The sequence below is a fragment of the Acartia tonsa genome, chromosome 10 (genome assembly GCF_053477335.1).
Source record: "Acartia tonsa isolate MP-2025a chromosome 10, ASM5347733v1, whole genome shotgun sequence".
NCBI lineage: Eukaryota > Metazoa > Arthropoda > Copepoda > Calanoida > Acartiidae > Acartia > Acartia tonsa.
In genome coordinates, this window is record NC_137269.1 from 4,209,731 (window position 1) to 4,281,819 (window position 72,089).

Below are 72,089 nucleotides of genomic sequence, written 5' to 3' on the forward strand. Positions count from 1 at the left end.
TATATGAGGACTACAATAGTAACCTAAGTTGACAATAGAACATTTCCTTGTCACAACATCCACGTATTTTATATCCATTATTCACTCACATTGCGGGAATATTTAATAGTTAATGTGGGAAACACAGGATAATTAAGGGATAAGACAATGTGCGTTAAATATTCCTAATGATAATAAACAAAATTTCTCCTCCTGTTCTGCGGTTTGAAATAATTGGCTAAAAAGTTTGAACCAACTAATCGAGATTTAAAAAAATAACTCAACAACTGAGTGATCGTATTTATAAAAGTTTGGGTACTAATTTATATAATTTACAGTCCAATGTCCCCTCCCTCCCTAGGGAAATATTCAGGAATCTAAAGGGTTAAGACAATGGCTTATAAATTGATATCAATCCCCAAAGATGATACACTAAATTACTTCATTTGTAGATTAAACACGTTTGAACACTCAACTAAATGAACCAACCAATCAAAATTCAATAAAAGTGTCCAAAGATGTTAAGCCACCGAATAAGAAAATGTTATTATAAAACTTTGGGGACGAGTGTAATAAACAGCTGAATGTCCCCTTCCTCCCTGGGAGTTATTAGATAATATTTAATCCATATGGGGACAGATATGATAATGGGAGAGATATTTTAAAAACAATTAACAAAAGAGAAAAATAATTCAGTCTTTTAAAACTAAGTAATATGATGTTTCTCTATTTTTGAAGAAAAATTTTGCTAACCACCGAACTGATATAGTTCTCCTTTACAGTTAAGCTTTTTGTAGATCCAGGGAAGTTTTATACCTATTTTGGGAGAGGTTACATCCACCCTCCAAATTGAAATACCCCTTATTTATACTAAAAAAAAATGTATACGGAATGTAGGCTTCATCTCATTAATTACTAAACTGAATAAATTCTCAATTTCAGGAACCTAGTAAAATTGTGTGACTCTGATTATGACGTAAAAAAATTACCCAATGAGAGGCCATTATAAATTTTACCATTGGTCAATTAAAGTGTATACTGGCCACTCATTGGCTAATTTATTACGTCATAATCAGAGTCAGACACTTTTTTTAGGTTCCAATTTCAGAGAAGCTTTGTAAAAATTTATATCTTTTCATTTAAGATGCCCCAAGAGGCTGCGCCGCAAGATGTATGTATTGTAAGGGGGGGGGGGAGTATAGCAATGAAATTAGGTAGGCCTACCCCATGAAATGTCTGTGCACGCTAGAATTTTAAAAATACGTAACAACTTTACTTATTTTTAATTTAATCGTCCTTATTTATTAACACTAATAACTTATGGAATTTTTTTTGAAAAAAAATAATGTTAAGTAATTTCCCTTTATTAACACAATGCCATGTTGATAACTTGCAAACTTGTCACAAACTGAGCGGCAAGCAATGCTCAGGCTATTATAGATAGAGCCAGGGATTTAAAGGGATAAGACAATAGCCTATAAATCGATGTACATCTCGAATTATATTACACAAAAGTACCCCTTTATATTACAATTAGTGGATGGAACAATTGAACACTTAAATGAATGTACAAATTAATCAAAAAAAAAATTAGTCCCCAAAGTTATTGAGTTAACGGATAAATAAACGTTATTCAAAAACCTTGGGGACAAGTGTAATAACAGTCCAATGTCCCCTCCCTCCCTGATATGTAGCTATTATCACATTTACAAAAACCTTAGATGCGAAGCATCTTCCTAATTATTTACTGTATTATCATATTATTTCACTAGAGGCTACGCCCCTAAAGGACTCTAGTAATAGGTTGACCATTAACCAGTGTTGCGGAGCCGGAGCCGGGAGCCGTGGAGCCGCAATATTTTGCTGGAGCCGGAGCCGGAGCCGTAATTTTCTTTTTAAAATGGCTCCGGCTCCGGACTAGATAAATAAAGAGATTTTGGATCATGGAAAGAAAACAAAGTCATTCCTAATTAGGACAGAAGTCACTGAAAATTGATCTTAGGAAGGCTACTTATGTCCTTCATCTAACAAAATCTAACTTAAGGGAGGTGACTTATGTCCTTTGTCTGACAAATTCTTACATTAGGAAGGCTGCTTATGTCCTTCATCTTGCAAAACATAGCAAATTCTTGCAAAACATAGCAAATTCTTGGAAAACTGAGCTTTTCTGTCCTTCAAATAGCTAATTCTTGCAAAACATAGCAAATTCTTACAAAACATAGCAAATTCTTGCAAAACATAGCAAATTCTTGCAAATATAGCAAATTCTTGCAAAACATAGCAAATTCTTGGAAAACTTAGCTAATTCTTGCAAAACATAGCAAATTCTTACAAAACATAGCAAATTCTTGCAAAACATTGCAAATTCTTACAAAACATAGCAAATTCTTGCAAAACATAGCAAATTCTTACAAAACATAGCAAATTCTTGCAAAACATAGCAAATTCTTACAAAACATAGCAAATTCTTGCAAAACATAGCAAATTCTTACAAAACATAGCAAATTCTTGCAAAACATTGCAAATTCTTACAAAACATAGCAAATTCTTGCAAAACATAGCAAATTCTTGGAAAACTTAGCTTTTCTGTCCTTCACATAGCTAATTCTTGCAAAACATAGCAAATTCTTACAAAACATAGCAAATTCTTGCAAAACATAGCAAATTCTTACAAAACATAGCAAATTCTTGCAAAACATTGCAAATTCTTACAAAATATAGCAAATTCTTGCAAAACATTGCAAATTCTTACAAAACATAGCAAATTCTTACAAAACATAGCATATTCTTGCAAAACATAGCAAATTCTTGGAAAACTTAGCTTTTCTGTCCTTCACATAGCTAATTCTTCCAAACATAGCAAATTCTTACAAAACATAGCAAATTCTTGCAAAACATAGCAAATTCTTGCAAAACATAGCAAATTCTTCCAAAACATAGCAAATTCTTGCAAAACATAGCAAATTCTTGGAAAACTTTGCTTTTCTGTCCTTCAAATAGCTAATTCTTGCAAAACATAGCCAATTCTTACAAAACATAGCAAATTCTTGCAAAACATAGCAAATTCTTGCAAAATATAGCAAATTCTTGCAAAACATAGCAAATTCTTGGAAAACTTAGCTAATTCTTGCAAAACATAGCAAATTCTTACAAAACATAGCAAATTCTTGCAAAACATTGCAAATTCTTACAAAACATAGCAAATTCTTGCAAAACATAGCAAATTCTTACAAAACATAGCAATTTCTTGCAAAACATAGCAAATTCTTACAAAACATAGCAAATTCTTGCAAAACATTGCAAATTCTTACAAAACATAGCAAATTCTTGCAAAACATAGCAAATTCTTGCAAAACATAGCAAATTCTTACAAAACCTAGCAAATTCTTGCAAAACATAGCAAATTCTTACAAAACATAGCAAATTCTTGCAAAACATAGCAAATTCTTACAAAACATAGCAAATTCTTGCAAAACATTGCAAATTCTTACAAAATATAGCAAATTCTTGCAAAACATTGCAAATTCTATCAAAAACATAGCAAATTCTTGCAAAACCTAGCAAATTCTTGGAAAACTTAGCTTTTCTGTCCTTCACATAGCTAATTCTTGCAAAACATAGCAAATTCTTGCAAAACATTGCAAATTCTTAAAAAACATAGCAAATTCTTGCAAAACATAGCAAATCCTTACAAAACATAGCAAATTATTGCAACAAGGGTCCCAAACTCAAAAACGAATTTTCAGCGCGATCCGACCACCGGTTCTTGAGATACAGTGACCTGGTGTCCTTGGTACCGACTGTAAGATTTGGGAAATGGTTCAAATCCTTAGTAAATTCCAAAAGTCCAAAAATATTTTGACACTTAGTCAAATTTTTGAAGAAAAAATACCCAGGTGACACCAAGCATACCTACTGAGAGGACACCAGGTCAAAAATATTCTAAGTGTCAAAAAATTTTTGGACCAAATTTACTAAGGATTCGAACCATTTCCCAAATCTTACCGTAGGTACCAAGGACACCAGGTCACCGTATCTCAAGAACCGTTGGTCAGATCGCGCTGAAAATTCGTTTTTGAGTTTGGAACCCCCATTGCAAGAATTTGCTATGTTTTGCAAGAATTTGCTATGTTTTGTAAGAAATTGCTATGTTTTGTAAGAATTTGCTATGTTTAGCAAGAATTTGCTATTTTTTGTAAGAATTTGCTATGTTTTGCAAGAATTAGCTATGTGAAGAACAGAAAAGCTAAGTTTTCCATGAATTTGCTATGTTTTGTAAGAATTTGCTATGTTTTGCAAGAATTTGCTATGTTTTGTAAGAATTTGCTATGTTTTGCAAGAATTTGCTATGTTTTGTAAGAATTTGCAATGTTTTGCAAGAATTTGCTATGTTTTGTAAGAATTTGCTATGTTTTGCAAGAATTTGCTATGTTTTGTAAGAATTTTCTATGTTTTGCAAGAATTTGCTAATTTTTGTAAGAATTTGCAATGTTTTGCAAGAATTTGCTATGTTTTGTAAGAATTTGCTATGTTTTGCAAGAATTAGCTATGTGAAGGACAGAAAAGCTAAGTTTTCCAAGAATTTGCTATGTTTTGCAAGAATTTGCTATGTTTTGTAAGAAATTGCTATGTTTTGCAAGAATTTGCTATGTTTTGTAATAATTTGCAATGTTTTGCAAGAATTTGCTATGTTTTGTAAGAATTTGCTATGTTTTGCAAGAATTTGCTATGTTTTGTAAGGATTTGCTATGTTTTGCAAGAATTTGCTATGTTTTGCAAGAATTTGCTATGTTTTGCAAGAATTAGCTATATGAAGGACAGAAAAGCTAAGTTTTCCAATATTTTGCTATGTGATGGACCAAAAACCAATTTTATGCAAGATTTTGCTATGTGAAGGATCAAAAAGCTAGGTTTTGTGAGGTGAAGGAAGGCTACTTATGTCCTCAATCTTGCAAAATCTTTGTTCAGGGAGGCATGTTATGCCCTTCATCTAACAAATTCTCACTTAAGGAAGGCTACTTATGTCCTTCCTAGGAAGGTGACTTCTGTCCTAATTTAGGAATGACTTTGTTTTCTTTCCATGATCCGAGATTTTTTATAATTTGCTAACTCTGTTTTGTCATGTGCAAATGCCCCTTTTAAGTCCATTTTTATCAAAAATTGAACTTTTGAAACCTTCAAAAGTAAAAAAAAAATATGTCTAGTTTTTCTTGATTTTAGGTCGGAGCCGAAACTAAAGCCGAAGTCGGCATCATCACAGACGTCTCCGCGGAGCCGGAGCCGGAACCGGAGCCGCACAAAAATAAAACGGCTCCACAACGCTGCCATTAACATTTCATTTCAGTTTATACTTATTTATCTATTTCATCTTTTTCGACCTCTCTCCTAGTTCTTTCTCTCTCTCTTTCTTACTCTCTCCATATCTCTCTATATCTCTCTCTCTCTCTCTCTCTCTCTCTCTCTCTCTCTCTCTCTCTCTCTCTCTCTCTCTCTCTCTCTCTCTCTCTCGCTCTCTGTCTATCTATTTCTCTATCTATTTCTCTATTTCTCTCTCTTTGTCTCTCTCACTCTCTCTCTGCTCGTTTCTAATTCAAAATAAAAGTTTTTGCTCCTAAACAAGAAATGTTCTCGTCCTTGTTTCTTACCAGTGCAGTGATAGTAAAGGATAAGACAATTTACAACAAAAATTAAGCACACACCCACAATTATGATAAACAAAATACCCAATTTGTAAAAACAGAATTATGCAAACTAATTAAGATTAAATTAAAGTTCCTAAAGTGTTTAAGTCAACGAATGTTTTGTAAAACTTTGGGTTCAATTATAATTACAATTCTAATGTGCCCTCCCTCCATGAGAGTCATACACATATGTAGAATTTAATTTTTATATGATAATATAACAAGCAAATTTCAAAACTAGATTTTCAAACATAAATAATAATGGGTGCCTTCACACAAAGTGCAAGTTGAACACTGATAACACCCCCCCCCCCTCCCTCTCTTAGTAAATTTTTAAAAAAGGGGAAGTATTTTGTGTTAGGCCTGACCCTCCTGGCTTGTACCTACCATGTGCCCGACGGGGCTATCCAGGAGGATAGATGATGGGGTAAAGGAGGGGGATGGGGGAGATTTTTATTTTAGCCCGCTACATAGTTCATTTTATTATAGAAGATGAAAATCTGGTGTAAGATCCAGGTAATTATACATCCATTACTGGATACTAAAGACAGTCAAGCAATTATTTAAATTTATTTTAAAAGTTAGAGGGGGGGGGGGGCGGATCAGCACTCAAAAGGGTCCTTTGTGTGAAAACGCTTAATAATGAGATATTTTTTCAGGGAGGGAGGGGACATTGGGCTGTTTATTACACTAGTCCCCAAAAATTAAAAAAAATTGTAATTTAAAAAGTTCTCTTATTCGTTAGCTTCACAACTTTGGGGACTTTAAATGAATTCTAATTTGTTGGTTTATTACTTTGTGTGTTCAAACGTTTCAACCACTAATTGTAATCTAGAGAAGGGGTAATTTTGTTTATAATCATGGGAGAATGTTTATCAATTTATCAACTATTGTCTTATCCCTTTAGATCCCTGAATGTTTCTTATCAAAGATTCGCATCTTTTGACTTTAAAATCCAACTTTTGTTACCCCTTCCCCTCCTATCTTCCTCTTAAATCAAAAATAAGCCTTTATCAAGATATATTTCAAGAAAATCTTTAAATAAATTTTAAAATTTATCAAGTATGATAAAACGAATATGACAAAATAAATAATACAATAACATTTAAAATAATTTTTTTTATTAGATATCATGTCACATTTTACGTTTTCCCTTAAAGTGCTTTATGATCAAAGAACCCCTCCATTTAGTTTGGAAATAAAGTGGGGAGGGTAGTTTACGATTTGTCTATTACTTTAGGTCAGCAAAAACTATTGTCAAAAATGGACGTACGGACATTCTGGTAACAATTATAGAGTTACTACGCTTTTTAAGTTGTATCTAAATGTATCAAAAATCACCATGCTAAGTTGGAAATCAATAGAATAATTCTATCAAGCATAAATAACTATAAACACTATCCGTAGTGTATGTACATTGTACATAAAGACAGACGTAAAGACCCCTATTATAGAAAAGCTACGCTTTTAATAAAAGCTACATGTGTTTTAGACTTACAATTGTTTGACAAAATCAAAGATTTGTTTATAATTTTGATTCACAAATGAGTCGTTTTTGTTGAGTAATATTTCAAAAATAATTTCGTTTAAAAATTCTAAATATCGATTAGTTAGACTATTTTACCTAACAAGGGTGAAAAATATCTGAAATTATTTTGATATTATAGAGATTAATATAAAATGAATGTATGGACATTATGGTAAAAGATTATAGAGTTGCTACACTTTCTAAATCGTATCTAACTACTACAGTTAACACCATGCCAAGTTTAAAATTGATAGGACTCTTCGCTTTTTGATAAACTCTATTAAATGTAAACTAAATAATAATTTATATTTGAATATATAGCTGAAATTTGCATAATATAAACATATGTAAACGTCAATAGGACCCAAAAACATCATCAATTTACAGCATTTTACCCTTCTTATAGCATTTAGTTAAACATATTCAAAGGGAACTCATATTTTTACAAGCGAATCTTTTCAATAATTAAGGTTCGTCAGTACGTAAAGGTTAGCTCTTATTTTAACCATGTTAGAATTGTCCTAACGATTTCAAACTGTGTATGATGATTCTTAAAGTATAACTAGAAAGTTTAGCAAGTCTATAATTATTACCAGATATTTCGTGAGTCCATTTAAAACATGCTAAATATGAATCTTAACTTTAAAATTAAAATTTAAAATTAGTAACTCTACTGCTGTTTCATAATGACCCAGGGGGGAAGGGTTTTCTGTGTCCAACTTACAGTGATATTGCCAACTTTTATTATCAAAATGGATGCAAACCGGTGAGGAGGGTTCAGGGACGTCCAAGCTTTTCATTTTTAGATGGGTAAAATGAGGGGTTTTAAAGGTTTAAAGGTATTTTCAAAATTTTGAATGGGGTAGAATTAGAGGTCCCATTGTCCCCACCATAGGACGTGTAAGGAGGGGGGGGGGGGGGAGGGTGAAATTCACTTGTACACATATTGCAACTAGCTTAGTGTCCTTTATAAAGATATGTTATCTATAAAGATATGGAACAAAAACTGAATGAGAAGAATATAGGAGAGGAGTTAGCCCATTCATATCACATCAATACAGGGATCTAAAGGAATAAGTCAAAAATTACCCCTTTTGTACAGCACAATTAGTGGCTGAAACGTTTGGGCACTCAAATTAATGAACCAATTAATCAAAATACAATAAAGTACCCAAAGTTGTTAAGCCAACGGAAGAGAAAAGTTATAATAAAACTTTGGGGACTAGCGTAATAAACAGACCAATGTCCCCTTCCTCCCTGACATCAATATGTAGATAGATAGATAAAGAATAATGACGTTTTCCCGCAAAGTGCTTAGTTGAGCAATACCCCCCCCCCCACACCTCTTAGCCCTTACAGATCGGGCCCCAATTCCCACCTTAATATTCTATCTCGGCTCCTGGTAAAGATATTTTTTTTCTGGTGGTTCATGTGTATTTTTAGAGAAAATTACTTTTTCTAGTCATAGCAGTCAGACTGCTCTTTAGCCGCTTTTTAGCGGCCAGCCGCTGAATTTTAAAACAGCTGTAGAGCGGCCAATTTTGCAGCTAGGATGACCAAATTTTAGGACGAACTTTTATTTTTCATAAAAAAAAAATACTTTTTTTTTATCATCGCCGAAAAACGGCAAATAACGGAAACCGCCATTTTCGGCGGTTACGGCGGTAAAAAGGCGGTTGGCGGCGCAAATTAATGTTTTTATCTGTTTATTGTTGCTCAAGGATTTACCAAAAAAAATTATAGGTCTCTAGCTGTAATAGAAGCCACGATATTCATGATATATGTCTGTAGTAAAAGCCAGACAAAAATCGGTCATAAAGTCGGTCAGGAAGCGGTCAAACGGTCATAACACCACTTTTCTCAGAAGGTCATTGATATATAAGTATTCACCAAAAAAAAATTAGGTTTCTACCGGACACCACGACCGACACAGACCAGATATCCTAATAAAATCAACTCTTGCCGACGTATAATTACTAAGTCATGTAAGTCATGAAGTTACAGCCCTACAAAAAAAAATGAGATTGAAAAAACTAGAGTGGGGGGGGGGCTCTTTGAGCCCCCCCCCCCCCCCCCGATCTGTAAGGGTTAATTTCAATCAATATTGGAATAATTGAAAAGGTTGGCTTTCCGTAGGTTTGTTCATTAATTAAGGTCAGGTTAGGCTAGGTTATATAGGGTACTTAGAAGCCTGACAGGGTTAGGTAACATCAAGTATAGCCCCCCTTGCTCCCGTAGGAGTTAGGCAAAGAAAACTAGCCACCCATCCCCGTAACTTTACAAAGTGTCTCAAAAATCAGCCATATAACGTCAAAAAAATGAGGGATTATATTTATACATTTTAGAGTTTTTCTTTTCCACTTCTCCTCTCATCTCCCTCATTTTTATAACGTCACATGGCTGATTTTTGAGAAACTTTGTAAAGTAACCCCCTCCCCCCCTTATTATTATCAATTTATTTCAAATATAAAAAAGGAGGGGGGGGGGAGTATTTTAGTGTTCTACAGGCAATCTAAGGGAAAGCACCAGATTAATAGACAGATGGAGATGTATTTAGTTTTGTTTTGCACATTAGTTTTATATCTTTTAAATCAGGGCTGAAGGGGATTTAATATTTTTTTTTATTCTTTTAAAACAGGGATCTTAAGGGATAAGACATTGGATGATAAATTGATGATGTGGAAAAGTTTGTATCAACCAATCATCTTTTAGTAAAGTCCCCAAAGTTTTAAAAATGAGAGAGTGTGTTTATAAACTTTGGGTACTAGTTAAATGGTTAGTTTGTCACTTCACGGTTAGCTCTTTTCTATAATTTAAACATGTTAATATTGTCCTATCGATTTCAATCTTTGGATGATGATTCCTGCATTAATTAGCTATGATTTATAAAAGCGTAACAAGTTTGTTTAAACCTTTGAATTATTATTCTGGTATTGAGTTTGAACACACAAGTGTTAATGTTCGTTTGTTATACCGTCTGATCTTAGAGCTTAACTTTCTTGGATGTTGTCAGAAGAAAATCTTTTTTTGAAAACTAAAAACTTCACAAATCCCCTTTGTCGCCTGATTTATATTTATCGGGCCCGGCTCACACACACACACAGACACACACACACAAACACAAACACACAAACACTCACATACACACACACACACCCTGGCTGTCATAATTCTTGACATATCACACTAAACTCAATTGTTTCAAGCACCCCAGATATATAAGAGGGATAAGACAATAGTAGATAAATTGATGTACAATTGTACATACCCAAACATGATATTCAATTTCACCCCTTCCCTAGATTACAATTAGTGGTTGAAACATTTGAACACTCAACTTGAAAACCAACAATTCAAAATTCAATAAAAGTCCCCAGTGTTGTTAAGGCAACGAATAAGAAAACATTATCATAAGACTTTGGGGACTAGTGTATTACACAGCCAAATGTCCCCTCCCTTCCTGACTCTGACACACATGGAATAAACAATATAGAAACAAAATCTAAAAACTTGGACTGTATGTTATACTGGTACCCAATGTTCTATACTTACAAACATTTTATTTGTTAGCTTCAAAACTTTGGATACAATTTTATAAAGACTTCATTGTACAAACTGTTCCATCAATCATTTTAATTTACAAAATAGATAAAAAAAATTATACTACATCAATCTATCATCCATTGTCTTATCCCCTAAAATTCTTGGGTGAAACTACACTGTTTCTTTTAGGTCCTGGGCAGGTTTCAGCATATTTATTGTAAGGTTAGGTCAGTCCAAACCTATAGAAATAATTGTTTTTGAAAGAAAAAAGATTTTGTAACATTAAAGTAGACTTATGCCCTTGTGTAAAATAGCCTAAAACCTTCTCTTTAGTTTTAAAAATTCCCAAAAATGTAGAATTGGTGAATTTGTCGTTTGCGAGATATTTAAGGATATAAAAATGGGGAGACTCGCGAACTGGCTGAAAAAATGAGCCGTGTGACGTCAAAAGATCCATCTCTTTTTAAGGGGTTTCCTTAGCCCACTTCTCCTCTCATCTCCCCCTTTTATGACGTCACACGGCTAATTTTTTCAGCCACTTTGTCGAGTCTCAAAATGGGGTATTTATTCTATTAAATGTTTTCTATGGAGGATAAAGATAATTGTCTAATATAGTTTTTAGGCCAATCTATGTGCGACATTTTCCTTAAACATTCAATTGAATTCTTAATACCCCTTCATCAAGAACGTCCAAGCTTTTTTTTGAGTTGTGAGGTTTCAAATGTTTGAGGGGGTTAATCTAATGTATTTTTAAAAGTTTTAAGGGGTTAAAATGAAGGGGTTTAAAGTTTGAGGGGGGCAAACATGTCACAGTTTAAACAATGTTATTATTTTTTTTTTAAATCAAGAAACCAAAACGTGTTTTTCAGCTGTATAAGGGATGGTAAAGTTGACGAAATCTCCATTTGCCCCCCAATTTTTTTTTTCAAAAATTATTTTGCTAGTTGGTTATACCTTATACCAGGCTTAAATTTAATAAATTCTCAGTTTAATTGTATCTTGTAGCATTAGGGATCTTAAGTGATAATGTGGTATTCGGCAGCCGTGAGCCATGTTCTATGGTTACCCTGACCTTGGTTCGGAGAAGGGCCGAGGGCCCTCCCCCGAGTACTGGGGAAGGGGTCAGCCGACCCCTCCCTATGCCTTAAAATTAATGATAGATTTTGACAGCCTTATTATGGTTAAGCTGTATTGTTTGGTTCCCCCACCCTTTCCAGGGATGGGGGATCATTATTGCCCAATCTGATTATTGTATATGTATTTATGTTGATTCTACTTTATGATTACTTATTCCAATCTGTGTATTTATTGTTTGTTGTATATAACTTTAGTAAACCTTAGACCCTGAATAAAGGAACATCTGAATAGACTCTGTTTATTATTTAGTGATTGCTAGAGATGTAAGATAACAATGCATTGGTAAACAATCTGACCCCAAACCTACAGCACGACAAATACACCCCCTTATCCCAACGGAAGGGGAGGGGCCCACCAAAAATTGGAGCAAATACAATTGAGGTGACATAAGAATAAGCCAAGGATTAAGGAAGAAGCACAATTACCTCACCACCCAGTCACCTCAAACCTGCAGCACCCCCCTCCCCATAGGGGGAAAGGACGGCTTTACCCGTCCCCTCACGCACTCCCCCTTCTCCCCACACTTGGATAAGTCCGTCCACTGTGCGGAGATAGCGACCGGGAGAACGGAGCGCAATTCACGGGTTGCGCAGCGGAGCTTGGGACGCAACAAAAAATTCAACGGACAAAGGAGATAAAGCGGACCAATGAGAGAGCAGATTGAGGGATAGATGCGCGTTTTACCTGTGTGCGCAATCTGACGGCGCGTAGGCGCGTTGCAAGGAAAGGAGATTTCACGCACACACACACACACAGGAGAGGAGCTACTCCATAGCATACAACAGAGATATTTTTAGAAAAAAAGACTTGCAAGCTCCTCCCTCCTATCTATAGTGTGATAAGGAAAACCAAATCAGTTCCTGACAGCAGTTCAGACCCTCAACAAATATCTACACCTACCAGCCTACCTTAAAGCTTAGAAGCTAGTGACAAGTATCCTAGTGTACACCTATTTTAAATCTTTGTAGTTCAAACTACCAACCAAGTGATAAACGGTATTGGCTGCTAGGCTAGAAAGCCATAAGTGTAAACCACCTATAGTATTGACTTAAAACTTAGTGTCCCGCCGCTGAACCTTTGACCCGATGGAGCAGCCACAAGCGCAAGGAGGCGACCAGCTCCAAGGATGGCTCCAGGACGATCCCCAGCCGGCTCCAGCCAAGTACCGCAAGCTGATGCTGAGTAACCTGCCGGAGTACCGAGGACCGCCCAAGCAATCCTGGAATTCCCACATCCGGAGGCTGGAGATGTCATGGGCGGCTTACCGTGTACCCCCCCATGACACACTGAACCGCCGCAACGCCCTTTTACTATCCCTGGCGGGGCAAGCGGCGGAGATGGCCTCTCATCTGTTTGGAGAGGCAGGCCAAGCCTTGACATACGAACAAGTCAAGGCCGAGTGTGAAATGTTATTTCGTCCAGCCTATGAGTCTCAGACCCTGAAGCAAGCCTTCAGAGACTAAAGGCAACACTCGACAGAGCCTATACAAGCCTACATATCCACAAAGTGTGCGCTGTACCGGGAGGCCTACAGCCACGAAGATTTGGAGTTATTGATAGATGAACTAAATCGCGGCATTCGCAACGCCAATGTGAAACGCGTTATGATGGGTCATGAGATCGCCTCGGTACCTGAGTACACGAGGCGAGCCATGTTCACCGTGACCATGATCACCAAGCAGCTGAAGGAGGGTGTGTGCCTAGTGGACGCCACCGACGGGCTCACGGGATCGGCCAGCGTCCAGTTGCCCCAGTACGATGAGTCGGAGCCAATGGAGATTGGCGCCTTGGCTCCGGGTCTGGGGAAGGTTGCACCAGACGACAAGATTCCAGGCCGCTGCTACCGCTGCCATGGGAAGGGCCACCGAATCAGAGATTGTCCTACGCCTATGGAGGTCAGCCTAGAAGAGCGACGCACCCAGCCACGCCGTGACCATCCTGCCAAATGTGAACGTTGCCATTATGCAGGCCATACGGCAGCCGAGTGCAAGGCTGACTGGGACAAGGTAGCCGGCCGGAGACGTGTAGCTGACAAGGGCGCTCACTCAGGGAAGCCCAGCCGAGTAGCCAACATGGAAGGGAGCGCGCCCCCAGCAACACTCCAGCAAGCAGCCGCCCCCAGCGCGGCGGGCCAATCAGAAGGAATGCCGCAGTTTGGGACTATCCCAGCCAGGATCAACGTGCTGGGAGGAGCGGCTGAACCCAACCGGGTTGGCCTGGGCTTCAGCCTCAACCACTTGGGACCGGAGTTTGTGCAGCCAACCAACATTGCGGAGCCAGAAGTCCTGCGGCCTCAACCATTCAGCCTAAACATGAATGGGCCTGCCAGACCGAGTCCCCCCAGCAAGAGCGGAGGGGCGCTACCCAGCGCCACCGAGACAGTGTACGGGGAGGCCCTGGCGGCCGCTGAGCGGGAGAGGCGAGAGGCGCTAGCCAGCGCATCTGAGTCGATGTATGGGGCGCCATCCGGCGTCGCCACCTGGGGAGGACAAGAGGTGCGACCCCGCACCCCCAAGCTGATGGCTGGGGCGGCAACCGCCGCCGCCACCTGTGAAGACTGGGGGGTGCTATCCAGCGCCCCCACACTGGTGCCTGGGGCAACAACCGTCGCCGCCACCGAGATACCTGGACCCTGGAACGAGCCTGCAGCCCCAGAGGGAGGGGTGACATCCGTCACCCCCAGTCAGCCAGCGCCACCAGCCAGCAGGGAGAGTCCAGCTATCCATCATCCAGAGCCCCCTGCCAGCAGAGAGAGTCCAGCTGTCTACCACCCTCAACTGAGCCAGGATAAGTTAAAATTGACAAATGTATTGTATCCAAAGTATTGTAACCCTCCAGCCTTGCCTGTGCCTCCCGCACCAGAGGCTGGGGAGATTGAGATTTGGGGTTATCAGGACTTGCCTGTGCCACATGCACCTGAGTTCCTAGGGCAGGGGAGGGATGTAATACAGGGCAAGCCTGTGCCACACGCACTCCAGCCCCATGCCACTGGGCATGCCATGGACGAGGGAAGGGACACCTTGGGGCTAGGGGAGCCGACGCCCAGACAGGCGCCAGTCGCCTGTCAGTCTGTCATTGGGGAGGGCATCGGGACGCCCCGGGCGTCCAAAGATAACACTCAATGGAAATTTATATCCAGCCAGGAGCAGTCCAGCAGTGTCCAGCCCCAAGAAGCAGTTGTGGCCTGAGCCGAGGATCCCCAGATGCGTGCGCAAGGACGATGGCTGTCTGGCAGATTCTCCCATTGGTGGATGGTTCTGTGGGGCCTATTGCTAGCAGCTGTGTGGCCTACAACTAGCTATGTCTTGGTAGGGTGGGACTGTGCCAACCCCACCCATGTCACCGCCTACAACAAGGAGCAGATGTGTAGCAAGGAGCCGCTACACCAGGAGGTGCCCTTGGGCCATGAGGTACATGTCCTGCAGCAAGTCAAGATTCGGGAGACCACGGGATATAGCTGTCAACTCACAGTGTCCCAGTGGACATTTAGGTGTGGAGTCTGGGGCCACCTGAAGGTGACCTCGGTCCCCACCCTCATGCGGCCAACCAAGATTGACCCAGAAACGTGCCAGGACCTGGCCCGGAGCCGAGTCTACACTCTGCCAGGCAAGACCCAGCCATTGACGTTCCAGCTGAACCACCCCCTGTTCTTTACCCTCGATATGGTAGGGGCATTGGTCAACAGCCCCGAGGGGGTGGGTTGTGAAGGGGAGGACGTCCATTTTGAAGGCCAGCTGTACCGAAATGAATTAGTGCTCCAGGAGCGACGGCTGCTGGTCAAGGAAGAGACCTACGTAGTTGAGAACGGACGGGTGGAGTCCCAGTCTGACCACCTGACCCTAGAGTGTCCCCATTCCGAGCTGTCCTGTATCACTGGAGAGGCCACATACGTGTGGGACCACCTGGGGAGAGATTGCCCCTTGAGGCTGATCCGCAGCCTCCAGCCCAGCCTGGTGATGGATGCGTTCCTGGTTGACCATCAGGCCCAATTCTTCATCAACATGACTACCCCCACCTCAATAGTGAACTGCGACTTTGAGGCCCATGCCACCAACCACCCAGCATTGTTCGTGGCAGCCAACCTGGCCGCGGCAGCATTGCCCAGAGTATCGGCCAGGGACGTGGATGTCCCCCTCCTGGCCCAGATACATGCAGGTTACATAGGATTTACCCTGGAAACTCGAATGAGAAGCGCAGCAGCAGAAGAGGTAGCGGCCAATTGCTGGAAGCTCCAGCAGCTAGACCCGGCCCATCCGGTGCGTGTCCAGGGGAGCACGTTCTCTATTTTGAGGGGAGATGTATTGCTCCAGCTTACCTGCCAACTTAATAAGTACGTGGTAAGGGAGAGCAATGAATGTTGGGACAAGGTGCCGGTGGAGCCCACAGGATTTGTAGATGCAGTGACATCCCTGCCAGAAACGTCGTAAGCAAATCCTACGATATGCATACGATAAATTCTGTAAGGACCTCTGTAAGGACCTCTTTCTCATTAATCGTACGCATATCGTAGGATTTGCTTACGACGTTTCTGGCAGGGATAGGTGTATAGCGGCCACGCCACCAAGATTCCCTGCTCCTCCACCTACCCCCTAACTGTACACGCCGAGGAAGGATGGATAGAGCTAACTCCTGCACCTAAGAAGAGGCCGCCCCCGCTGGATACACCCAAGCAGCTGCTGACCGAGCCCTTGGATGACTTTAGCTCGGGAGGATTGTATTCTCAGGCCGAGCTGAATGACTGGCAGCAGCTACTAGCGTTCCCGGGGTATAAGGCCGCCATGCTGACCGGCCTGTCGTATGGCTCATGCGTCCAGCAAGGCAGCTGTTCAGCCACCGGAGACCATGGGATCGTGTCCTACAATATTGACCGACTGGCGGAGGAAGGGGAGGAAACCCTGGATGTCTGGGCTGGGTTCAGACAGGCTATTCACGAGTGGGGAGATGGCGCAGCCATACTGTGTCTGCTGCTGTTGATCCTCAAGCTGCTGGGAGACTTAACCATCATCTCCCTGGCAGCTGCACAAGGAGGTGTACGAGCCGCCCTGAACGCGATGTCACAAGTATTCCTGTATCACCAAACCTTGTATCGTAAGGCCTTGGCCAGGGCCAGGCTCACCCATGCCAAGTCCCGGGACTTTTCAGTGGACTGGGATGCCATTCCTATTGGCCAGGAAGCAGCCGAGGAGATGATATCTATGAAATCAGCCGATAGTGGAAATGACCGCCCAGGCAGGCTAAAAGCCCCGCGGCCCCTCGGGAGGCCAGGCTGTCGCCCAGACAGTCAACCTGGTAGCCAGTGCCGCTGCCAACACCAACCAGAATGCCCCGTTGCTGACCGGTCCCGCAGTGGCTGCGCCCCATGCCAACCTGACACCCGCTGGCGCCGAGCTACGTGCCCAACAAAAGCCAGCCTCTACCTTCTACCCCACGTTGGGGGCCCATCAGCCCTGAAAATCACCACTAGGATTCCATTGAATCATTATCTCTTGTACATAATAGCCCCTAATGAGCGGGCCGAAGGCCTCAACCACTGTCGGAAGTCTGGCAGGGAAACCCCCTCCCAGCCTTCCGAGGGGAGAGTTGTGGTATTCGGCAGCCGTGAGCCATGTTCTATGGCAACCCTGACCTTGGTTCGGAGAAGGGCCGAGGGCCCTCCCCCGAGTACTGGGGAAGGGGTCAGCCGACCCTTCCCTATGCCTTAAAATTAATGATAGATTTTGACAGCCTTATTATGGTTAAGCTGTATTGTTTGGTTCCCCCACCCTTTCCAGGGATGGGGGATCATTATTGCCCAATCTGATTATTGTATATGTATTTATGTTGATTCTACTTTATGATTACTTATTCCAATCTGTGTATTTATTGTTTGTTGTATATAACTTTAGTAAACCTTAGACCCTGAATAAAGGAACATCTGAATAGACTCTGTTTATTATTTAGTGATTGCTAGAGAAGTGTAGCTTCTCTATAATATACGTGTCCACGTCTGTTCGCACTGCCGTAGTCATTTGAACTCGGGTGTCTGCCATTTAACCTAGGCGGATACCACAATAATACATTGGAGAATAAGGCTGAAAAGAGGCTTCTAGGGAAGGTTAAAGGGGGTAATTATTGAACATCCATTTTCGATTTCCGTCTAAGAAAGAAAAGAAAAACGATAAAATGAAAAGGGCCCTCTCTGGAGGTTAAGCATAGTGGAAAACAACTGCCATTCTCTTGTTTTCAATTTATTTTAAAAATAAGAATGGAGGGGGGGAATCAGTGCTCGGCATGCACTTTAAGGAAAAGCACCTTATCAAGTGCAGTGTAGAGTTTAATAACCCCTCTTTCCCTCTCATTCATACTTTTTAACAAGGACAATTATGCCCATATGTACCGCAGAATTAAAGGAATCGATTTATAATTACATGGATGCTGCACCAGATTTTCGCCTACTCTAATGAAATGGTATTACAGCTGGCCAAAATAACGATACTCTCCATCCACTCGTTTTACTACACTCCCTCCCCTCCCACTGGAGAAACATAGTAACCAATAAATGACGACTTTAGTAGCAACCTAAATTGACGACAAAATGTCATAATATCCACGTATATTATAACTATTATCAAAGATTAAATGATTAAATCAGACATCACAAAAGCGTTAACAGAAAAGTTGGGGATTGATGTTTATAAAACATGGTTAATTACAGGAATATACACAGAAAAAGCATTTGTGACTATCATTAGTAAATATTTTGAAATTGTACAAAAACTCAAGTTTAAAGTCTTGTTAAATGGCCCACAATAATACAATATACATTAAAGTAAGATAATAGAGGGGACTTCCAAAAGAGGAGTTCCAAAAGTTTTAGGGAGGTAATGTAATGTATTTTTAAAAAAATTTTGGGGGGGTAAAGTGACATATATACAGTACACTTATTCTATATACATAAAACAAAACTAAAGCCCCTATCTTTTGTTGCCTGTGATCTTGCACATTACTTTATCATACAAAGAAAATGACGAACTAGTACTAGTTATATGGTAGTTGCGCTACTGACAAGGAAATTATACCCTTAAGAAGCACAGCAATTGCAATAAAACAGCTTTATAAAACAAAACTAGAAAATGCTAAAAACAAAACTGAGGTGAATTCTTAAAGGAACTTTTTTGGCTCACTGCCTCACTAAAATAATGAGGCAAAATTATCCCCTCTAAATTTTTAGCGAGCAACACTAATTTTAGTGCGGCATAGAATTTTTAGTGAGGCAAAAGTTTTTTAAGAATCCACCTCTGATAATTAGAAAAATATGTACAAATGAATTACTAAATAAAGGATTTGTTCGTATTCATTCAAATCCGGAGATAAGAACCGGTTCTCGAAAAAGCTATGTCTAGCATCATATTAAATCCAGACTTCGGTACCTCGGGGCTAAAAAACTGGTTTTAATCTTATAATTGTACATTCTATATTTCCGCGGAAAGCTGTTTATAATACGATGCGAGAAATAACTATTAAAATCTTTCATAACATGAAAGTTTACGTGCATGAATTGATAAAATAATTCAGCAGAGAGTATGTGCAAAATATTAGACTATTATTTAACAAGGATGACAACATCCATAGAAGCGAAGCACTGAAACGGTAGGACAAACAGACATTAACAATTATATAGTGTCAAAACTGAATAATCAGAACACAAATGTATAAGAATCGGAGCAAAATTGTAAGTAAGTTTGTTGAAAAACTGCTTGATACAGGATAATGTTTATGGACATACTTACATTTAGGATTTGATTATAGAGTTGCTTTGCTTATAACATTATACTTTGTTGTCCCAGGAATCAACATACCAAAAATAAGATCAATCGGATAATTAGATCACATAAAAATTTGTTGTTAAAAAAGTAAAAAAAATCATCATGTTTAAAATGCACGTACGGACATTCTTGTACGGATTATAGAGTTGCTACGCTTTCTAAACCGTACCTAACTACTACAGGAATCACCATGCAAAGTCTGAAATCGATAGGACAATTCTGACATACCTAAATTAACAAAAAAAACTATCCGTTACGGACGGACGAACCGACCTTAATTTTAAAAAAGCTTCGCTTTTAATAATTCAAAACAGAATACAACAGGGATAAGACAATGGCCGATAAATTAATATATATCCCCAATATGATTATACTTAGAATTACCCCTTCGGTAAAATACAATTAGTGGTCAAAACGTTTGGAGATTCTACTTATTGAACCAACCAATCAAATTTAGTAAAAGTTCCAAAAGTTGTTGGGGCAACGAATAAGAAAACGTTATTATAAAACTTTGAGGACAAGTGTAATAAAAATCTTAATGTGTGCCCAATCGATTGTTTGTAGAGTTTTAAATCCTATTTAAAAGAAGGCGTCTTAACTTTTTTGCTTTTTATTTAGAATAGCTAGCCGGTGCTTTTAGTACATAGTAGATGTAAAATTTTCCATAGAATTCAGATATGCAATCGTTTTTTTGTAGACCTCTTATTTTTGAAGTAATTTAAGTTTTTTAAAAAATAATTAAGTCGGTTTTAAGGTACTAAAGCGGAACAAAAAAAGAGAAAAAAATAGCCATAATGAACAAAAATGGTAAGATCTTTAATTTGACACCTTACTTTTTAAATTCTGTTAAGTAATTGTTAAAAAAATCAATTTTTTTTAACCTCGGTGAACGAAAACTTTAAACCTAAATATTTTCTCTCACAGGCATAAAAAATATGTGTTTATATATGACTTTAGAATGAGAAAAATATTACGAATCCATTCTGAGCAAAATTGAAAAAGTTTTATAAAAATATAAGTTTATTTTAAGAATTATAATTTTTGGCTTTAAAGGGTTGACTTGAACAAAACCTAAACAAATGTACATACACTGTAACAGATTTTTTTTAAACACAAGAAACAATAATGAATTTTTAACTGCATTGTTTTGAAGTTTATAAACAGATTGAAGCATATTTGTTCATAATTTTTCATTCTTTACATGTTATGTAAGTATCACTATTTTTATTGTAGTATCTATTGTATATATTGTATGAACATTATCCTTTTTTTGTCAATTCTATTGGTTAAGTTTTGAGTTGAAGCTTCTTGATTTGTCTATTTTTGAGATTTTTGATTGGCTAGTTTAATAGTTATAATTAAGTGTTGCCTGTAAAAATATAATATTTTAGGCCATTTATATTTTTTAAAGTTTTTACTTTTTTTCAATTTTGCTTAGAAGGGATTAGTATTATTTTTCTGATTCTAAAGGTATATATGAACCCATATTTTTTATGTCTGTGTGAGAAAATATTTAAGTTTAAAGTTTTTATTAAACTGAGGTTAAAAAAATAGATTATTTCAATAATCACTCAACAGAACTTAAAAAGTAAGATGTCAAATTAAAGATCTTACTATTTTTGTTCATACTGGCAATTTTCTTCTTTTATTTTGTTGCGTTTTAGAACCTTAAAACCGACTGAATTATTTTTTTAAAAAACTTAAATTACTTCAAAAATAAGAAGTCTACAAAAAAAAACGATTGCATATCTGAAATCTATGGAAAATTTTACATCTACTACGTACTAAAAGCACCGGCTAGCTATTCTAAATAAAAAGCAAAAAAGTTAAGACGCCTTTTTTAGGTTTTTTTTTAATGGCTTCTTTAACTAATTTGAATTAAAACCTAAATACAAGAATATTATCAATACACAGAAAAAAGTTATTTTCATATCTTAATTATCTATTTTACATTAATTAATCTATTTTTAATAATTAAAAAACGTAAAAAAAATTTTAATTTGTATTTGATTTTTTTTATTTTGTACTAAAGCTTTTGTACATTAACAAGGATGACAACATCCATAATTTGTGAAGCACATAAATCAAGTTTATATAATGGCCGACAGAACGAAGGACCAAGTTAGTTGTATATTGAATGCATTTTGATATCTTCATTTTAAAAATATCAGCCCCTAGATGCCTCTAGGGGCACTTTAGATGGGGAGCGAACAGGGGGGGGTTAAAGAAGTGATTACTCTTGGGAGGATGGCCATACCCTCCCCAAAATAGTTAAGGGAGAACCAGAGCGGTCCAGCAATTAGCGGAGCAGTTCTATAGTACAAACGGACAAGCATACGTCCTGTTACTTTTACATAAGGATATCAGCCAGGAAAATAACATTCTCCCATTATAGTGTCATAGACTGACGACAGTTTGACGGACGGACAGTCAGATAGTAGAGTAGCCTCGCTACTAATAAATGTGATTAATCGAACCAATACTGTTGCCCATAGTTACTCTAATATTATTTATAATTAATTACTGAATGTTTAAGAGAGAAATATCTGATATATTTTAAGAAATTTCATATTAGTTTTGTTAAACCTTTCTCTGATCATCTACTCAGTATGGCGAAGCCATACTGAAAAATCATGTATATGGTCGTATTAAAAACACTTTTCTACGAATAATAAAAAAATCATAAAATCAATACCAGTATTGTTAGCTCGGGGCCTTTTGGGCTAAAAAAACTGGTTTTAGTCTTATGATCTTTTATTTTAATATCTGCGGAAAGCTGGCTTCAATACGATGCGATAAATAACTTTTTCTATTGATAACAAACAATTGTGTCTATATAAGTAGCTTAGTTTTTTGAAATTTGAAGCTTTTCTATGATTAGGGCCTGATACTTACGTCCTTTTGCACATATCCTATGCCTTAGGGAGCGAGGGGACTGTTGGGTTCTCTAAGCAGACGTTACTGAGAGTTTATATCAATGCACGTTAAAATGGGGTGGATACATAAAAATAATCAATAAGTTACAAATTCTGATTAAAATACAATTTTATTCAATAAAGCAAATAATAAACATATAAAATAAACGATAAAATGGTGAAGCTTCAGCAAGTGTGTTCCAACCAGTGGTGTTCGAACTAGACATAAAAGACCTTTTTAAGTATTAGACTAGTGGTGAAGCTGCTCTACAATTAATCATATATAACAAAATATGATAATTGGTAATAGCTAGAGATCTTAATTTTCGATTAGAACAAGGTGAATTAAACTTTTGGGATTACTGTTAGGTTTACAGATAAATTTAAGTATTGGACTCTTAGCAGCTTACAGAAAGGGAGCTACTCTACAATAATTTAAAATGTAATAATCATAGACTAAACGAAGCGATTATTGTCTTTAGACTACACATGCTAAAGAGTAAAAACAACACAAATCTGATGAATTTAAGTATTGACCTTATTAACAGCTTGTAGGAGCAAATCTACTCTATATTAAGTTAAATGTACTAGACATAGAATAAACGAGATATTATGGTCTTTAGACTATATATGCTAAAGAGGAAAGAAACAAGTTGTAAAGAAAAAAAACTCAGTAATGATTTCCTTAACAGCTTATAGGAGCAGACCTACTCTAGAATAATTTTAAATGTGGTAAACACAAATAAACATGGAACTTGTTAAATATGTCTACCATACAAATCTGAGTACTATCCTTTAATGATGTTATAACATCACACTACTATCCTTTTTTACCTTCAATATGCTGGTTGCCTGTTGAGTATTAGAAAACAAGAGTTGAAAAGCAAATCTTCTTTATTAGACCAATGATGGTTTACCACGAGCCGTAGGGGTTGAGAAGCAGTGCTTTCTGGTTATTCTTGCTTGGGTACAATCCTTAAAATATATCTAATTATAATAGAGTCATTTAAATAGATTATTCCTCTGGAGGCCATATCTAAATAAAATAATATAAAACCACAGAGTATCTCTCTGTCTAAACTGGCCTCGCCTGAATAAAGTTTATTAGGACTCCATACTACTGTGAAAGTTATTGTTTGACAACATGATTTTGTATTCTGTTAAAACAGCATGGAATACAAATTACACCGGAAGAAAAAAAAACTGTTATTTTGGGGTTCTATCCAACAAGCTTGAGACAGACCATAGCAGGGAAAATACTATACTTGAAATAACATGAAGAACTAAAATCTGTACTTGTTTAAGTCAGGATTAATCCATAAATTTTAAAATGTATTAATACTACCTCAAGACAGGCTTGCAATGTTGATAGAGATGGTGTTGATAGAATCAGTCACTTTATACTGACCAATTATGCTTTTGCATGATCACAGTTAGAACAGAAATATTCTGAAATGATAGTAGCAATTATATCTTTAAAAATAAGAATAAAGCTACAAACAATATCCTATATTATAAAGTAATAAGGTTCTTAGTTTCAAGTTAAAAGATCTCAACAATACTGATCCTAATTGGTTGAACTTTCCAGGGAAGCAATATAAAAGCCATCGGTGGATTTAGACTATTTTCTCAAGTTCCCCTGGAGGCTTCTAGGGGCGTAGCCACTAATTTATATGTTTATATGAATCACTGATTTTTGTACGCTAATATGTAAATGACGATATAACAATATGTGTATAGCCAACGAAGGTGTAATATATACTCAATAAAAATTTCTGATTTTGAACTCCCTTGAAATTCCTGTTTCCCTGTTAACATTAGCGAACTTTTCCTTGCTTTTTATGAAATGTTTACCAACTTTTTAAAGAAATAACATTCTTTATATCCATTTGGATTTTAATCCATAATAATTGGTTTCTATAAAATGATAAAACATTTTTTAGGTATTTAAGTTTTTAAAAGTTTACAGGGTATCAATTATTCAACCCTTTACATCAAAACTATAAGAATATTTTTAAGATTTATGTAATACTTCTACATTCACAAAACAGGGACATTGGGCTATATATTATACTAGTCCCCAAAGTTTTACGATAACATCTTGTTATTCGTTGGCTTAACAACTTCGGGGATTTTTATATAATTTGATTAGTTAGTTTATTAATCTGCGTGTCCAAACGTTTAAACAACCAATTGTAATCTACAGAAGGGATAAATTTGAGTATCATCATTGGGGATGTACATCAATTTAATTGTCATTGTCTTAACCCTTTAGAAATCTAATTTCTGTAGAAAACTTAACAATGAATGTTACAAAAATGTCAGTGGACACCTTCTCTATAAACAGTGCAGATCCGTGGGCAGTTGGTCTTTCAGTAACAGGTAGAATAATAACAAGTATGACAACTAGACCTGTTACTCAAAATGAACATTTTCGAATTTAATTCTTCTGCCGACCTAAAAAGTTACTTTAGGGGCCTTGAAATACGTATAAAAAATTGATCTCTCTATCACTACTTGCTACCTAGCTCCAGGCCTCTAGTAAAGGCCATTTTTGAGATCCCGTTATTCATACATAAATTACAAATGCATACGAGAATGGCTTGGAATTTTTTTAGAAAACTGACCGGCGCTAGTTGTAGAGTGATTCTTAATAATTTATTTCATTTAAACACAAATAACATGAAACAAACTATAATATTTTTGGATTTTTATGTTAAAATACAGAAAATTATTCAACATTACACAGATAGTTATGTTTTTAAAGTTTAATTGATGTTTGATATTTTTAAAATGATTTTTATTTCATGTAAAAAATCATTCATAAAATAAGTAAATAAACAAACATTTGACTAATAAGTACAAGTTATTATTATACAGTGTGTTTTTTTTTATGAGAACTTTTTTGAAAGCAATTTTACCCCACTTATAGTTATCAGAATTTAATGATTAATGGCTTATTTTCTTCGTTTTTTAAGGCAATTAATAGAACAACAAAAAAATATTTCAGTTTTTATTTAAAAAGTACAGTAAAATCTAAATTTCAAAACTTAGGTGTCAACATATAAAAATGGTTTTAGCGCATTTTTCTTAAAAAAATGGATTTTCTGTAGTCGACTTTGGGGGGCCAGTATTCCCTCCCTGGTTGAGATATGACCTTCAAACTTTAATATGTTCTAGTACATGTCCCTAATAGTATCTGTATACATTTTTAGCTCTATATCTCAACTTTGTTAGCAGCCATTCTTGCAAAAGGTTGATTATTTGAGCATAAGAAAAATGCGCTAAAACCATTTTTAGATGTTGACACCTAAGTTTTGAATTTTAGATTTTACTGTACTTTTTAAATAAAAACTGAAATATTTTTTTGTTGTTCTATTAATTGCCTTAAAAAACGAAGAAAATAAGCCATTAATCATTAAATTCTGATAACTATAAGTGTGGTAAAATTGCTTTCAAAAAAGTTCTCATAAAAAAAAACACTGTAGTTATAACACAATGGGACAAAATCATGATAAGTTAGAAGGGTTTAAAATGATTAATGTTTATGAGATTATCAGCAACACAATGTTACAACATAATAATAGACAGGCAAACTATAATTGTGAGTTTGATCTTGTGTAACATAATATGATAATTAATTGATCATACAAGTTGATATTTTTTTGCACCTAAATTTACATCCGATTCCTTATTTAGTTTTGTCCAGAAAGATAAATTTAACTATTGTCACTTTTTACACTTTATACATGATCCTGTAGAGTTGACAACAGATTTTTTGGATATCATATCTTTAGCCTTATATGTTTAAGTTGAAATAAGCAGAAGAGCTAAAAACCTGCATATTGCTGAAAAATTGTCAAAAAACCGCCGTGCTACCGTTATCTGTTGATTTTTTTTAGAGGCCTGACGCTAGGTAGCCAGTAGGGATAGAGATATAAAATCTTGTACATTCATTTATAGGTCCCTTAAGTAACTTTTTAGGTCAGCAGAAGAATTGAAATTGAAAAAGTGTATTTGAGTAACAGTTCTAAATTCAACATTCATTAAAGTGTTATAACAATTTGTATCTGTAAATGAATATAGTAGTTCAAGATCAGTAATTAAGACCATGTTAAGTCCCTGGACCACTACGAACTCAGTCAAGGTCGAGCCAGTTATATTATCCGTTAGAACGTGTACATATTTTGATAAAATTTTGGTTATTCATAAATTTGGTTTTATTAGAAAGTGGCTATACAGAAACAAATTTGTTTGTCTGCTAGAAATTCTTTTTTTTAGCATTAAGTCTGACGACATTCCATCAATGGTTATAAATGTATAGTTTATTCAGTGTTAATTTTGATTGTGATAAATACAAGTTTATCCCTGACAATGCTGTACAACCTATTTAGACGGCCAAGGTAATAGCTTATTACCTACAACTAGCGGCTATGCCCCTAGAGGACACCATGTGTACTTAAGGGGAGGTGGTATAGAATACAATGGCCCATCGTCTCCCATTTTCATTGAAATAAGAAAGAATAACAACATCCATAAGTAGCGAAGCTCAACAATTATGAATTAATATTGGAAAAAAATATGTAGAATGTAAAATTAATTAATCCCCGTAAATTTCAGCCATCCATCTTGAAAAGGAGTTGAAAAAATCACAAAATTATCAAATATAGAAATCGATCTAGCACCCTAAATATCAGACAGATGGACAAAACAATGTGTAGATTAGATGGGCATATGCCATAGAAATCTTCCCTAAAAATTTTAGATGTTTATCTTGAATAGGAGCCGAGAAAATCACGTTCATTAATTATGGACCGACGGACGGACATTTGGAATTATAGAGAAGCTTCGCTACTAAAAATGTAATTTCTCTTGGAACCCCATCAAATTTTTCTTTAATAACTGAAATTGAAAATTTGGTTGGGTCAACTTCCCACCATTCACCCAAAGTGCACCTAGAGGCCTTTAGGGCCGTAACCACTAGCTTTTAAATGAAATAAAAAATGTCTCATTGAGGTGTAAAGGTTTTTTTAGATAATCTACTCTATAATTCGAAATGTTCATTTGTCTGTCAATTAGCTACTTTTAGAGGGAAAGGTGATTTTCTTGGCTGTTATTCAAGAAAGAAATTTCATTTTTTAAGATGATTTCTTTTCCCCATGAGCATCCAGTTTATAATTTACTCGATCAGTCAGTCTGTCAGTCATGCTAAAAAAAATATAGAAATTATAAACATTGATATAGAAAAAAATATGTGATAGGTTTCGTTATTTTCCCCTTCAACTTTATTGTTTAACTAGCGGCTACGCCCCCTAGAAGCCTCTAGGGGCACTTGAGGTAGTAGGGGTAAAAATCGATTTTATCCCATTTTAAATTTGAGTTTCAAACGAGTAAAAAAATATTGTTTTAGAGGGAGGGGGGTGAAAACACCCTCCCAAAAAATTGTTTAAAACCTTCCCAGGACCTATATGAATCTTCACTTTACAGGAGAACAATATCGGTTCAGCGGTTAGCGAGATCCTTTGGGACAGACAAAAAACGCTTACTACTTTATATAATAGGATAATGACCGCTGAACATCTGCTCTTTGAATCACTTTGTCCGTAGTTCCATTCATGATCTATATTGTGCTTCGCTATATATGGATGTTGTCATCCTTTTTTAAATTTTATTTTCCAGCTTGTGGACAATTCCTAACATTGGATTGGCAATTCTTCTTATAAACATTCTTACATTAAAGGTAAGGAGATTATATTTTGTTTTAAAAAGAACCTGTAAAATGTTAATGAACATGTATTTAGAGGTAATACCAATAACCCATGGTTGTTCATATTTGACTGTTGACATGTCAAGACATTTGATTTGTATTTTCTAAAAAATATCGCAATATAATGATTTTAATAATAAAATAAAACAATACTGTGTAGAAATTTTATTACTTTTTTTGATTTATAAAATTGTAAGTCTCTGTTCAGTCCAAAAAGCCATTTTTGAAGTTAATACCTAAAGAAATGCACCCTTTTTAAAAAAAACTAATTGTGTAGCTTGTGTTAATGGTAGGAAAATACCACGCACATCATTAGAACTATTCTGAGCTCTAGTTTTTGGAAATATGTATAAATATAATCTTTAAGCTGTTCATACCTTAGTGGCTACGTTGAAAAGTATGAGGAAGGTTGGAAAATGTAGCTTGCGAAAGAACTGTATTTATTTAAAACTGTATCTATTTTTTATTTTAGAACATTGGTTTGTTTGCATTTTTAAAAATTCTTCGCAATTTTGGAAAAAGAAATGCCTTGGACTGCCGCCTTCACCATATGTTAGTATCCTTATGTAAAAGTAACAGAATGTATGTCTGTTTGTTTGCATCTTAATATCTCACTAAACACTAGACCTATATGGTTCTCCAATATATTTATTAAAATTTTCAAAATGCCTACAACTGTTTTGTTATTGAAGCTGGAAGTTTTAAATTTTGGATATTGGGTCTATTGTGGCAGTCTTTCAGCGGTGTATTTCCTGCAGGCCTCCGATACATAAACAGAAGCTCTCTCAGTTAGATTATTTATTGACAAGCTGAACAATCATTAATATTAAGATTCTTGTGACCTAGGACCTCTGGTGGAGCTGGATATATAGACTTCAACACTGTTTTGTTCTCTGTAGTATTCAGAATTATCATGATCAAATATGCCAATGAACTTATCAAAGAAGGTATTCAGAACTGTTTTTATCTAAAAGTAGCAACAAAAAGCAACTGAAAAACTGAGTTATATTTTTAAAAGTGCAATTTCTCAGGGAGTAAGGGAGGGGACAATGGGCAAGATTAATCCAGATTAATCCGGAAAATATGAAGTTAATTGTAAAGGGAGAGGTAATACAATACAGAAAACTATAAAATAAGAAAAGAGTTCCAAGAAAAAAACATTCATTTGAATATTGTATTACCAGCCCATCAGACTGACGTAACCATTCTGTAATTAATAACTAGAAAAATCTCCCTGGAACCCATTCAACCCATAGCCCCATAACCCAAAATTTAATTGGGTTCTTAGAATGGTATTAAACAAATATCACAATAAAGTTTTATCTATGAAATGATAGGTATTTTCTGGAGAGAAAAAAATTTTTAAAACCAGCCACATCATAACAAATTAAGTTTATTGATACTTGTCTGCAATATTAAAAACTAACACACGAGTTGCGGCATTTGTTGCGCTAGTACCCAAAGTCAGTCAGAAACTGCTAAATTCTTGTACATTCCCTTTAAGCCAGTACCCAAAGTCTGAGACTCCTAAAAATTGAATATTCGATCTATTGTCCCCTCCCTTACTCCCTGGCAATTTTTAATCATATACCCAGGTTGTTTGTCATATAGGTCAAGGGGCATGCTTACTAAAAAGAATATATGTTCCTAAACTTGTTAAATGCACTTCATGCATATTTCCCATTAAATTTCCTTACTGCGCTTGTCAAATATTATATGTGGAACCCAAAATCATAATCATTGGGGGGGGGGGGGGGGGGTGTTTTTCAAGATTTATAGTTGGAGTAACTAAATATTGCTAACCTATTTTCTTTAAGGTTTAAAATTACTGAAAATTTTGTTTCTGCTGGTGGTGTCCTGTTTTACAGCATACACAATGGCTATATTCTATTCTATTCTTGAATACAAGGCATGGTGATCAATAAATGTATAATATATATGTATATTGTATAATCCAGAAAACTATCTGACACAAGTTGTGAAGATGCTTTTTGTCTGCTAACAAATTGCTTTCTACTCATTTTTAAGGACTTGACTATGTTTATTTTTTTGTTGCCAATCATAGAACTTATTGAATTGACCAAAACACATCTACTTATTGGCTGGTGTCTGATTGACCATCTAGGTTAATAAATCAATGTTTGAAACATAAAATAAATGATCATCTGTTTTGGTGTAGAAAAATGGAGTGCAACACAAAGATCTAGTAATACAATTATGTGAAGGGTAATCTTTAGTATCCTTATATAAAAGTAACAGGATCTATGCATGTCTGTCTGTGTGTCCCACAGGAACTAGCTAACCGCTGAAACCATAAGGTTCTCCTTTACAGTGTAGCTTCTCATAGGTCCTGTGAAGGTTTATAGCTATTTTGGGGGAAGAGACCACCACCCTCCAAAGAGAAAAAACGTAGTTCGAAAAGAAAACCGTTTACGGGGCCTCTAGAGGCGTATCCGCTAGTATAAAATAAACAACAAGAGCAAGTATAGTAAAATGAACAAAATTAAATCCAGTTCTTCAATGGTCTATTGAAACAAAATTGGAAATGTGTAAAAAGGAGTTGACACTTTAAATCATCAATGCTAAGACATAAAAGTAAACTTTTGTTATTTAAATCATACATTTACCAAAAATTATTGTAATTTGTAACAACTCAAATTACTTTGTACAAAATATTGATATTAATTCAACAAAATTTTCTCATTTTTGATTTTCTCCTATGGTTGAGCTTAATTTGATCATACATTCAACTGTATTAAACTTGTTATTGCATAGTATATTTTTATTTCAAATTACATCATTTTAGAAAGATTTAAACTCCAACTAATTATTGAGCTAGAGACAGAAGTAACTCTGTTGATTTTTTTCAGAAAAACTGAGCTAGAAAAATTTGCAAGAGACCTAGGGGTATGTTTTCTATGTTATGTTTTTTTTTACTTTGGAAAAATAGGAAAAGTTGAGGGGGTAGATGGTTCAAATATAAATAGATTTGAACTGGAGCCAGGATGGATTAATATATGACACTTGCCATATTCATTCCAGATTTAAGTAATAATGAGTTAATACTATAAACAAGAACAAGATTCAGACTATTTAGAAAATAAATAAATATGTAGAAGTGCTTATGAAAGTTATAGCTTGTCAAAATAATGAAATATACACCCTAATGGAACATTCTCAGATAACTTTTTGATTATACATAAGAATAAAATTACAACATAAACATTTTCCCTAAAACATCTTTTAACTTTTTGCTAATATCTACAGAGTAATATATAATAAAATGCAATAACTAGGTCTCTATACTGAAAATATTATACACACAAAATCCTGAAAAGTTTAATAGTTATTTCTCGCATCGTATTATAAACGGCTTTCCGCGGATATAGAATGTACAATTATGAGATTAAAACTAGTTTTTTTAGCCCCGAGGTGCCGAAGGCACCGGCTAAAAAAACTAGTTTTAATCTTATGATTGTACATTTTTATATTCGTAGAAAGCTGGATATAATACAATGCTAGACATATTTTTTTCGTATGGATGAGAACCGGTTCCTACTACCGGATTCGAATGAATACGAGAAAGTATTTTCTTTTGTTAAGGTTCATACCGGTGAAATGATCCTAATTATTTCTATCTGTTGTCTTATGGGTTATTTGACATCTGTCATGAATGATTATGAAAGGTAATGAAATAGATTACCTAATCTTTATATAAGAGTAACAGAATTTTTGTCTGTGTGTGCCTATAGCTATTTTGAGGGAGGGTACCTCAACCCTGCCTAGGGAAATAGCCCCTAGAAAAAAAAGCAAAATTTTGTGATTTTGACTTTTATCTTTATTTAGTTTAATTTTGTACTTATAAATGTCTTAAAACATGTACAAGTTCTATAAGTATAAACTGCTAACATTTATTTTTTTAAATCACCCAAAGATGACAGTTTTATGGTTGGGTTAACTTCAACTTGTGTTGTTTTAAAAAGTACTTCCACCCTTTATTTAATACCTATATTTGTGACAACTTTTTCTTCTCAGAAACTGCCAAATTTTAACAATTATAAAAATAATCCCACTTCTCATGTGGGTTCAAACTTACGACTTACTGATAAGGATCCAACATTCTAAGGTGAGCTGTGAGAGAGACATTTATTTATAAGCGCAAAAAGGATAAGTTAGTTAATATTTCAAATTTTATAATAGAAATTTGAAGAGATCAAGTCTGAAAAAATATGCCCTTCAAAAAACCTACAATGTTATAAATTTCAGGTTTCTTTCATGTTTATCCTTATATAAAAGTTACAAGATGTGTGTCTATCCATGTATCTTATGTATGTATAGAATGATCTTCCAAACTGCTGAACTTATATGGTTTTCCTTGACAATGTAGATTCGCAAATCTTCTGATAAGGTTTATAACTAGTTTTGGGGAGAGTAAAACCACCTTCTTAAGAAAAATTACCCCTAAAAAAATGAACCTTTCATATTTGGGTTTAGCCCCTAGTATTAATAAAAGCAAAGCTTTTATGCCTTTAAGATTGGTTCCCAAATCTTTTCTTCCATAAACTGTCCACCTTATACATAAAATAAAAGCACTATTATCTCATTTTTTTTTATAGTATTCCTAGGATGATTAAACACAACAGTTTATGCAAAGCACCTAAGTATATCAAGTCTTTAAATTAAAACTGGATTTGGCTACAGCCAAGGGTTGCTAGTCTGATCTGTGTGGCTAAAGCTTAGATTTGTTTTGTTCCTACTCTAAAGCCATTTAGCATCCTCAAGCCTAATTAAATTGATTATTTTGCAGACACACTGCTCAATTTTTATACATCCTTCTAGCTTTAAGGTAAGATGTAAAATATTGAAATGCTGAAATAAATGGTTTCTAAAAAAAATTTTGTACTGAAAAGACTGCAAGTAGAAAATCTGCTGAAGAACATGCATATTATTCTTGCACTTTGTTTTAAGCAGCATAAATAGGGCTATAACTAATGTGGGGTAAAGGGAAGATGTAAAGTGTAAAGGTTTAATTTTTCTGGGGGGATATTACCCCTAAAAAATATTAGGTGCTCTGTGCAATGGTTTTAAGAGCATTAAGCATTATTGTTCATGCTACAAAAAATATTTTTACTCCTTTTTTCACGATTTTCTTAATAACAATTTTTTATTCTTTATTCTTCCATGATTTTTAAAACTTTTTCTACTTATGGATTATGTAGTCATTCTGTTTTGTGCATTGTTCTGAGATATAATGATATTTTTCAGAGTTGTGATTGCATGTGGAATGATTTTCTTTTCAAACAATGTTGATCAGGCTACTCAGATTGGGTACAATTGCTACATAGCTTGGTATATATTCTGGGTAGGTACCTATTTACTAAAATATTGGGTACAAATGCTACTTAACTTGGTATATATTCTTGGTAGGTACCTACTTAAATATTGGGTACAAATGCTACATAGCTTGGTATATATTCTTGGTAGGTACATAAAAATAAACATAAACATATTTATTTGGGCATAATAATTAAACAAAAAAAGTCATAAAATCAAAAAAAATATAATATACAATTAAAATTACTATAACAATAAACAACCTAAATCCTAATCAGTTCTGCCCGGGTAACCATGAATAGATCACCATGGATCTGTCTACTTTGCCCAAAATATATCAAACAAAGGTATCCTGGATCCCTTTAAACTTATAGAACCTAGGTAGTATCACCAAAATAAAAATAACATAAAAAAGATTGCAAAATTTACAGAGCTGGAGATTTAGATTATTTGATAAAAATAGCTATTGTAAGGCATTAATTAGTTTAGACTTGATAGATTTAGAAAAAAGGTTTCTATCTTCAATAGATATAAGCTCATCACTTAGATTATTCCAAAGGATGCCAAAGTTGAAAATTGGATGTTTTTTAAGATATTCATATCTATGAGGCCTTATATGAATATTATTGCCATTTCTTCTTAAATATTGGGTACAAATGCTACATAGCTTGGTATATATTCTTGGTAGGTACCTACTTAAATATTGGGTACTAATGCTACATAGCTTGGTATATATTCTGGGTAGGTACGTACTTAAATATTGGGTACAAATGCTACATAGCTTGGTATATATTCTGGGTAGGTACTTACTTAAATTTTGGGTAAAAATGCTACTTAACTTGGTAGGTACCTACTAAAATAGTTGGTACTAATGCTACATAGCTTGGTATATATTCTGGGTAGGTACTTACATTACAAGATTTTACAAATGCAACATAGCTTGGTATATATTCTGGGTAGGTACTTACTTAATAATTGGGTATGAATGCTAAATAGTTTGGTATATATTCTGGGTAGGTGCTTACTTAATATTTAGGTACAAATGCTATATAACTTGGTATCTATTCTGGTTAGGTACTTACTTAAATATTGGGTACAAATGCTACATAGCTTGATATATATTCTAAGTAGGTACTTACTTAAATATTGGGTACAAATGCTACATAGCTTGATATATATTCTGGATAGGTACTTACTTAAATATTGTGTACAAATGCTAAATAGCTTGGTATATATTCTGGATAGGTACTTACTTAAATATTGGGTACGAATGCAAAATAGTTTGGTATATATTCTGTGAAGGTACTTACTTCAGGAGTGGTATCGTTCTAAAATTCGTCTGCTCATATTATTGGTATTAGTCATATGTGATTAAACTATTTGTCAGCTAGAAATTTCTTTTTAAGATGAGAGGATTATTGTTTCTGACAGTCCAGTCTTTTATTGCCCTTGTATTGAACTTAATCTTTACAATGCAAAATTAAGGATGGTAACATCCATAAAAGCAAAGCACTAGAATAAGACAGTAAAGCACTTGAAGTGTGTCTGAACTTAGTAAGCAGAATATGAGAAAAATGTTGCAAAATTACTTAAATACAATTTTAGGCCTTGATTTACTCATTACCTACCTATTCAAAATATCAGACGAATAGAATAATTAATTCAGACAAAAAGTTGTTGTCAAAAAAGTTTTAAAAATAAGCATTTTTAAAATGGATGTAGGGTAAGGGGGGGGAAATTTTGTTTTTTTTTCGGTTTTTTTGAAAAAAAATGGGGTAAATATTAATATTTTCAAATGAAACCAAGACCAGTAGAAAGCTTACGGAAAGGACTATCAGGTCCTAAAAGGACATTATCCTAGGACTTTTAGAAGTTGGCCGAAATTGACCGCAAAAAAGTTACCGATATTTCCCCACCACCGGGGGAAATATCGGTAATTTTTTTCAACCTAAAAAAAATCGATGAAAAACGGCCAAACGGCCAGTCGAACATAAATAATCATAATTAGTATAGGTTATAGGGATTATCCACAAAAAGTTTCATAATGATCGGACTATTCCTTCTATGTTAAAAATTAATTTTTTTTTTAAAACTTAAAATTAATATAAGAAAAAAACGTATTTTATTACTTTTTAGGCCTGATCCTAAAAAAGCTCACATTGAACTATAGATTTAGCCCAAAAAACATGAAAATTGATTAAAAATTGACCTCAAAAATTGAATTTGAAGCAAAAGTGTCATCTTTGCAAAAAATCTTGACTACATTTTAACCTTAAAAAAATCGATGAAAAAAGGCCAAACGACCAAACAAGCGTAATAAATCATAATTAGTATAGGTGATTGGGATTAACCACAAAAAAATTCATAAAGATCGGACTATTCCTCCTATGTCAAAAATATTTTTTTTTCAAAGGACCAGAAATTTTGATTTTTTCCTCGCAAAATTTTGATTCAAAAAATAAAATTAATTTTTTTTGTTTTTTATCTGTTCTATTCATTTTTAGGCCTAATTCTTAAAAAGTCCATATGGAATAATAGATTTGACAAAAGAAAACATGAAAACATGACCTTAAAAGTTGAATTTTAATTTCTTTTGAAATTACCGATTTTTCCCCCGGCGCCAACTTTGGTCATTTTTGAAAAAAATATTAACCCGATTTTAAAGCTCTCAACGGATTTGGAAAAAGCGGGCAATTTCTAGTTCAAAAAGTTTTTCAGATCAGCTCTAGGTCTTACCAATTTTTGTGTAGGTCGATCTTTACACACCTACTAAAAAATTTTTGGAAAAAAAAAATTTTTCGTCCGACTTTGAGACCCAATAAGTACCCTTAATATTCATCTCACAAAAAAATCATTTTATACTTTTTTGTAGGCAATTTAATCAGGAACAAATTTGCTTTTATGTTTTTTTCTGTCATTTGAAAGGAACATGGAGAAAAAGGTCATTTAATGAAGGTAGGTCGAAATTACCGAGAATAGCCCCTTACCGAAACTTCCCCCCCCTTACCCTATGAACTTTCTGATATCTATTACAGAGTTGCTAAGCTTTACAGGAATCCTCAGGAAAAGTTTGCATTTGAGAGTACAATTCTAACATGCCTGAACATAACAAGCTATCTATTATAGACGGTCAGACCAACCCTTTGCTTTTAAAATTCTTTTTTAGAATTTGATGACTACTGGAAGAATTGTGCAATACTTTATTTACTCAGTGAATCACACAGAACTTTATAGGAAGGTAATTTGATTAATTTTTAGTAGCAAAGCTACTCTAAAGTTCAGTGTCCGTTCGTCTGTCTATATGAAAGAAATTGATCATCATGAGTGGATTCTCTATATTAGTCGATGTTCCCCTGAATGACCGTCTGTCTGATATCAAACTTAATCCTTAAATAAAAGTAACAGGATGTCTGTTCATTTAGCTATAGATTTAACTGCTTGACATATAATGTTCTCCTTTACAATGAAGCTTCTTATAGGTCCCGGGAAGGCATATGACTTTTTTTGCCGGGGATTCCTCTGAAGAAGGAAAAAAATAATACCCTCTAAAAGATTATTTTTTCTTTTTAAAACTAAAATTAAAAGTTCATTGTTTTTTTTAAAAACCTAGTGTAACAATATGAAGCTTCCCTAAAATAGAGAACTAAATTAGTCCAGTTTTTATTAAATCTTAAGCTTTATCCAAAAAAACAACTACTTTATATTTTAGTACTAACTGACACGCCCCTAGAGACCTCTTGGGGCACTTTCAATTTTAGTTTTAAAAAGAAAAAAAATAAGAAAAATATTTAAGGGAGTTATTTTTCTTGGAAGGGTGGTGATACCCTCCGCCAAAATAGTTATAAACATGCCTAGGATCTATGCAAAGCTACACTGTCAATGAGAACCATATCAGTTCAGTGGTTAGCAAGATGCTTGGGTGCAGATAAACAGACAAACAGAACAGACCCTGTTACTTTTTTATATTTTAGGATAACCTGTCAGATCAGTGGTCTACGTTGAAATTTCTCCTCTTTCTCACAAACATTTTCCCGGATGTAAAGAAAGATAAATTATTCATTTTACCCAAATAAAGGAATTTATTGGTGCTTTCCCATAAACTACCTGTTAAGCACTGAATCCCCCTACCCCATATGTAAGAAATTATATGAAATATGCGGGTTTCGTAACACTGCGTAAAAATAATATAAAGAAATACTTCCTCTCTTATTTTCAATTTATTTAAAAAGGGGAGAGGGGGGGGGGGGTATTACGCTCAAAAATGCACTTTGAGGGAAAATGCCTCCTTATTTTTAAACGTATTTATAAATATGTTTTTTTTGAAATACAAAAATATTTTATTCAGAAATTGCAAATATTCAGTAATGGACGTATTTAATGAGACTCTACAATTTAATTAGTGCATTCTTCTTTAGAAAGCGTAGGAGTAATAATGGATGTAGAATATAAATACATGGATATTATGACAGGGGAAATTTGTCATCGAGTTAGGGTGCTATTTACCCAGTCGTTTATTGGTCAGTTAGTTTTTTTCAGTAGGAGGGGAGGTCGTTAGTTTAGCCCACCACAAGGTTCACTTTATGAGTACATGATAATCTGGTGTAAGATCCAAGTAATAATAAGTCCATTTTAGTAATATTGTTTTCCAAAAACTCGGGGAGGTTTCAGGTTCGAGTCTAGCTATACAAAAGAGCTAAAAAGAATTATATCAACTTCTGCTATGTTAGGCTAATGACAATAGCAGTGTGAGGAGTAAAATATGCACAACTCGTTGTTAGAATGGCACCTGTTTACAGGCAAAGGTTATCCCTCAACCCTTATGCCAAGCGCTCTATTGAGGAGGCGAATGGCTCGAATCTCTGTTCAACTGCATTTTAACTGATATCTGGTGTACTGTATTGGTAGAAAAAAAAGTATAAGAGGAACACATTGGCCTATAACAGGCGCAACTCATAAATATGCACAGTTAAGACTTCCAAACTCCACGACAGTGGCTCAACACGTCATAACTAAAGACGTTGAAAATGGTTCCTACTGCTACTAAGTCTGGTGCGCGACATTAATAGTTAGAGTACGTGGAAATTACTTGGCCTAAAACAGGCGCAACTTATTCTCATGAACAATTAGGACTTCCAAACAAAGGTTTGCATTCAAAGGGTAGGTTTTCTGCAATAGTTGGGGTGTAACAAGTTTAATGTCTCTAGTTTGACGCTGTTTGGTTCATACTTGAACAACTCCCCTTATTATTTTTTTTAATAGCTAACAGACATATGAAAAGTATCTATAATTAAGTTATATTAAAAGCTTTCTTAAAATGTTTCTCGTATTCATTCGAATCCGGTGGATAGGAACCGGTTCTCATCCATACGAAAAAACTATGTCTAGCAACAGTTTTTTTAGCCTGTGCCTTCGGCAACTCGGGGCTAAAAAAAACTGGTTTTAATCTTATTATTGTACATTCTATATCCGCGGAAAGCTGTTTATAATACGATGCGAGAAATAACTATTCTCTTATCCAAAAAAAATACATTTTTTATTAGATATTCATACCCAGGACGAAAACGAAATTGTTGGCTCAAAATCTTTGGATAATTTTTAAAATTTGAATGGTTGGTTCCATACATACTAGTTGTGTCTAAACTTTTCAACAAATAATTTTAAAACCTATACTAAACGTGATATTTTGTTTGTCAATTTTTAGTCGATTGTCTGTCCCTTAAGATCCCTGAAAATTCCTTATTAATACAAAGATTTTCAAATTAAGAAAATAAATATTTAAATATCATTATAATTAGGTAGGTATTATGTTATGTGTAAAAGTACTTTTTAAAAACTAATATACCTAAATAATTAACAAAAATAAAATATGTTTATATAATTTTTTTCAACTTATTTATAAAAATAAATATTAACAAACTTCTAAGAAAAAATGCCGTACTTTCCCTTAAAGTCCCTAGCAAGCACAAAGGCCCTCCCTTCCTTATTTTTTTTAAATCAAACGATGGTAGTATTACTTTCTTTTTGAGTAACCCCTGCGGAGTCCTAACCCTACAGTGCAGGGCTTCAAAATAAACTAGATAACATAACCCAACATGAGCCTAAGAAAAAGTGTATATTTTTTACATGGCAAAACTCTTTTTGAAATCAAAGCTTTACTACTTTTAAATATACCTAACTGTTACAGGAATCATCTGGCCAAGTTTGAAGTCTATAGGACAATTATTATAAATATAGAAAAGCTTCGCTTTAAAAATCATTCCACTACATATCATATGAACATGATTATCCTTGTCTGAGAAAATAATATTTTTTATTGTTATTTCAAGGGTTTTATTTCATTAAGAAGGTAATAAATAAAAGGGAGGAGTAGGTTGCGCTAAAAATCCGTAAAGGTTGTGAGTTCTAAGTTAAAACAGTAGTAGAACGATAAAAATTTATGTTAACTTAAAAAAAATTGTCTAGGTAATAGTTCTTTTCAATAAGAAATACACAATACACATATTTAGTGAATATTATCATTCTACTACTATTTTAAAGCCTTAAAACTCACACCTTTACGGATTTTAAGCGCAACTTACACCTCTCTTATTAAATTTCCATAAATTTTTTATCAAATAGGTATAACTAGGTGAGTTCTTGATGTACATAAGATTACATGAAATACTTGTATGTTGATTTTTATACACTCTTAGGGACAGGGTGTTGTTCTATTGTATCATAATAAAACAAGGATGACACCATCCATAAAAGCTCTAAAATCTGATGTGTAAAACAAATGAATATAAACGCTTGTAGAGAGTCGGAACTTAATTCAAATATTTTATAAGTCTAGTTTTAAAAAATTTTTGTATGTATGTAAATTTGTTACAAATACAGGATATTGTTCAAAGACATACTTACATTTTTAGGTTTTGATTGTACAGATGATTTACTTATTACATTGTACCTTTTAGTCCTAAGAATCATTATTTCAATTATCACAGAGATGATTATTGCATATTTTTAAAAAAATTGTTTAAAAAGTTAACAAATTAATGTATGTTGTAATTACTTACTTGAATTCTACTAAACATATTAACATAATGTAATATTTACTAAATAGGAAGAAATTTTCTTAAATCTTTTATAATTGGACGTTATTTATATTACGTTGAATAGGCACACTTTTCCTCAACAGTTTAGCGGATTTAAAACCAACACGCAACAAGCGGTCAATGGATCCTATAAATAGACATATTTGCTGAATCAAAACTGGTTTTACCTAAATTGTATCTGTTCCTTCTTCAGGATTATAGAATTTCAAAGATTTTAACCAAAAATGTGCGATGATTTGACTTTAAAATAGCATTTAATATTAATGTTCATGGCTTGTTAATATAAGTTTGTCATATTTGTTGAGGTTTTAAAACAATATTTCTATAGACAATTCAACACTGCATATTTAGGATTTATAACAATGGTTATTTTATGCATTATGAGTGATATAAAAAGTCATATCAAAAGTACTTTTTATATATTAATTCTAATTGTTTAGATACTTTGCCGTTTATTACACAAAAGTAAATATTTTTGTTCTAAACCATTTTGAATTTTATATGGATAAAATAATTGATATAATGAACAAGGATGACAACATCCATTAAGCGAAGCAATGAAACGGTAGGACAAACGTACATTAACACTTGTATAGTGTCAGAACTCAATAATCAGAATATAAAAGTACAAGAGTCGAAGCAAAATTGTAAGTAAATTTGTTTTTAAAAACTGCTTGATACAGGATAATGTTTATGGACATACTTACATTTTTAGGACTTGATTATAGAGTTGCTTCGCTTATAATATTGTACTTTGTTGTCCCAGGAATTTATATACCAAAAATCAGATCAAACGGATAATTAGATCACATAAAAATTTGTTGTTAAAAAAGTTGTTAAGTTATCAACATGTTTTAAATGAACGTACGGACATTCTGGTAATGATTATAGAGTTGCTACGCTTTATAATCGTACCAAACTACTACAGGAATGACTATGCAAAGTTTGAAATCGATAGTCACAATCGCTATTTTTATATTGAGCTAGTATATCTTAATTAAACACCAAATTATTGTCTTGTGTATTTAAGATTATTTAGCAATTGAAAACAATTATTATTTAATTTTGTATCCTATTTAAGACATGGCAAAACCTTTTTCAAAATGTGATCATAATCTAAAAAGGTCAAAGATTTTGGTCCTTGTTGATTTATAATTATAATTTTTTTAAAACCAGACTCTTTCAAGATAAAGAATAAAGGATAGAAGCATATACATACAACAAGTATCTTTAATAATGCAGGATTTTACGTTAACAAACTAATAAAGGTTAGTCTTTAGGTTAGATTAGAAAACCTTTACATCTCATTTCTGCTGCTTGATTTTAATTTCTTTTAAAATCAAGCAGCAGAAATGAGATGTAAAGGTTTTCTATATTTATTGTTCGTCTGTCTGTCCATAAAGGATAGATCTTATCGTTAAGTTAGGCATTTTATAATTGTCCTATTGATTTTATACTTGGCATGGTTGGTTATTTCTGTAGTAGTAGTAAGGTACGATTTAGAAAGCATAGCAATTCTACAATCGTTGTCTATATACAAGAAGTTGATTTGAAACATTTTTTATTTTCCTACTACAAAAAGGTAGAATGTTAGAAACAAAGCATATCAAAAATGTAGGAATGTCCTTAAACAGTATCCTATATTTTGCAACAAATTTACTTACATTTTTTTTAGACATATACATATATGTATATTTGCTTATTCAGTTATGACACTCTACAATTGTTAATGTTTTTTTGTCCTATCCTTTCATAGATTCACTTTTATGGAAATTATCATCCTTGTTATTTAATGTATAATGAACTATTAAGTTGTTAACTAATTTGACTAGGTATACTTATTAATAACAGTCCTTTGATATAATCAATTAAAGGCCTAATGTCTTCAACAATCTATTGTTTATGTGGTTGATACTATCGTGTCTTTTTTACATACAAAATTCGAGTGTCAATGCTAATTGTTTCTATATAAACAAGGATGACAACATCTATAAAAGCGAAGCTATGAAACCGTAGGACAAACTGACATTATCAAGAAGTGAATAATCAGAATATAAAGTTATAAAAGTCGGAACAAATGTGTAAGTAAATTTGTTTAATTGTTTGTAATTAAAAAAAAACTGTTTAAATACAGGATAATGTTAAAGGACATAATTACATTTTAGGACTTGATTATAAAGATTCTTTGCTTTAAACATTGAACTTTGTTGTCCTAGGAATCAGTATTCCAAAAATCAGATCAATTAGATAATTTTTACACATAAAAATTTGTTGTAAAAAAAAGTTAAAATCAACATATTAAAAATGGGCGTATGGACATTCTGGTAATGATTATAGAATTGATACGCTTTCTAAACCGTATCTAATTAGTACAGGAATAACCTTGCAAAGTTTGAAATCGATAGGAAAATTCTAACATGTCCAAGTTAATGAAAAAGGTAATTGTTCCACTTAAAAAGCTAACTGTTACTGACGGACGGACAGACTAACCGACCCCAATTGTAGAAAAGCTTCAATTTAAAAAAAAGTATATGTTGTAAATCAATTGTGCCAGTATTTTTAGTTAAATGATATGTTTATTTTTTATAACTGTTTTTACTTTCTAAGTTTAAAATTTCAAGGTAATTTAAAGAAAAACAAGCATTAATTAAAGTCAGAAGTTACCCCCGTCGACAATTTTATAAGTTATAATTAATCTACAAAAAAAAGGTTTTTAAAACAACTACTGCTTTCATGTGTAAAGGGTAATATATAGCATATATATTTTACATCAAAGGCCATTTTTAAGTCAAATCATCACACATTTTTTGTTAAAATCTTTGAAATTCTATAATCGCGAAGAAGGAACAGATACAATTTAGGTAAAACCAGTTTTGATTCAGCAAATGTGTCTATTTATAGGATCCATTGGCCGCTTGTTGCGTGTCGGTTTTAAATCCACTAAACTGTTGAGGAAAAGCGTGTATAGGTAAAAGAAATAAATAATTGGAAATACAATTAAATTAAATCATCCATAAAATTTGTATAGGTATAATATATAATATTCTGACAGACAACCATTCTATAGCTTTGTATTTTAACTTGTAGCTTCAACCCATGTATTTAGATGAAGGGTGGGGCTAGGTAGGGTATGCAAATGGCTTAAATCCACATCAAAACATTTATACAGCTTCCTTGAAAATTACAGCCCATTCAGACTGACAATTTCCGATTTTTTTTTGCTTCAGACAAAAAAAACTTTCTACCTACTTTATGTTATGGGATTATTACTTATTTGAAATGAAAATATTAACATAATAAATAAGAAAGTAGTTTTTCTGTTTATTTTTTATAATGGGACTTTGATTAAATAACTTTCAATAGAAGATATAATTGGAAGTATAAATAAAATCTTTTATAAAACACATAGGTATAAGTATGAAATATTTTTATCACTTTAAAATGTTTTCTCTTGTTTAATATCAGGTTCACAATAAAGAACATCATCATTATCCCCAGCTTGTGATTCAAAACTAGAATTATGCGATTCAACCTTCTTTATGTGGTCGCCAGTTTTTTTGTGCCTATGCAAGTGTGATATTCTAGTAAAAGATGTGTTGCACAAATCACAATGGTAAGGCTTTTCTCCTGTATGAATTCTTTTGTGATCTTTCAGATGTTGGCTCCGTTTAAAAGTCTTATCACAAACGTCACAAGAATAAGGTTTATCTGAGGAATGTGTCTTGTTGTGGCTGTACAATTCATTATTAGTTCTAAATGATTTTTCACAAATCTCACAAGAATATGGTTTCTCTCCAGTGTGAATTCTTAAGTGTGCAGTAAGATAGTCTCTGTGTGTGAAGGATTGTCCGCAAACATGACAAGAATGAGGCTTCTCTCCCGTATGTATCCTGGAATTATGGATATACAATATACGTGGATATTATGACAGGGGAAAAAATTGTCGTCAATTTAAGTTGCCAATAACATGGAACTCATTTATTGATCAGTTCGTTTATCCAGTAGGAAGGGAAGGGGATATAGGTTCAGGGGGATCGTGGATGGGGGAAAACTATATTCTAGCCCGCTGCGAGTTTCACTTGATAAGAGAACACAAAAATCTGGTGTAACATCCAAGTAATAATATATCCATTCCTTGAGTGTTGTTTCAGCTTGTCCTGCCGCGAAAAAGCCTTGTAGCAAACCTCGCACAAAAAGTCTTTCTCTCCCGTGTGCGTTTTTTGGTGCTTTTTCAGTGAATCCGAGCGGACAAACACTTTTAGACACACGTTACAAGGATATTCAGTTTTTATTTTTTGCTTAGGAGGCAGGATACTGATACCTAAATCCTCTTCTTCCTGTTTCATTTCCATTTTTGTATCACAAGTGTCCATCTCTGGAAAAGAAAAAAATCTATAAATTTTCTTTTTTTTCAACCAAACTCACCTATCTAAAACTCCGCCTTTTTCCTAACCATCCAAAAATTCCTTCAATAAAAACTATGCCCCGCCCCATAACTCAAACAAGGCCGAGAATTATTCCCTACTCCTCCTTTTTAAAAAAACTAATGTTTTAATCTTTTTTTTAAAACTTTTTCAGTTGTCATCTGTATTTTATGGTGATACCTAAGATTCAAAATAATTTGTGACATTGTTTTATTTAAATGTATGTTTAATATCTTTGATCATATTTGCTGTTATCTAATGTCTCATACCTATATTTTTTTAGACAAAATGAATTGAAAATGATTGCTAAAATCGAAATATATTTTCATGTCTTAGAATAGTGTATTTTTTTAAAAATAGGTTGAAAAACATACTAACTTTAAAATACTTTTTTCAGAACTTTAATTAAAAATAGAGTGTTAAAATTCACCCCCCACTTCCATCTCAAGTGCCCCTAAAGTCAACAAAATAACACCTTTTTTCTAGGAATCACGATAAAAACTGATAAAATTAAAAAACAAAACATTTATCAACATGCAATTAATGTTTGATATCAATAGGATGATTATAACATGTCTCAAACTAACGGCCCAGCTGTCACGGATACAAGGAGCGACCATAAGTTTAGAATTAATTGCCAAGGAGGGAGGGGACATTAGGCTGTTTATTTATCTTGAGCTAGTCCCCAAAGTTTTATTTCGTTTTCTTATATTCGTTGGCGCGCTCTCAACAACTTTGATGGACTTTTATTGATTTTTTACTGCTTGGGGTTCATTAAGTTGTGTGTCCTAACGTTTCAACCACTAATTGTGATCTACAGACGGCTAAATTGTGTGATATAAATGGGGATGTACAGTACAATGTACATCAATATATCGTCCATTGTCTTATCCCTTTAAATATCTAAAAATTGTTTTAAAAAAATATGTTTATTTACGAAGCGCGAATGCCACAACAATTTTGAATTTATAGATGTCGTCTTCAAAAATAAAAACATTAAACTTTTATTTCACTTAATTTTTAAATTATTCAGAGATCTAAAGGACAAACTTTTCCATCAAAAATTTAAATCTTCAGAAGGTGTGAACATCACTTTTCCGCCCCCTAAACTTATTCTGCCTAACCTAAAATTTTAAAGTCCAAATAAAATCACACAACCTTATTATGTTATTTTTCTTTAATTCACACCCTTATATAAAAGGAACAGGATTTTTATCTGTAGCTAAAGATTTCGCTTACCACTGTACAGTGTACAAAAGTATAAAGCGTTTTTGGTCTGTCCCGAAGGATCTCACTAACCACTGAACCGATATTGTTCTCCTTTATAATGAAGCTTCTTATATGTCCTGGGAAGGTTTTAAACTATTTTTTGTGAGGGTGTCTTCAGCTTCACCCCAGCTCAAATATTTTTTTTACTCTTTTGAAACTCAAAATTTAAAAAGGGATGAGGTCTAATTTTCCCCCTCCTACCTTAAGTGCCCCTAGAGGCTTCTAGGGGGCGTAGCTGCTAGTATATATATATAAAAGTAACAGGATTTTTATCTGTAGCTAAAGATCTCGCTAACCACTGTACTGACATAGTTCTCCTTTTCTGTTAAAGGTTCAGGGAACGTTTATATCTATTTCTGTGGGAAGGTAACTACACCCTCCCAAGAGGAATTGCCCCTAGAAAAAATGACAATCTCCTAACAAAATTTCTTTACTTTTTCTTTTTAAAAGTGATATGGAAGGTTCCAGGTAGGGAGAGGACATTTGGATGTTTTTAACATTAGTCCCCAAAGTTTTATAAAAAGTTTTGTATTATTCGTTGGCTTAAAAACTTAAGGGACTTTTACTGAATTTTGATTGTTTGGTTCATTAAGTTTAGTGTCCAAATGTTTCATCCTCTAATCGTTTTCTACAGCAGGGGTAATTTTTATGTATCATCATTGAGGATATACATTAATTTATCGGTCATTGCCTTATCCCTTTAGATAACGGGGAAGGTTGACTAAACCTACCAACACCTAAAGCCTCTAGGGGCACAGCCGCTAGTATAAAATATAGTTAGAGTTTTGCATTAGAATTAATCTTATAATTAAAAATGCATTTATTAGCTCATTGCTTCACTACTTATAGACCTAAATGGACTCGTTGAGTTTATATGAGCAATAATTAAGCTTTATTGGTCTTTAAAAACTAACATTTTCACACTTTTTAATAGCGAAACTGCACTATAATTCACGTTGTTTGTACGTCCGTTAGTCAGTCCATCAGTTCGCCAATCCGTAAGTCTGTCCGTCAGTCCGTCAGTCAGTCAGTCAGTCAGTAACAATAAATAATAATAATAAGCAATGTTCAGTCCGTCTGTCTGTCGGCCATTCTTCAAAACACATCAATCTTTTTTTTAGGGGTTCGCGAAATTCTCTTTTTTTTGTATATATGAGAAGTTAACATCTACTATATAACACACTTTGTCCGTTTATCCTTCCATATTTGTTTATGCTTTGCTAGTTAATGATGTTGTCATCCTTGTTTTTACGATTTTCTGAACGGTAGGTTGATATTGTGGTATTCGGCAGCTCTGGACCATGCAGAAACCAAGACATTATAGTGATGCTACGCACCTAGTTAAATCCTGTTATTCTACAATTATGAAGCCACCTGAAAAGATGTCAGATAACGGTACTGATTTTATCCCTCAGTTGTCCTGCAAATGGAGGGAGGGGTGTTAACCCTCCCTCTCCCATCTTAAGCACCGGAACCTTCCCCTTCAACCACCAAGTTATCAGCACCACCTCAACCCTGAGGATAAAGGATCTAAACCTGCCCCCACACAGACTGTTGTTGTCACAAGTAATCATCAAACCTTCCCTCTTTAGTACCCAGACCTACCACTCAACCCCTCTATGCTTATCTACCTATTGTGCTGCTCCATGGGCTATCCTGCCTGCCCCAGACAGGGATAGCCATCTACCTAACCATTGCAATTATCTATGTTTTACTGTATGATTTATCTTTAACCATCTTTATTCCTAATCCATATGTATTTATATTATGGTTAACTGTATTCTTAATCCCCCCCACCCTTTCCAGGGATGGGGAATCATGATTGCCCAAACTGACTATTGTATATGTATTATAATGCTTTTATGTTATGATCATTTATTCCTATCCATGTAGTTATTGTTTGTTGTATATAACTTTAGTATCCTTCACACCTTCAATAAAGTGACAACTGAAATAGATGTTGATTCTTGTCTAGTGAATGCTAGAGAAGCATAGCTTCTCTATAGTAAGGTGTCCACGTCTGTTCACACTGCCGTAGTCTTTATTCGAACTCTGGTGTCTGCCATTTACCCTAGGCGGATACCACAACTTTGGTGACAGCTGTGTGAGATTACGGCGAACCACAAGTGTAGAGCAGACGCGTATCTGAGGCTAAGGTACTCCCAGCAGTGAATCTGGCAAAACTGACGCAAGCAACCTGAATTACCCACCCTGGACAGCAAAGTTTAACTCTGCATCCGGCAGTTGTGGAAGCGAGACAGCGAAATTTGACGAATAACCGCGAGCAGCGCTGATATCTAACGGAGAATTGAGCGCCAAAAGGGCTGAAACAGGCCTGCGGACCGGCTGAAACAAGCCAAATAAGTGTAAACGGCTGGAAATAGGCCAATTTTACTGCAAGAGATAGCAGGATCCGAACCAGTGGCGCTAGCAGGACGGGACATTCCCTGCCGCCATCAGCTGGATTTGGATAAGCGGCGCTAGCAGGACGGGACATTCCCTGCCGCCGATAGGCTGAAACACGCCACATAGCTGCAAGCGGCGCTAGCAGGACGGGACATTCCCTGCCGCCGATAGGCTGAAACACGCCACATAGCTGCAAGCTGCGAGCCAACATACGAGTGTAGTGCACCAGAACAGAGAAAAACTACGTCAACTCCAAGTATCCTGAGAAGCTACAACGCAGCCACCCATCTAGAAAAACAGATATTATGTTACATTGCAGGGATTACCACCCTGATGTGATGGCCAAACAATAGATTTATGAGCAAAGCTTGGCAAACAAATTGTTGTGTTGTGATAAATCTAAGAATAGAACAGGCTTGGATTATTGTGTATTGTGATAACAGCTAAAAATAGAACAGAGTTGGTAAACAAATCTGTTATGCAATTGTGATAAGGACAAAAATAGAATCTAGATGTAATATAATAAAGATCCTGATATACAATCAAAACATCTCAAGCCCACAGCACAATAACAATACACCCCTTATTCCAAGGGAAGGGGAGAAGCCCCTCTCCATTGAAGGCAAATACAATCAGGGTGATATAATAGATAAACCTAGGATTAAGAAGAAAAGGCACTATTATACCAGCACCCAGTTACCTCCCTCCCTCACAGGGGAAACGGACGGAGTTACCCCCGTCCCCTCACGCGCTTCCCCCTTCCTACCCACACAAGCCTAAGTCCGTCTGTAGTGTGGGGCTAGCGATCGGACACACAGAGCGCCATTCACGGGTAGCGCAACAGAGTGCGGAAAATATCATAAATCCAACGGACGAAGCAGACCAATGAGAGAGCGAGTTGAGGGGTGAGAGCGCGTTTTCCCCGTGTGCGCGGATTTGACGGTGCGGACGCGCGTTGCAAGGACAGGAGATTTCACACACACACACCCACACAGGAGAGGGGCCATTCTATAGCATACATCAGAGATATTTTTTTAGGAGAAAAACTTGTAAGCTCCTCCCTCCCTGTCTACAGTGTGATAAGGAAAACTAAACCAGTTCCTTAAACCCGCTCAGACCCTCAACATCTTCCTAGCCTGCCAACCCTACTTCAAAGCTGAATGGTTAGTGAAACAAATATATGTATATATAAATACCCAAGTGATAAATGAGGTTGTTTTTTTTGTATCATGGGTACAAGTAAGTGAATACTAACCTCACCAAACAACACTGGAAACTGATATGGTAACTGAACAAAAGTACGCCCACCCTGTGGACATAGCCTGACTTGCTGCCCCACACTGGGCAGTGGTGGTGTGTACCTGGACCATCGACCTTCATAGTTGTGAACTATATACAGAGGAAGCGTGATTTTTTTGAAGCAAGGAGGAAAAGCTAGCTAGCTCTGGGGATATTCCTATACACGTATATATATATATATGGGCGTGTAGCCATGTATATATATAGGTAACCTACCTATCCATATATCCACTAGCGGATACGCTCCTAGAGACATCTGTGATACCTAACATATTCCCTGTTACCTTTAAGCTAAGATCCGCTGGTTACCACAGAAATCAAGAGCTATACTGGAAAGGAGAACAACTCAGGCTCAACAGTTAAACAAGACGCTGGCACCAACAAACCAACCCCCTACTACTTATCATGGGGGCGCGCCAGCCACAGAAACTCTTGAGCCAGGAGGACCGAGCCTACGGCTACATGGACTACCACCCTAATTACACAGCTATAGTATTTATACTAGGGGTGAGCCGGCTCGAACCTCCTTGCGGTGCGGCTACTCTACTCTGCTCCTATATCTACAAGATACTGCTTCTGTTATTACTTTGGCCTACTGTGTTGAGTACAGTGAACATCAAACACATGCCAGGTCACAGACCCCTGGTCCCTGAGATGCCCTTGTCTGGAAGGGCGACTGAATGTCCGCTGCACAGCTCCTGTTCAGTTGGTGCTCAACGTACGAGAAATAGCAATACTGGACTGGGGGTTGCTGAACCTGTAGGTGTCCTCCTGGGGGTGTTGAACGATGCAACTGAGCCTAATGAGAAGGTGACAAGCTTCAGAGACTTAGTGGCCAGCCCCAAGATGGACACTACTCCCAGAACTGAGATTTCAAAGGGGCCCAGCCCTAGGGCCAGTACCACCTGTTTCTGGGGTGGAAAGGTCCTCCCTGGCACTGGCCTCACCAATCTGGAGGATGGGGAGCTGTCCCAGGGGAATAGGCTCTTCACCCAGATGCCCGACGCGTACCTGGGGGTGGGGGAGCCGCCACCCAAGCCTCCCTGGGAGCCCCCAGGCATGGAACGACTGGGGACCGGCCTAAGGATGGGGACTGGTGACCTGCTGCAGTGGAAGACTTTACCCAGCACGGAGGGAGCAGGGTTGACCAGCAGCAGTGAGGCTGTTCCCCCACACTCCAAGACCAGATGCCGCTACTCTGTTGAACCACTGCACATGTCCCAGCCAAGTTCCCCCATGCTGCTGAAGATGGAGGCCCACCAGGATGCAGAGCTCCAACTAGGAAAGTCAATAAGAAGGCCACCCCTTGCCAAGACCAGAACCACCGCAGGGGCTCCCCACCAGCAGCTGACGGAGCCTGGCAGGGACGCAATACTAGCTGGCAACTCTGGCCCAACTCAGGTGGCTACCAACAGTCTGCTGACAGTCCGGAATACAGTTCAGGCTACCATCAGTATGGCATCTTCTGGGCCTTACTGGTCCACCTGTGGGTACCTGTCCACACACTGGCCACAGGTACCCCCCAGAGATCATAGCCCCCTTTCCGACTGGCACCACCAACAGCCTTTGCTACCAACCACTTGGCATACCCAGAGGCAGGATCCCTCATGTGGAGGAGCACCTGCAGAAGCTAAGGCCGAGGCTGGCCTCGCCACCCAGGGGAGGAGAGCCGCTGTTGGATGGAAGGAACCTGTGTGTATGGGGAGGAGGCTGAATGTAACCAAGGAGCCACCACAAGCAGCCCAGCACCGCCTGACCCCTAGTAGGGGAGACCCTGTTTGTCAGCTGGTGCCCCAACTGGAGGAGGAGAGACCTGGCAGGTTGATACACCCTGGGGAAGCCGGCCTGATGGGACCCAGCTGGACGAAGGGGCGCTGCCGCTTCAACGGCCACACAGCCGCCAAGTGTAGAACCGGTTGGGACCGGGCAATGAAGAAACACCAGGCCGCCCAACAACCTGCAGGCAACCAGTCTGCCACCCAGGTCCACCTGGAGGGAGATGCCCAGCCGTCACCCCAACTAGCTGCCGCCGCTGGGGCCGCGGCTACCCAGGAGTCTGTGTCTCAGATTGGGACCATGGTGGCCAGGATCAACGTGCTGGGAGGAGCGGCTGAACCCAACCGGGTTGGCCTGGACCTCAGCCGCAACCACAGGGGACCGGTGTCCGTAACCCCTGTCACCCCCAGCAAGAGCCGAGGGGCGCTACCCAGCGCCACCGGGACGGTGTACGGGGAGGCCCTGGCGGCCGCCGAGTGGGAGAGGCAAGAGGCGCTAGCCAGCGAGTCTGAGTCGATGTATGGGACGCCAACCGGCGTCGCCACCTGGAAGGAACGAGAGGTGCTTCCCTGCACCACCAAGCTGATGTCTGGGGCGACAACCGTCGCCGCCACCTGTGAAGACTGGGGGGTGCTATCCAGCGCCCCACGCTGGTGCCTGGGGCGACAACCGTCGCCGCCACCGAGAGACCTGGACCCCTGTGAAGACTGGGGGGTGCTATCCAGCGCCCCCACACTGGTGCCTGGGGCGACAACCGTCGCCGCCACCGAGATACCTGGACCCCGGAATGAACCCGCAGCCCCAGAGGAAGGGGTGACACCCGTCACCCCCAGCCAGCAGGGAGAGTCCAGCTGTCCCTCACCCTCAACTGCATCCAGCTGTCTACCTCCCTCAACCAAGCCAGGGTAATTGTATTGCACTGGTGTACCAGGACGTTTGGGCTGGGCCAAACTTGCCTGCGCCCCCTGCATCTGCCCCAGGAGCCAGGGTATCAGCCATTACCAGCCAAACTGAAGAAGCTTTGACCGCTGCCTGGGGAGTAACACAACTAGATGCGCCAAGTGCCGAGCCTAACCATAGAAGTAGAGGATCCCCAACAATTATGTCTACCCAAGATGGAGACAATGTGCCTGGACCCCTTCAGGCTAGGGGAGGAAATCCGGAGCCTTGTGCCTCCAGTCCACTAGCAGTAGTGTCCGTGGATGGGCCTGTCTCCCAGCCAACTAGAGTGGAGCCACCCTTGCAGATCCAAGACAGCCTCCGGCATCAAGGGTGGACTGTTACCTTTCCCTACCCCGCAGGTCGGATTGCCATGCACCACCCTGCCAATGTCCAGAATGAGCCTGAAGGAGGCAACGCTCCTACAGTATGGCAACCACCACCTGCCCGCATTGACAGAGACCCTGGAAGCCAAATGAACCTGACCAGCCCCGAGGGCGAAGAAACTGCGCCTGCATCCAGTAGCCAGCCTGCCAGCAGCAAGGTGACCAACACGATGGAGACCACCAGCCCAGTGGAGAAACCTGCAGAGGTGTCTACCAGGCGGCTGTTGGTCCAAGCCCCCTCAGGTGCTGTGCCACCCCTGGAGGTTGCCAGGGTGGCCTCAGAGGTACACATCCAACGGCCAGAAGATCCAACAGGACCAGCTACTCCAGCAGATATAGCCGATTCCGTTAGACCTGGGGAGGGCTGGAGTCCACCACCGTCCAGCAACTGGTATCCTGGCGGACCCATTCCACAAGGACAACAAACTGAAGGCCGCAACCACTGTCGGAAGTCTGGCGGTGCAGACAACCCCTCCAGCCTTCCGAGGGGAGAGTTGTGGTATTCGGCAGCTCTGGACCATGCAGAAACCAAGACATTATAGTGATGCTACGCACCTAGTTAAATCCTGTTATTCTACAATTATGAAGCCACCTGAAAAGATGTCAGATAACGGTACTGATTTTATCCCTCAGTTGTCCTGCAAATGGAGGGAGGGGTGTTAACCCTCCCTCTCCCATCTTAAGCACCGGAACCTTCCCCTTCAACCACCAAGTTATCAGCACCACCTCAACCCTGAGGATAAAGGATCTAAACCTGCCCCCACACAGACTGTTGTTGTCACAAGTAATCATCAAACCTTCCCTCTTTAGTACCCAGACCTACCACTCAACCCCTCTATGCTTATCTACCTATTGTGCTGCTCCATGGGCTATCCTGCCTGCCCCAGACAGGGATAGCCATCTACCTAACCATTGCAATTATCTATGTTTTACTGTATGATTTATCTTTAACCATCTTTATTCCTAATCCATATGTATTTATATTATGGTTAACTGTATTCTTAATCCCCCCCACCCTTTCCAGGGATGGGGAATCATGATTGCCCAAACTGACTATTGTATATGTATTATAATGCTTTTATGTTATGATCATTTATTCCTATCCATGTAGTTATTGTTTGTTGTATATAACTTTAGTATCCTTCACACCTTCAATAAAGTGACAACTGAAATAGATGTTGATTCTTGTCTAGTGAATGCTAGAGAAGCATAGCTTCTCTATAGTAAGGTGTCCACGTCTGTTCACACTGCCGTAGTCTTTATTCGAACTCTGGTGTCTGCCATTTACCCTAGGCGGATACCACAATATATTATCACTTGGATGTTACACCAGGTTTTCATGTTCTCTAATAAATTGAAACTTGCAGTGGGCCAAAATAATGATACCACCCCTTTTACCCCATCCCCTCTTCTTCTACTGGATGAACGAACTGATCAATAAATGAGGTCTATAAAATCAACCTGAATTGACTACAATTTTTCCCCAGTCAATGTATCCCCTTATTCTATATCCATTTACAAAGTATAACTCTTTTTTTACTCGCATTTATGTAATAAAAAAGTTATTTAGTCAAATTAAACTTTTATGGATAAACATAGAATTTGTTTAAAAGGTTTTTCCAGTATGGCTTATGAACCGATAATATCCACTGGATAAGAACCAGTTTTTAGCCGTATTGAAAAAAAACATGTATCATATGTATTCTAGACAATTCAGCCCCATGGGCTCAACGCTCAACAAAACTGGTATTAATCTTATAGTTTTTAGATTTTAATATCCGTGGAAAGCTGTCTATAATACAATGAGATTAATAATTATTAATGGATTTAATTTGTCATTTACCCAGTTTTCTTTATAAACCTTATCCTTATATAAAAGTAACAGGATGTGTGTTCATGTGTTTGTGTCAAAGGATCAAAAAAATTGTTAAGGCAACGAATTAGAAACCATTATTTTAAAACTTTTGGGACTAGTATAATAAACAGCCCAATGTCCCTTTCTTCCCTGATTATGATATTGCATGATAATTTCTCTTTAAATTTTCACTCAACGAGAGATAATGATAGTTGTTTTTATCTATAATTCTATATTTAGTTTAAATACCAAAATATATTTACAATTTTGAATTCTTCAAATTTTCTTTTTAGAGGTAAAATTTGCTCCAGGGATTTTAAAAGGATAAGAAAAATTTTTTATGTACATCTCAAATTATGAAAAACAAAAGTAACTCTTATTTACAATAAAAAATATTTTGATAGAAACTTTGGACACTGCTTGTTTGATTTTAAAAAATTACCCAAAGTTTTTAGGCCAACGAAGGAGAGAATGTGTTTATAAAACTTTGGGGACCAGTAAAAATTACAGGCCATTGTCTTAACCTGTCCTGGGTTGCCCGCATTTTCAAGATTATAGTGACTTTTAAAAAAACAAGGATGAAAACATCCATAAACGCGAAGCTCTGAAACGGTAGGACAAACGAACATTAACATTTGTAGAGTGTCAGAACTGAAAAATCAGAACACAAATGTATAAATGTCCAATCAAAATTGTAAGTAAATTTGTTGAAAAACTGCTTAAATACAGGATAATGTTTAAGGACATACTTACGTTTTTAGGACTTGAATATAGAGATGCTTCGTTTATAACATTGTACTTTGTTGTCCTAGGAAATAGTATTCCAAAAATCAGATCAATTGGATAATTTTATCACATAAAAATTTGTTGTTAAAAAAGTTAAAGATCAACATGATTAAAATGGACGTACACATTCTGGTAATAAATATAGAGTTCCTACGCTTTCTAAATAGTACCTTACTACTACAGGAATCAACATCAAGTTTGAAATCGATAGAATAATTCTAACATGCCTAAATTAACGAAAAAAGCTATCTGTTCCAGACAAACGTACGGATCGACCCTAATTATAGAAAAGCATCGATTTTAAAAAGTTTAAAAGTTTTGTTTATTGCGTGTGTGGTTCTTTTTATTTGGGGTTTTTAAAAGCAAAACTTTTCTATAATTATGGTCGGTCTGTCCGTAACAGATAGCTCTTTTTCGTTGATTTATGCATGTTAAAATTGCCCTATCGATTTCAAACTTTGAATGATGATTTTTATAACAATTAGGTACGATTTGGAAAGCGTAGCAACTCTATAATAGTTATCAGAAAGTATGTTTTATAGTTATACAGCATAATGTAATAACGTTAAATTTTGCTTAGACCAACAAATTAACGATTTGCTTATCACAACACTCTACAAGAGTTATTGTTCGTTTGTCCTTTCTTCTTATTTTAGGACTTTACTTAATTGGATGTTGTCATCCTTATTTTATTTTAATTTTACTGTGTCATTTAACTCATGAAAGGTGTTTTATCTATCTATCTATTAAACTTTTTTAGTAGCGAAGCTACTCTATAATTCACTATGTCCGTCCGTCCGTCAGTCAGTCCGTCCGTCCGTCCGTAACGCTATGGGGGAAACGTGATTTTCTCGGCTCCTATTTAAGATAGACAGCTGAAATGTTTAGTGAAGATTCCTATGACATATGCCCATCTAATCTATACATTGTTTTGTCCGTCTGTCTATCAATTGGGGTGCTAGATCGATTCCTAGATTTTTACGTTTTTGTAATTTTCTCGATTCCTGTTCAAGATAAATGGCTGGAATTTTCAGGTATTGAATAAATTTAGATTTCACATATTCTGATAAAGTTTTGTTTAGATGCCCTTATTGGTGGGGGTGCTAGATCGATTCCTAGATTTTTAAGTTTTCATGATTTTGTCAATCCCTATACAAGATAGACAGTTGAAATTTTCAGGGATTGAATAAGTTTACATTTTGCATATTTCCATTAACTTTTATTAAGATACCTTTATTGGTTAGGGTGCTAGATCGATTCCTAGTTTTTCAAGTTTTGTGATTTTCTCAACTCCTGTTCAAGATAAATGGTTGGATTTTTTAGTAATTAATTAAGTCAACATTCTTCATATTTTGACCAAGTTTTTTAAACACTTACTATTTTTTGGGGTGCTAAATCGAATTTAGATTTTAACGTTTTTCTTATTAGCTTAAGGCTTCAAAAGACCATTATACAATATACATTTTTAAAAGGTTTCGTGATTTTTATAATTGAAGTTTTTTATTACATAATCTATAGATCATTTCCTGTTGTATATTTATAATTTTTGAGCTTCGCTACTTATGGATGTTGTCATCCTTGTTTTATTATTTAAAAGGTTTTTTTTATGAGTAATATTATACGTGACCCATCATAAAAAATGAAGATTAACATACTTAAAATAGAAATATATTTTCAGCGTTCAAACAATAAATATATTAAAGTAACAGGATCTGTGTCTGTCTGTGTATGTGTACGAAGGATCTTGCTAACCGCTGAACCGATAAGGTTCTCCCGTAAAAATACGCTTCTCAAATGATCTAGAAATGTGTATTGCTTTTTTTTTTAGGAGATTACCGCCATTATTGTGTCAGATTGACCATCTAGTGATATACATCTATTGTAATTATAGGTTCCAGGACAACGCAGGAGTCCCAAACGTCGGAGTGGACAAACGCAGGAGTGTTAAAATACTAATTCAATAAATCATTTCTATACAGGTTAGCTTAGGTTAAGATATAAATATACAAATAAGCCCCCCGCAGGGGTTAGGCATTTAAAAACCTATATAAGATAGTTTAAAATAGGATAGGTTAAATTTCCACTTCGACGTTTGTCCACTCCGACGTTTGAGACTCCTGCGTTTGTCCTAGGACCTAATTATAGAGTTGCTACGATGAAAACCACTATCAACTACTAGTAAGGATAAGAGTTAAGACTCTAGGAGACTTCCAGTCGCTTCAGGTACTAAACCTCTCTCCACGCACCTTGAAACTTATTTTGTTTATGATTGCTGTGTAAAGCGTCCATTTGTTCATCATCAGACAACCAATTCTCTGAGATGCACGACCTTTGTCTGAGAAGTCCCAACTGTGCATGGTAACAAGTTTCGCCTGTTGCGCCAAGGCATTCCCCCCACTCTAACTATTTACGTCGCACAACTGAAAAATAGCAGTGGAAACCATTTTTAACGTCTTTAGTTATGACGCGGTGTCAGACCGAGATTCGGACCTATCAACTCCCCGACGACGAGCGGATGCGCTACGTGTTGAGCCACGGTCGCGGGTTTTTCTCTAAAGGATAACTATATCGTCTAGGAGTTTAGCGAGATTTTTCGGCAAAGACAGATAGACATACAAACATCCTGTTATTTCTATATGAAGATAAGTGTATTAAAATCACGAAACCTTTCCTTGTAATCAAAGCTTAGAGTTTTTGTACCTACCAATCAAGATCCAATTAAAGTCTACCAATAATGTCATGCCAATTAATGAGAGAACGTGTTTATAAAACTTTGGGGACCAAATTACAATTTACTCCAATGTTCCCTCCCTCCCAGATTCATAATTAATTTCCAAAAGTTTTAAAAACAATTGGGGAGCAACATATAATTTTCTCCAATGTTTCCTCCCTCCCTTAATTAATAATTTCCAAATAGTGTATAAAACAAAACATGAACTAATTAACCATGTAATTTCTAGCTGCTAACAGGGAGGGAGGGGACATTGAACTGTAAATTACACTAGTGCCCAAAGTTTTTAAAACACTTTATCTTATTGGTTGGAAAAAAAATCTTTGGATACTTTTATAGAATTTTGATTGGTTGGTTCATTAGATTGATTGTCCAAACGTTTCAACCTCTAAACAACAACTAATTGTAATCTAAAGAAGGAGTAATTTTGTGTATTATCATTTGGGATGTACATCAATTTATCATTCATTGTCTTATCCCTGCACACCGAAGCTACACTGCAAGTCTTTCTGTTACATGTTGGTAAGTTGGTTGCTCTCGACCTGGCACTTTGAGTGAAATCTCCTTAAAATTCATTGTCAACATCATGCTTCCTCGTTCAACAGGGTGGTGACTGGTTTTTTTTGTCGACCTGACTACAACATCCATTATACCCAAAGAAGCCTTGATTTTTATAAATGCCTGGAGTGAGGGTCCATTGGACTATAAATTATAACGGTACCCAAAGTTTATACCTAAACACGTTTTCTTATTTCGTTGGCTCAAAAGCTTTGTGTGCTCATATTGAACTTTGATTGGTTGGTTTCATTAGCAATATCATGACAAATAATTCTGATTCAAAGTAATGGTAATTTTGTTTATTCTCATTGTTCAGTTTATGTACTTAAATTTATCGTCCATTATCCTATTCCTTAAGATCCCTGCATAATCATATATGTAATTATCAGCTAATTAAGCTAATTACTACACTAGAATTTATATCACAAGAAATTTTTAAAGAAAACTCGGCACAATCCCAGCAGTTGTTTGTAAACCTCACTAGCCCCCCCTCCCCCACAATTTCTTTTTTTATTATTGGTGAGGGGGGGGGGGGGGTAGCTAGAAGGAAGAATAGAGTGGAGGGTTGAACTATTTTCGGGGTGATAAATGAAGAAAAAAAATCATTTAATCCTGCGGGACTTCCTAGTATAAAATCTAACCTAATCTAAGCTTAATTTTATAAGAAAAATTTCCAATTTTATGTACTAATTAATAAAACAGTACTAAACCATTTTGACACGTAGCTTGCAGTGCGAAGCGGGGTGTATCCAACCCCCTAAACACCTCTACACCTTCCCTTACAAGGGTCAGCACACCACTGTACACCCCTTTCGATTTTAGTTTAAGGGAGTGCCAAAACATTTTTGTCCCATTTGCGCCTCTTCTGGCAAAACCTTGGGCGCTCATCTGATGTTTTTAGAATCATCTAAACTTTTAATTTTCATAAAAGTTAGGGCTAAAGGGGGAAAGGGCTAAACAATGTAATTGAAGGGATGTAGCCAAGAAAACAAAATGTTCTTTCCTTACGGCAAAACTATAAATATCCCTATATAAAAGTAACAAGATGTCTGTCTGTATGTCTGTGTGTTTCAAAGGATCTTGCCAACAGTTTGACCAATATGGTTCTCCATTTTAACGTAGCTTCTTATAGGTCCATGGAGGGTTTAAACTACTTGAGGAAGGGAGGGGAAAAATCGCCCTCATAAACATTTTTACTAGGACCTATGATCAGCGGTTAGCAAGATTCTTTGGAACAAACAGACAGATAGACATCATGTTATTTTGATATGAGGATACATACTTACCCTTATAGCCAATAGGGAAAGGAAAACAGCTAAAAAACAACCCAATATATTCAAAAAGCTTACCTAAAAAGTGCAACTAATTTGGATCAGTAATTCCCGAGATCTTTAGCAGGCATAATTGTCCTTTTTTGTTGCTAAAATTTCAACATTATTGTTGGGACACTCGGCAAAATATTTAATTTGGAAAAATCATCTAACTCGAATATAAAAAAATCAGAGCAAAGTAGATTAGTAGTAGTAGTATAGCAGTGATCTTAAGGGATAAGACAAGGAACAATAAATTTATATACATTCCTAATGATGAAAAATAAAACTATCCCTTTTGTTGATTAAAATTATTGGTTGAAAAGTTTGACAATAAGGATAAGAATATTTTAAAATATTAGTTAAATTTTTTTTTTTGATACCCATTTAGGCTGGTGGCTAAACCAATTGTATATATAGATAGATTAATAGATAACACACAGTTAAATAGACAGATAGATAGATAACAGAAAGACAGATAGATAGCCAGGCAGACAGGTGGATAGACAAACAGACAGACAAATAGATTGAAAGATAGATAAACAGATAGATAAACAGATAGATAGACATATAGATATACAGATAAAAGACTGATAGATAGACAGATAGTTGGACAGATAAATAGACAAATAGATAGACAGAAAGATAGAAAGATAGATAGACAGATAGATAGCAGATAGATACCAGATATATAAATTTATAGATAGACAGACAGATAGATAGATAGATAGAACAATAGACAAATAGATAGATATACAGATAGACAGACTGACAGACATAGATACAGAAAAGTATACCCATTGATACTGGGGGCTAAACCATTTGTATAGATCAATATAAGAATAGATAGATGGATAGACATATAGATAGATAGATAGACAGATAGATAGATAGATAGACAGACAGATAGATAGATAGGCAGACAGGCAGACATAGATAGACAGATAAATAGACAGATAGAAAGATAGATAGACAGACAGATAGGTAGATAGATAGCAATTAAGGGTTAAAATTTGTTTAAATTTAATTGTTCCAACTGATTAGTTTTCTCGAAGAAAACTCAATGAAACAGAAATTATTTGCCATGCTTAATAACTTTTATGGAAATTAGTTGCTAGAAAGCAGGGATAAGACAATGGCCGATAAATTGATTTATATCCCCAATGATAATACACAAAATTACCTGTACCATACCTGTAAAAGTGCTCCAAGTTGTTCAGCCAACGAATAAGAAAACGCTATTATAAAACATTGGGGACTAGTGTAATAAATAGTCCAATGTCCCCTCCCTCCCTGGCTAGAAAGCTATTTCATAATCATGATATAAAAGTAACAGGATGTCTGTATCTTTGTCTGTAGCCTAAGATCTTACTAACCGTTGAACCGATGTTATTCTCCTAAAAATAAAACTTCTCATTTTAAAGGTTATAACTATAAGATAAAGTTACTATCCATTATTTTTATTTTTTTCAAAACAAAGATTTTACATTACACTTTATCCTATCATCTTTGCATCATTTAATGAAGATTCCTAGGATGAATACGTTCAATGTTTAAGCGAAGCATCGATCCATGTTCATGTTTTAAAATGTATAATGTATCATATAATTTTAATAATTTTAGAAAGCTTCACTCCCCTAAGAAATTCAACTATTCATAACTAACTAAATATGCGGTTGTCATGTGCTTCACATTATACGAGGGAAGAAATTGTACATGGTATAATTTAAAAAAGAAAAGCTTTTTTCCTAAAAAATGCGACACTTTATAGCTAACTAATATTGCGTACTAAATAAAAAAAATATACCCTTACGTACTCAAATCGTAAAATGTTTGAACCAATGACAGGTTTTGGATGTACTATTCTCCTATTGGCTGATTTAGACAATATGTCTCTTGGTTATCTCTTTTGTTCAGAGCTGGATCTTTAAATGCGTAGCCGTTGCCGTTGCCAGAGGTACAGCCACTAACCTAATAGCGATCTTTAAATCAAATTGGCTACGCGTAATAAATACACAAAAATTAGGCATGATAATTTTATTTCTCGTATTCATTCGAATCCGGTGGATAGGAACCGGTTCTCATCCATACGAAAAAACTATGTCTAGCATCGCATTATATCCAGCTTTCTACGAATATAGAAATGTACAATCATAACATTAAAACTAGTTTTTTTAGCCGGTGACTTCGTCACCTCGGGGCTAAAAAAACTAGTTTTAATCTCATAATTGTACATTCTATATCCGCGGAAAGCCGTTTATAATACGATGCGAGAAATAACTATTCTTTGATAAAGATATTTTATTTTTTTGGGTTGGCCATAGAAGATTTTAGAGATCCACATTCCTAGTAAAATCTTTTAAAAATCCATGTTTTATTGGCAGTGGCGACGGCTACGGCTACTGCTACGACTACGGTTACGGCTACGGCAGCGGCTACACATTTAAAGATCCAGCTCAGTATTAAAATGTATAGTACTTTATAAGTTCTGACACTCTTTAAGTGATAATGTTCGTTTTTCTTAAGCTATTGTCTGATTATTATCCTTGTTATTAAACCAGTCCGACAGACAGACTTATAGAGCAGCGCTGCTTAAAATACGATTTCTCACAATTAACAAGCTGTTAATGATATAATTACCCCACCGCTAATGACCACACAAATTTTATTCTCAACTATAATTACTTTCCAGTTTATTTATGTTTTACAATATAATACATTTTTTAAAAGCGAAGCTTTTCTATTATTAGAATCGGTGTGTCCTTCCGTCCAGAAAGATTAGCTCTTTTTTGTTAATTTAGACATGATATAATTTTCCTATCGAATTCAAACTTTGCATGATGATTCCTATATCAGTTAGGTACAATTTAGAAAGCGTATCAACTCTATAATCGTTACCATAAAGTCCGTAAATTCATTTTAAACATTTTGATTTTTTTACATTGAATTTTTATGTATTTCAATTAACCGATTAATCTGATTTTTAGAATACTGATTCCTAGGACAACAATGTACAATGTTATAGGCGAAGCATCTCTTTAATCTATAAGTCTAAAAATGTAAGTATGTCCTGCAACATTATCCTGTATTTAAGCAGTTTTTCAATAAATTTACTTGCAATTTTGTTTTGACTTTTATGTTTAAAAAAAACTAGATGTTTTCTGGAATTATCTGATTTTTCGATCTTAAAGTGTCTTAATTATGAAATTGAATTAATTGCCTATTGTCCCATCCCTTTAACCCTGCTTAAAATAGTGTTAAAGCTTTGCATATATGGATATTATTATCCTTATTTATCTTTTGTGTTGATTTTTAAAAGCGAAGCTTTCTATGATTAGGGGCAGTAATAAGTATGTCACAGTTAATTTAGGCATGTTAGAATTATCCTATAGATTTCAAACTTTGGAAGATTTTTCCTGTAGTTATAAGATACGATTTAGAGAAGGGAACCAACTCTCAGGCAGTGGTAATTATGTGTAACATCATTGGGGATGTACATTAATTTATCGGTCATTGTCTTATCTCTTTAAATCCCTTAGCAAACGTCCTCTATCTATCTTGAATGACAACTGAGAAAATAAAGTTTTTTGCAAGACAGACGTACATTTAAATAAAGTAGTTTCAGACTTTAAAAAGCATATTTTGTATGTTTTAAAAATGTATAATTAACCTCTAATATTAAACGATTAAGAAAAATTATAAGTATGTTCTTTGAAAACAATTTCAAATTTTAAATAGCAAATTTTGGTACTATTCCTATGACATTTTAAAGATGAATTGGGGATTTATTTTAGCAAAGGTACTTTTTTCAAAAGAGCATTCTGTTTACAACTTACATTGTCCGCCAGTCCATCGGTGATGCGACAAAAGGCATATATATATTTTAATGAAAGTTTGTGATTTTCTATTATTCTTAATATCTGATTTTTTATTACTCTTATATGGCCACTGAACAATTGCATGATTCAGTTTAGCAATTTGTCAATGTTTTTTTTTTTTGTTCTTCGTTGCACTTATGGTGTTGACAGTAACCTTTGCTTTCATGAACAACGCAAGGTCCAACACCCAAGGATAACTTGGGGAACCAATCTCTCCTTTTCTGTTTACCTGTTTTTGGCGATGGCATTTCCGTTTAATTAAGGTCTTACATCTTACATAGCAGCATAAGAAACGATTTTTCTCGTATTTATTCGAATCCGGTGGATAGGAACCGGTTCTCATCCATACGAAAAAACTATGTCTAGCATCGTATTATATCCAGCTTTCTACGAATATAAAAATGTACAATCATAAGATTAAAATTAGTTTTTTTAGCCCGTGCCTTCGGCACCTCGGGGCTAAAAAACTGGTTTTAATCTTATAATTGTACATTCTATATCCGCGGAAAGCCGTTTATAATACGATACGAGAAATAACTATTTACGTCTTTGTTTATGACGCGATCGCGATGTTAAGCCGAGATTCGAACTCAACGAGCAACTATCACGGAATTTTACTTATAACAGACAAACTGACCATCTACCTATTACTTATTACCAGGGAGGAGAAGAGAAATAGGGCTGTTTATTACACTAGTCCCCAAAGTTTTATAATTATGTTTTCTTATTCGTTTTCTTAACAACTTTGAGGACTTTTGATTTATTTGTTCATTAAGTTGAGTGTCCAACCGTTTCAACCACTAATTGTTATCTACAGAAGGGGTAATTTTCATTATCATCATTGTTGACTTAGATCAATTTGTAGGCCATTGTCTTATCCCTTTAGATCCCTGAAAATTGGTCATTAAAATTCTATTATTTCCTATTAACCCCTGCAATAAATTCATATAAAAATGTCAAGCTCAGAGAAAGTGATAGTGCTTCTGAAAAAAAAGACTTTTTGCCTTAAACTTTTCGGCTATTCAAACCAAGAACATTTAATCTTTTTACTTAAAATCAAAGTGTCCGATGGTTAAATGGCATATAAAGCCCTAAAAGATTTACCTCTAACTTATGATGGAAAAATGAATGGGAGGGGGAGGGTGGGGTGGAATTATTCCCCTAAATTGTTTTTCAGGGGAGGGGGGGGGAGTAAAAACCCATTTTTTTTTCAAGAAAACAAAGTTACACTAAGACTTAAAACTGAATGTTTAAATATATCTTTAATAGCATATTATAATACTAGCGGCTACGCCCCTAGAGGCCTCTAGTGGCATTTAAATGTTTTTTTTATATTTTAAATATCTAATTTGAGAAATAATTTGTCTATGTTATCAGCTGTTAAATTCATTCTTCTACGCAGCGCGACTACGCTAGCGACACTATGCGGCGGAAATATTTAAATTTTTCTTTTTTTTCAATTTTATTGTGATTTCTCTTGGGAGGGTGGTGGTACCCTCCCCCAAAATAGTTAAAAACCTTCCCAGGACATATAAGAATCTACCCTGTTAAGGAGAACCCAATCAGTTCAGCGGTTAGCGAGATCCTTCGGTACAGACACACAGATACACAGACACACAGACATCCTGTTACTTTAGTATAAGGATTTATAAATTTCTTTTTATATCATTATTACATAAAGTTTTTTTTGTATGGGGTATTTTTTTTCTTTTGATTCCCTGTCCATATCCATACTCAAGAATAATAATAATAAAATTTATACTTAAGATTAGCTAATTAAATAATTACAACCCAAAATTATTCACGATTTTCACAGGGAGGGAGGGGACATTGTGCTTTTTTTAACCCTAGTTTTAACCCAAAGTTTTATAATTACGTGTTTTATAACCACTTTATCTTATTCGTAGGTACACTTATAGAATTTTGATTGGTAGGCCCCAAACTGATTATATTCAAAATTTAATTTCAGTATGTTACAAAGTGTAGTTTTGTTTATTATCATTGGGGATAAATATCAATTTATCTTTCATTGTCTTATCCCTTAGATTCCTGATTTATCTATCCTATTATATAAAGTAGTAAGCTTTTTTTGTCTGTCCCGAAGGATCTCGCTAACCACTGAACCGATATTGTTCTCCTTTACAGTGAAGGTCTTGGGAAGGTTTTAAACTATTTTTGGTGAGGGTGTCTTCACCCCCCTCCCCCCAAAAATATTTTTTTTATTCAAAACTCAAATTCAATATGAAATGAGGTCGACTTTTCCCCATCTTAACCTAAGTGCCCCCAGAGGCTTCTAGGGGGCGTAGCCGCTAGTCTATCCATAAAGTATATCCTTTTTATTTTCTATCTTAATATTAAATTATGAAATAACAGACCAACTTTTATTTCAAAAATTTCAAAATTTACATTGACGTAAATAAAGATAAATAGTAGATTAAAATTATCTATTTGCGTTGTACCTATAAGTACCATTTGTTTAGCACCGAAAATACCCCCACCCCCTCCCCACAAACAATTTTGAAACTCTCCCCCTCCCTGTGTTGTTAAAAAGTTAAAAGTGTTTATTTTGAAAGTCTATGAAACCTAAGGTTAAAGGTTATTATTTGACCTATGTATTATTAACAGAAAATTACCAAAATTAAATGATGTACCAAATAAAACTACAAAATGAAAATAATAGCAATATACTACATATTTCAAGTTTTAAATGCTTATATTCTGCAAATTCAGTTCTGACACTCTACAAATGTTTGTTCTACAGTTTCAGAGCTTCGCTTTTATGGATATTGTCATCCTTGTTTTGATATATCTATCTTAATATGAAATAATTACAGAGTAACTTTTATTTCTAAGAAAAAAAACAAGATCTCAAAATTTAAGACAACAAGGAATAAGACAAAGAAAATTTGACGGACTGAGCTGGATCTCTAAATCATTTTAGTGGTGAGCCAGATCGGGGTGAGCCAACTTTCCACCAATGAGAGCACAGCATTTTATGAAATGCCTTGCTGTTATTGGCTGAAATTCGGCTCACCCTGATCTGGCTCACCACTAAAACGATTTAAAGATCCAGCTCTGGACTTGCTTCTAAAAAGAATTAGATGTGTAAATTTAGAAAATATATAGGTGTACTGAAAATAACGCATAATGAAATAAACAAGAGAGAGAGATAGTAGATAAAAAGTAGATAAATAGAGAAGGAGAAATAAAGAGTAATGGACAAAAAATAGATAAAGAGATATTTTCAGAGAAAGATAGAGAAATGAAAGAAGAGAGATAGCGGGAGAAAAAGAAAGATAAAGTAAAGTAAAAAAGAAAGAGAGAGAGAGAGAGAGAGAGAGAGAAAGAGGGGGGGGGGAGAGAGAGAGAGGGAGAGAGAGAGAGAGAGAGAGAGAGAGAGAGAGAGAGAGAGAGAGAGAGAGAGAGAAAGAGAGAGAGAGAGATTAAATATATATTGTATATTTAATTGAATTCATTACTTAAGATAAAGGTCTCTCTGTTAGGCCATGCCAAATAATTAATTGATAAATAGAACCCACAGATTTTGCCATGTGCAAATTTCTAGTCTTAAAAAACCAGGATGTTTCAGGGATGGATTTTAAGGGATAAGACAATGGATGTTTAACTGATGTAGAATCCGAAGGAGTATAAAGTAATTATATTTTTAGTTGAAGTTTGAATTGTTATTGAGTTTTTTTCCCCTTAAGCTTAGCCCCTGCGGTGCCTTAACCCTGGAGGACTACCTAATACCCAATATAACCTAACCAAACCCGACATAAAGTATCACACTTAAAACTACACCCCCAACCTCTTCTTATTTTCAATTTGTTTTTATAAACAAACACATTCTCTCATTGATTGGGATACAAACCAGATATGTCCAATTTTTTCCACCAATAACATTCATCTAACATTGTCTTATCTCTTAGGATCCCTGGAACATGATAATAAGAGGAATGAAACATTATTTTAGGAGTTACCAGAGCTGGATCTTTAAATCATTTTAGTGGTGAGCTAACTTTCCACCAATTAGAGCACATAATTTTATGAAATACCGCGCTGTGATTGGCTGAAATTCGGCTCTACCCCGATCTGGCTCACCACTAAAATGATTTAAAGATCCAGCTCAGTGACTGTAGCGTAACACGCAGCGCATCCGCTCGTTGTCGGGAAGGTGATCGGGTTCGAAACTCGCCCCGAAATAAATATTTAGAATAGGGGGAATGCCTTGGCCCAAAACAGGCGCATCTCACTACCATGCATAGTAAGGACTTTTCATGCAAAGGTTGTGCAATCAAAGGGTTGGTTGTTTGATGGGCGAATGGACGCATTACACCGCAATCATAAGCAGAGTATGTTTCAAGGTGCGTGGAGAGGTCTTAAACCTGAAAGGACATCAAGCCCCCTAGACTCATCATACCAGTGAGGGAGGTGACATTAGACTGTAAATTACACTGGTACAAAAAATATTATAGCCACTAGATCTTATTCGTTGGTTAAAAAACTTTGAATAAATAAACTAGCAGTATCCAAACTTTTTAACAAACTAAATCTAAAAAGACATGTTGTTCATATCATCATTGGGGATGTACATAAATTTTTCGTCCATCGTCTTATCCCTAAAGATCCCTGTGATGCAGACAGACATAAGTGTCATTTCTTAACCTTTTAACATATAAGAGCAATCTATCTATTATCTATCTATCTATCCACTCATCTAACTACCTACTTATTACTTTTTATTCGCCTATCTATCTATCAATCCAACTGTCTATCTTAGTATCTATCTATCCATCTAACTATCACAATATATCTATCTATTCATCCTTCCCTGTATTTCTATCTTTCTCTATACCCTTTTGCTACCCAGACATACAATACGAAATTTTTAAAACGTCTGTACGTTGAAATAACTCACATTGGGTTAGGTTACATAGGGTACAGAGAAGCCCCGCAGGATCAGCCCCTATTTTGTAAACTTGGTAAATATTAGATTTATTTAAATTTTTATAGTAATGAAAAAATCACTAAACCTTTCAATTACATTATTATTAAAAAAATCACAAAACCTCGTCTTTCAGATATATCTTTGAAAAAATAATATATAGCACTAAAAATCATCTGTAAAATTGAAAAAAAAAGTAAGGGGGCTTTTGTCAGTTAAGACCTCACTAACCATCCAACCTATCGAATTCTCCATTTGCGGAAGCTTCCCATACGTCTGGATTTAGGCTTTTTAAAATTTTGTCTGTCCTCTTGATGCCAAGCGCACAGCCGCTAATCCTTGTTTGTCTGTCTGTACATTAAGATCTCACTAACTGCTGGAGCGATTTAGTGCTCCTTTATAGTGAAAATACTTGGATATGATTCTCATAATAAAGTAACAGGATCTGTGTGTCTGTGTTGTGTACAGAAGGATCTCGCAAACTGCTAAACTAATGTGATCCTCCTTTACAGTGTAGCTTCTCATAGATCCGCTAGAAACCTCTAGGGGCGTAGCCATTAGTATGTATATAGAGCGCCAAAATAAAATGATAATCTTGGTTTTAGTTACAATTGAGCGCATGGGTGAAATATGAAGAAAAGTTTTGATAAAAGATATCCAGGGAGGAAGGGAGGGAACAGTGGATTAAAAATTTTACTGGTTCCCAAAGTTTTATACCTCGTTGGCTGAAAAGCTTTGGGTACTGTTTTTGAATTGTGATTGGTTGGTTTCAAACTAATGGTGTTCAAAATTTTCAACTAATAATTTTATCTTCAGAAGGGGTATATTTGTTTACGATAATTGGGGAATTATATCAATTTGTTGTACATAGTCTGATCCCTTAAGATCCCTGAAGATATTCCATTTTTGGATTTTCTCTATGAACTGATATCTAAGCTTTAATGCATATACTAAATATTTGCATGGATTGGAAATTTTTATTTACAACAATGGATATATTATTACTTAGATATTGAAACAGATATCCATGTACTTTGATAAAATAATACTTGCAGCTGGCTAAAATAATGATAACTCGCCTCTATTTATCCCATACACTCCCCCCCTACTGGATAAACAATCTAACCATTAAACGACCAAACTAATATTGCTTGATTCACTTCTACAAGAGATGCAATTGATAATGAAGATTTTTTTCTTTGAAATATATTTCGTTATGAAGCAGCAGTAGTTACTATTTTCTAAATGTTATGGTTATCCTCTCCAACAACCAACACTGTAATGAGTTGCTCCTGTTTAAACCATTCCCCCTACTCTCAAAATTTCTGTCATATGCCAGTCATAGCAGCAGTAGGTACCAATGTATAAAGTACTAGCAGCTACGCCCCTAGAGGCCTCTAGGGATACTTATAGGGAGGGAGAAGCTAAATTGGATAATCCAATTTCTTATTTTAGATTTAAAAATTAAAAGTTAAAAAAAAAAATTTATGGTGGGGGGGTTTGGGGGGGGGGTAAGGGGAGGCCCACCCCCTTATTTTTTATTTTAGTTAAAAAAATTCAATTAGACAAAAAAAATTTGGGGGGTGTAATTTTTTTCTAGGTGCGATTTATCTTTGGAAGGTGGTGTTACCCTCCCCCAAAATAGTTATAAACCTTCTTTGCTTGACAAGGATGACGCAATTTAGACCAGACTTACGATAATTGTGCGGGTTTTATCCAGTTTATACCAAATAAAGATTAATTTGAAAAAATCACAAAACCTATAATTGATTTTCATCTGTCGTTGTGGAGGGTAACATCAAGTAAAATAGCCCCCCCCCAAAAAAAAAAAATATTATTTTAGATTTATTTCGCTCGTTGGTTATACCTTATTCCTGGGTTTAATCTATAAAAATACTTTGTCTATGAAAGTAAAGAAAATGGAAAGATTAAATCTTGTAGTTTTTCTCCTATTGTCATCATTTTATATAAACCCACAAAGTAAGACCTGGCCCTTTTTAATAGCGAAGCTTTTCTATAATTAGGGTCGGCCCGTCCGTCCGTCCGAGATAGATAGCTTTTTTGGTTAATTATGGCATGTTAGAATTATCCTATTGATTTCAAACTTTGCGTGATCATTCCTGTAGTAGTTTGGTACGATTTAGAAAGCGTAGCAACTCTATAATCATTACCAGAATGTCCGTACGTCTATTTTAAACATGTTTTTTTTTACATTTTTAACAACAAATTTTTTATGTGATCTAATTATCCTGGGACAACAAAGTACAATATTATAAGCGAAGCAATAATCAAGTCCTAAAAATGTAAGTATGCCCATAAACATTATCCTGTATCAAGCAGTTTTTCAACAAATTTACTTACAATTTTGCTCCGACTCTTTTATACTTTTATATTCTGATTATTCAGTTCAGACACTATACAAGTGTTTATGTCCGGTTATCCTACCGTTTCAGTGCTTCGCTTTTATGGATGTTGTCATCCTTGTTAAGTAAATAAATTAATTAATGAATAAATTAACTATTACTAACAAGGATGACAACATCCATAAAGATAATCTGATTGTTAATTAATCCAGGGATCTTAAGGGATAAGACAATGGATACAAATTGATATACTTCCCTGATGATAACCAAACTATCTATTCTATAGATTATTATTATATGGTTGTAAAGTTTGGAACAAACCAATCAGAATTCAATAAAAGAACCCCAAAAAAGATTCTAAAACTTTAGGTACCTTTCCTA

At 35.8% G+C, this 72,089-nt stretch overlaps 2 long non-coding RNA genes across 2 annotated transcripts; one reads left to right on the forward strand and one right to left on the reverse strand.

Moving 5' to 3' along the window:
- Positions 1–22,700: 22,700 nt before the first annotated feature.
- LOC145330473 (uncharacterized) lies at positions 22,701–24,171 on the reverse strand. The gene is made up of 3 exons (XR_013883408.1): positions 23,934–24,171; positions 23,423–23,563; positions 22,701–22,807 (listed from the first exon to the last, which is right to left on the reverse strand). It is a non-coding gene; the product is annotated as an uncharacterized LOC145330473 (long non-coding RNA).
- An 8,382-nt stretch (positions 24,172–32,553) lies between these two features.
- LOC145330667 (uncharacterized) lies at positions 32,554–33,717 on the forward strand. The gene is made up of 3 exons (XR_013883544.1): positions 32,554–32,621; positions 33,163–33,201; positions 33,621–33,717. It is a non-coding gene; the product is annotated as an uncharacterized LOC145330667 (long non-coding RNA).
- Positions 33,718–72,089: the final 38,372 nt, after the last annotated feature.